We start from the raw sequence: 72,089 nt of genomic DNA on the forward strand, positions 1-72,089 counted from the left end.
AACCAGAGATGGCTGACCAGGGCTGAGTTAAAACTTCTTAGTGTAACAGCCATGGAGAAAGGCTTCTTCAGCAGTTTAATCATGTAAACAAGATGCAGGGTCAGGGAAGGTTTGTCTATAACCTACTTAGGAAAAACTGTTCTTAAGAACTTTAGCACTTTAATCACTTTAATTGTTTGCATGCCAATTAATTGGCACTGCTAATTATAAATGAGTTATCTGTTCATTAAAGCAGGCTTAGACAAATGTCAGCTCAGAAGCACTTAGCAGTTAGTGTGGATTGCTTTGCTGGCTGCGAGAAGAGGGAAAAAAAAAAAAACCTACGTTTCCCTTAAAAACACTTGCATTATGACCAGAAATTTTTATCGTTTGTTTTTCACTAATTCTGATTTATGACACTATGCTGGTCTAATAAGATTTTAGTAAATAAAACTTGAACTACAAGTGGCAAAGAGAGAGAGAGAGAGAGAAGAAAGGAGCTAAAACTGCTCACTTCTTAACAGCCTTATATATAAGATCACACAGAGCCTCCCAGCATGAAACTGCTCTCTCTCTCTGAGGCAGAATCACTGTGTCACGTGGGAATGCCACCTTGTGATCCAGAACCCAAGTGCCCTAGAAGGCACAGAGCTCACAAAAAGTGAGAATCTCTCTAGACTTTTCAGTCTCCACTCACAGCTAAATCTTGAAAGTCTGCACAGCAAACTCTCATTGGTGTATGAAATTAAACCCCTGGGTATTAATGCATGTTTGGTTCTTGTAGCCCAACCCTTCACAGCTAAGGGAAAAAGCCTTGATTGTGTGTCATCGAAGCTCTTAGCTGTTGTCAGGAAAGAAGCTGGGGAGTTGGGCTTCCTCAGCACACGGCTGAGGCCAGCAACGTAAACCCGGATTAATTCTAACATGCTATGCCTCTACAAATGCTTGTCAAGCCAACGAAAAGCTGAATTCATTGATGGAGGAGAAAATTAGAAAGTACAAAACACTTTCTAGTAAGGCATATGAAATAGTTCTTACCATCTAACGCAGCTGCCAGATTGGTTTCTCAAGGCGGGAACGTCAATGATGTTGAACATGTGAGCCATGCGACTGGGGAAGCCAGCCCGGAGCAAGAGCGAGGTAGAGACTTGTCCAAACCCCAAATAGCTCATCTTAAGACTGACAGGAGTAACGACCATTGTCTTCCTGTTCTGGGCCTGCATGCCCCATGCACACAGCCTTTTGTCCCCCACCTCTGCCACTCTTGAGGCAGTCACATAGTTTGGTGGCCAGGTTTCAGGTTAAAGCGTCCTATTTTCTTAGAAGGACACGTCCAGCACTCCCAGCACCCCAGCCCCGGCCAGTGATGCACACTCACCCTGAAAACCTCCTGATACCATGCAGTAAGATCCGGAAGCACAAACAAGAGTCGTGTCATTCTGATTGGCTGCTTATTACTGGAATTGCTCACCCTCACCCTCGTACACAGAAGGAAAAAAGGAAGGAAGGAAGGAGGGAGGGAGGGAGGGAGGGAGGGAGGGAGGGAGGGAGGGAGGGAGGGAGGAAGGAAGTCCACTCAGAATGATGGCATCACAAAAAAATACTAAAGAGTGTTCCAATAGATGGAGAGAACGTCAAAACTAGGCGGGGGACATGTTCTGAGCTAAGTTTGTAAACTGAGAGTAAAAGTTGAAACGAGAAAGGACACAATTAGAAAGTACAAGGAAAGACAAAGGAAGCCGAGGAATGATGGGAGGCCCTGGCCGTGGGCTCCAGACCTCCTAGAGTAATTACTTGTACCTTGAAAGAAACAAACGTTCTATTAGGCTTTTTAAATTTTAGACAGGCTCTTGTTAAGGCAGCCCAAGTCTGACTTCAACCTGTGATCCTTCTGCCTCAACCTCCCCAGTTCTGGATTTGCAGAACTGTAATGTATGCTTTTTATTGATGAATATGAGTGGCACTGTTTAGCATGACCTCATTACCATCACTACCCCATAGCTGAGCAGCAAATCAACGGAGGGCCTAAAACTGCCTTCTTTAATTTCTCCTTGGCGTTACGGATAAGAAATGCAGAAGGAGTTCGGCTGATCTCTAAAGGTCTGGTTGACCTATTATCCATTGTAGCAGCTAAGACTGGAGCCTGCTATCCTCAGAGAGTGTCTCCTCTCACCGGGCGGCCATCTTTGCCCTCCTTGGAACTTGTCTCCACAGAGCTGCATTCTCCCAGGCACCTCCACATTCCTTGGGCTTCTTGTTGCTTAAAATACTCAGCATAATGTTCTGTTGCAGATGCCACTGTATCCTCTCTATCCTCTCCAGCTACTCCCTCCTGGGAAACTCATCCCCAGGCCACATCCATTCTTGAACAACAGCCTCCCCTCCTAGAACTCCCCAACCCCTTCTAATTCCACTGCCTCTGCTCTTGTCACCCCATGCCAACTCTGTTAAAGGCCTCCCCACAGGCTACACTTCCCCACTCCCTCCCCAGCCAAATTAGCATCTCTTCCAGTTCAGAAATCACACGTGAAATCCCTGCTCTTTTATCATTACCCACCAAATTCCATGTTATTACTTAATATTAAATCGATTATTACGTTGATCTGTAGATGTTCTCTACAGGTGACAAAAGAACCTCAAGTGCCTTGAACCTCAGCTTTGTCTTGCTTGCACGTTCCTTTAGCCCTGTAATCTAGTTTTTCGACTCTTCATTGATATCGTCTGTGATCTCTTCATTCAGACAGTGAGTTTTAGGTGAGCCCACGTAATTAGAAGTTACTTGTTCATTGTTCTTTCCCGAGTTCAGTTACATCCTTCATGAAGCGAGTCCTTCTTTATCGATGCATCTTAAAATTGATGTCACACCAAAACAAGTAAAAGACTTTTTTTTTTTTTAATCCAACACCCTATCTGTACCTTGAAACAATTAGTCAAGATCATCAGTGGTTTGTAAGTCTCCTCCTGTGGTTCTGACGTGCAGTCACAACTGAACACTCACAAGAATCCTTCAGCAAAAGCTTTTGAGTAGGGTGTACACTCACCCTGCTCTTGACTGGAAATGTTTGCAAAGCTATCCGTTTCCGTTATAGAATGATAATGGATGGAGATATCAAGTTCCACATCGACAATTATTTTTCTTTTACCGTGTTGAAAATAATATTCTGCCATCTTCTGACTTCTTCCATTTCTGAAGTATGCTGGTCTGTCTAGCATCCCTCTCTAAAGTTGGCCTTATTTGTCTTCTGGCAACTTTTGATGTTTTTATCTTGGTCTTTGAGGTTTCCAACTTTCACTAATGAGGGGGGTGCTACAGGTGTCAATGTAGGCAGTGATGCCGGAAGAGATGAGAATGAAAGCCCAGTTCAGACTGACTTCGTCAGCCTGGATCATCAGACTTTGAAGAGTCTAATGCCAGGTGGTTCATTGTCAGCATATTTAAAACACAGCACAATTTGGGAAACGGTTTCCAGGCAACAATCATTCCAATCCAGGTGCACAATAAAGCTTAAGATGTGAATACATAGAAACTCCTTTATAAAATACATGTGAGTAGGAGGGTGGGTTCCAGAGATAAAAGGCCTAGAATCTAGCGTGGTCTCTGACCTATAACATAGAAGTCAGCAGGCCATAATGCACATGTCATGTCCCTCCCTAAGGATGGTTTATAGCTTAAGGAGAGAAGAGTCTTGGATAACCATTCTGGAGAATTTGGGTGAGGTCTACTTCCACAGATAGCAAAAAGGTCACCCAGTCATTAACAAAATCCACTTTGGTCTTTTAGGTGGGAAAACAGGTACTTTTCTCCTGTCCACTGTGTATTTAAGATTCCTTGCCTCTCTAATGATCTATGGGTACAAGGACCTTTGTGTCCCAATGCACTAAGATGTACCTAAAAACTGGAATTCATTGTATTTGAAAATGAAAAATGATAAGCATTTACTGTATTTCCTGAATCTGAGGATTTATATGTTTTAACATTTTGAAAAAAATCTCAATTTTCTGTCATCTCTTTGCTTCATTCTTTGTTTTCAGTTTATGTGTGTGTGGTATGCGCATGCATGTTCACACGTAAGTGGGTGCATGACATTGGGTGTTGCATTGTACAAGTGTCCATGTTAAATACCAAAGTGAACATCAGGGGTCTTCCCTTACTGCTTCCCTCTTTATACACAAAAGCAGAGTCGCTCCGAACCTAGAGTCCACCAGTTCCAACGAGGGTATCTAGACAGCTTGCCCGGGAAAGCCCTGTGTCTGCCTCCCCAATGCTGGGATTACAGACAGCCACCATTTCAGCCTGGCATTTACATGGGCTGGGAGGCCTAAACTCCAGTCCTGATGCTGTGTGGCAGATGCTTTATCCACTGAGCCATCTCCCCAGCCCTCATGCCATTCTTTATATGACGTCATCTCAAAAAATCCCATCATGCCTACCCAAAGCCCTTTCTACTCTGCGTGTCCCTTATTCGGGTTTGCATGGTCTCCTTCTTCTTCCCTTCCTAAGATCTCCCAGCTCACTTTTTTTGTTTGCTATAGTCAGTCTGCTACTTTACATTTTCAGGGTTTTTATTTTCTATTGTTTTATGTTTTAACTTCTGTTATTTCTTTTCCCAAAACTGGCTGATAGCTATTGGTTATGTTCAATCACACAGTTTCAACCCTCTTTACTCACACTTTATTTAGAGAACACATGCAGTACTTTGGGGAATTCTCTCGTTGCTCTGCTGACTCTGGCTTGTGGTGGAATGGTTGCTTGTGTATGCTGTAATTTGGGGACTGTGATCTCATATTGGGCAGAGCTGGCTGCAGGAATCCTATGCAATCTGGAGTTAAGTCATGTTCCTCCAGAGAAGGGCTCCATAGTTTTACAAGTCATTGTTGATTGAATTCCCTGGACCACAAGAGAAAGTGTAACAAATCTACTTATGAATTCTCAAGGCACTTTTCACTAGGCAAAGCCAGCTCAGCATCCTCGCAGGACATTGTGAATGTTTTTGCTTTGCTGTTTTCCCAGTAAGTGGGTTTCCATACACCATTTCACTGAGAGTACACACCATGTGAGTTTTGTCTGGAGCAAGAATCTTGGTTCAAATCCCTTGATGTAGGATTGCCTGACTCTTCTGCCCCTGTCCCTTGTGGTTCTCAAGTAGAAGCCCCATGCCTAACTAACCTGGCAACTCCTCCCACGTTAGCTAAAGTGCGCGCCCATCTGCCACATCCATTTCCGCATCTCTGCATTTCAGTTCCTAGACCTTTCCGTTTCTTGATTCCTAGAAGCAGCACTTTGTTTGCAGTGGGTGTTATTGGGTCTGGTTGGCTTCACACTTTGGGGTTATTTTATTTTGGCTTTGGTTATTTTGTCCCTCAGGAATGGCCCTGGGGAGTAATCTCCACAAGTGAAAACCCCCGTAGCTATTTCTTCTACCTTCTTTGAAGAATGGATTGCAAGTTTGACTCCGGCTCACATTTTGGGCAACCAAAATTTTACTAATTTTGACAATTTCTTGAATAGATAACAACATGTTTTATATACAAAGATTGTGGGAAGGAGGAGAGGAGAGAGAGAGAGAAAGAGGGGGAAGGCAGTGAGAAGAAATGAGAGAGGAAGGGAAGAGAAAGAGATGAAGGGAGGGAGGGAGGAGGGGTGGAGGGAAAGAAGGAGAAGGGAGAAAGGGAGGAAAGGAGGGAGAGAAAGTAAGTGTTAGGCTGGACATCAAGAAAATCTTTTCACACTATGCTAAGTGCTGGCCATGGCTCCAGTTTTATCTCCTGCTGTACTCTCCTTCAGATGCGCATGGGGTGGGGGGTCCATCACTGTCAAGCTTCTCTCAGAATTAACATGCCCCAAGGAATTCTTTGGGCAGACACTAGTATTAAACATCTTGAAGTAGGACTGGGAGTGTGGGTCAGTGTAGAGCCCTTGTTTATGTGTGAAACTCTGGATTTGTTCCCCAATATTGCAAAAGAAAAAAAAAGTTAAATCATAAAACCTGGGGGGGGTACATTTTGTTAATGATCTAGGCAAAGGACAATGACCAAATTTAACTTTATATTCCTGGTGGTAAGATATAAATCTAGATAGACTTAATTGGCCTTCCATTTCATAATTCATTTAACAAAACAGCAGAGATGCAGATGAAATTTAACAGGCAAAAGGTAAAGATTGTTAGGTAAAAATTAAGTTTTTTGCAATAAAGGGCTGTGGATTTCCATTACCCAGATTGCTTCTAACACAAATTAGCTTGGCTCATGGAAAGATGAGAAACTTTGTCTAGCAAGTCCAAGCATTCCCTGGATTATTGACAGCTCCCACGTTTCCTGTCCATCTTCCTCTGCTTCACACTCGCTGTGTTCTCTCTGGGCAATCACATCCTCGTCTCCAAAGTACACAGGAGTTGCAGCCACATCTTCCTTTCTCATATAGTATGTGTGTGTGTGTGTATGTGTGTGTGTGTGTGCGCGCGCGCTCGCACCAGTCTTACCACAGAATTAACAGCCAAAACAAATTGCCTTAGGGACTGTAGAATTTTTGCCATAAGAGCCCACACAAAACCAAAGTAAAATTGATTTTCTGTGTCTGTACCCTAGCCCTTCAACCAAACTTTTAGCAGCATGAGAGAGGGAGCCAAGTTTCTGAGCCTCTCCCAGGTCTCCACAGCTGGCTCTGGGTATGTGCGGGCTAGAATTCAGGTAAATACTTGATGATGATGATTGTCCTGGTCATAATCATCATTATCATCAAGACTCCTGCTGTCAATTGAGCACATGCCTCCCAGATGCGATTGTGAGTCCTGAAATAACCCCAGGAATTATTATTATTGTCATGATCGTTGTCCTTTTTATACATGGGAAGTCTAGAATAGGTAATTCAATCAAGGTCACACCGACCATAAATAGTAGCTTGTGTCACGCTTTCATAACATCTTTTGTACCAGCATAAGTTTTAAGTTTTCCATGCAGCAGAGAAATTAGAAAAGTTTTGTCACCCCTCTGGGTAGAGCAAGTGACACTGTGGGACCCTAAATTGAGCAGGGGCCCCTGAGTGTGTGCCCAGAGGAAGCTGTTGTGGAATGTACAACCTGAACAATACCATGTGTGAACCCACATACGTCTGATTCCAAACCTCATGATCTTTCCAGTCACTGTGACTCCCAGCAACAATGATTCATAATCCCTCTGTGTTTTGTTTTCCCCTGAAATCGTCAGGATTTCTTGTTTCCTTCCAGTCCTTTCCAAGCAATTTGAACTTTTCTTTGTGGGTCACTTGCATTGCTTAAGCTTTGGATTATGATGGCTGGTTCTAGTCATTTGTCATCATCTTCCAACAAAGAGGATCGGACCATGGGTGCTGGTGAGACGGTTTGGTGCGTAAAGGCACCTGCTACCAAGCTTGACGACATGAATTCAAGCCTAGAACCATATGGTGGAAGGAGAAAAACCAACGGCTGCAAGTTGACCTCTGACCTCTGCGGACACGCAAATACACACTATACATAAATAAATGTGAAGAAAAATATCTTAAATATCTCCCACGGGTGTTCTCTCCGCCACACGAGCCACGCTGGTGGCAGGAATGGGTGAAGGAAGTGTGGATGGTACAGCTTCACCTTTCGTGCCACAGCAGCATGATTTCACAGCACGGCGGCAAACAGGTAAACCCAGCCTCCCATGCCCACTGTGGAGGGGCAACCCAGCTGCCCAACTGCAGCCATACACAAGGGCTTGCTAACGGAAACCCTGACAAATGGCAGAGCGTAAGCAGCCATAGCAGGCACGAGGGTAATAATTTATTTTTAATGCCATGCTGTCTTTAACAGTGCAATTTCCTCCGGGGTGTTTGCTTTGAGATTGCCAGATAATTACATCTCAGAAACCAGGCTAATTACAGTTAACAGCCTGAAAAACCAAAGGAGCCCTCCCTTCTACCCCCACCCCCACCCTTTTTTATTTTCCATTAGAATACTACACAAATTCCAGTTAAACCATGGAGTATCATTCAGGAAACCCGTTGGATGAGTGCTTGGAGGTTCATTCGCCTTTCTTTGCAGCACACGGATCACTCACGGTGATGCGAAGGAGCAGGACCTGGTTGCCACAGCCTTGGTGATTCGAATTAATAGTGATGTGATCAAAAGAAATAATGACAACAAGTCTCCAACAGAGATGGAGCCTAAATGTTTCTAGGGAAAATCCAGACGGTGGGGGTTGAGGGGATGAGCAGGTGTCTGTGTTGCATGAATGAGGTTACCTGGGGCCTGCAGGCATAGCTAAGAATTGCTTTGGTGTAAATAACCAACCAAACCGGGTCATGTGTAGAACTGAGAATTGAAAAAGATGTGAGCGCTCATCCAGTCAATTGCCATCATTCCTCAATATTCAAAATGCAAGGTGACGTGTTCTGTCTGTGAGAACCTCAAAACTGACAATGCCGTGACTTGGTCGTTCATTCAGAAAATACCCCTTATCATAGACACAAAGCACTGAGCAGGGTTATTCACGTAATGCCCGGCTTTTTGTCATCTTTCCCATCCTAAATTTTAATGCACTTCCCAGACTACCGGGGCATGGCCATGATTTGTCCTCCAGAGACTTGTATGCTGAGGGTGGGTTTACAGTGTAGAGTGCCAAGGTCATGGAACCTTTAAGAGAACAAGCCTAAAGAAAGGTAATTTGGTCAAAGGGCATTACTCTGGGGAGGGGTTAGTGGAGGTCTTAAAGAATTAGGTTGTTTTAAGGAAGTCTGACACCTTACCTGAAACCTTCTTCCGCTTGTACAACTCTCCTCTTTACACTTAACTCTGCCATTGTCATGCACAGAACCCTCCTCAGAGCCAACGGGATGCCAGTGTCATACCCATAAGCCTGTGAACTGAACAAACCTGTTTTCTTTATTAAGTACCTAACCTCTGGAGTTTTGTTATAGCCAACTAAAACACCAAAACTAAGCTTTACTGTGTCTTAGCTAAGATAAAGGCTCTCACCTGTTGAGTTTGATCACTCACGAAAATGTTTGCCTTGCAACCACGAGAACTTGAGTTGAAGTTCTATAACCCATGGCAAAAAACCTGCATAATGCCATAGTGGGGAGGTGGATTTCTGAGGTTCACTGGCCATCCAGCCTAGCCTTCTTGGTGAGTTACAGGCCAGGGACATACCCTGGATATGATAGGATTTAGATATCAAGCCACGGAATCACCACAATAGCCAAAATCACTAGTCAACCTACTTTCTCAAAAAAAAAAAAAAAAAAAAAAAAACTACTTTCTCATTGTTCCTCATGCCTAAGGCCAGGCATGAGCCCTCAAAGGGACTCATGATCTAGAAGAACATTTTGCCTACCTTGCAAGTTAGGTCTAAAAGAAATTGTGTCTGCCATGAAAGAGCATTTGAAATAAATTCTGTGAAGATTAAAAGGGATTTCATTACAGAAGATTGTAACAATGAGGTCAGTGTGACTGAGTTACAAGTTGGGGGGAGCCTTTTGTTTTTGCAAATGGGCCTTAGAAAAAAATGCTAGGAGACCTTGCCCACAGCCTGGAGGCTCTTCCTGACCCTCCCCACCCCCCCCCCCACATACAACTGACTAGAGAGTGGGGTTCATTACCTCCCCTTATGGTCATAAAGGCCGCATTTCTACTTGAAATGAAGCTGTGAGGGGGTGATGTGCTTGGACATTCAAAGGCACTTTCTTCGGGGGAGTTTTCATGTCTCATCCCTCATTCTCTTCAACAAGTTTCAGGCAGGTAAAGGGCAAGTTTGCTGTGTAACAAGAATACTGTTTCTGAATCGTTCTCATAAAGCTGGGTCAGCAGTCAACCACCGTTAGCCTGTTCTTCCGTGAGCAGAAAAAATCTCATTACCAGGGTCTCTGCTGGTCACATAAAATGGACAGGCCACAGTGGGTGGCTCAAGCTAAGCAGTCCAATTGCGACCTCACAAGATTAAACTGAGAGAGGAAGGAAGCATCAAGTAAAACGCTGAAGGGAAATTTGAGTGGGATTAAATTTTAGTTGGTAGCAGTAATGAGAAAGGAAATGAATGCTTTGTATAGAATTTTAAATACTCTAAAAATACCATTTTTGAAATTTGAGGTTTTGTTAGGTCTCTAAATGCTTTAGCTATTTTAAACAATTTTTTCCAATGTAATATTTTTATTGATAATTTGGGAATTTCACATAATGTATCTCAATCACACTCACTTCCTAGTTTTCCCAGATCTGCCCCCACCTTTGTGACCTCATCCCCCCCCCCAAAAAAATAGAAGAAAAACAAGCAAAAAAAAATCCAACTTATATTGCCCATACACTCACCAAAGCATGGTCAACCTCCCAGTGGCCAGCACCTTAAAGGAAACTGAGCCCTTCCCCAGCTGCACCCTGACCAGAAGCTATCAAAATTTTAAGTAACAAGGTTGTGCTTTACATGTGTCTCTTTAAGTTCGTGTGACTTACATCATATAATTCAATCAAAACTCATCAAAAAAGTATTCTGTTTAAACTGTGGGGTAAAAATGCAAGAGAAAAATATGAAAGTCCTGAACCCACGAAGCTTTGATGGGCTGGTAAATGATACCCCTAATTTTTAGAAATGGTCCAGGAACAGTTTTAGGTAAGGAATACCTACCGTTCCCTAATTGCTTGGGTTTTGTTTTTTGTTTTTTTGGTTTTTTTTTCCAAAATTGTCTTGAATTCAGCTGCAATCCTCTAAAGAAAGCTCAAGGCGAGCACGGCGTAGCCACAGTGTGAGGCCACTCTGCCTGCATCTGGTCTCTGCCTCACTGCTGTCTCTGGTGATCTTCTGCTTATTTTATCCATTAACTCAAGAAACCTGTTTTCTGCAACTGGACCTCAGATGCATGAAACCGGCTTCATCGTGGACCTTGATTGATGGCCCTCTTGTCATTGGTCAGTGCCTGGCTGTTTGCATTTAGTTTTATTTAATAAGTAATTACAAATTCAGGAAGGCATCATCCAAAAACTAAAAGGCTCTCCATCCAGCCATATGCTTCCCTCCGCCCCACCCACCATCCTGCCTCCTTTCCCCATCGGAGGCAAGCGAGCGTCCTCTTGAATGTCAAGTGAATTTCTTCGCTTTGCCCTGCATATACTTTCACATATTAAACATCAACAGGTTTACGCATGTTCTACATTAGCCCTTAACTTAATTTTAGTATCACGCTTTAAGTAACATTTGGGGAAGAGCTTTCTTATAAGCCTGATATCGTTTAGCATTTTCCAGGTTGTCAGAGCTGCTCTCGTTCACTCGTTTGGGGTCACCGTGATAATCTGACTATGCTACCATGTATTCTCTGTGTCCCGGCGTTAGGCGTTGCAGTTTGCTCCCAGATCTTTGCTATCAAGAACAACGCTGCTGTGTTACTGCTGTGAGTGTGTCCTGCTGCTCGTGCCCAAACTTCCTTCTGGGTGTGCGCTGGGAAATAAATTGCGAGTTGGAGACGGCACGAATCGTCTGCTACTGAACACAGCGCGGAGCTCTTCTAGACACTTTCCCAAGGTCATTGCATTCCTAGTTGGCAGTGTCAGACACTTGAATTTTTACCTAAATAAATGCACAAAATGACCTCTCATTGTCGTCCTGGTTTTCTTTTTCCTGGCCGCTAATGTGGTTGAACAGCCCTTTATGTACACATCGGCCGTACACGTAACAGGCGTTTGCCTGCGTGTTCTTTCCATTTTTCCACCGGGCTGTGTGTACGTGTTGTCATTAACTTGAGGGAGTTCTTTACATGTTGTAATGTTAATCCTTCATTGTTTATATATTCTGAATACCTCTTCAAGTTTAAAAGTTGCTTTCAGTGTTTTTAATGTCACTAGATGATCAGTCAACTTGGAGTAGCTACAAGGGGAAACAAGGTGCCAACTTTACTTCTTCTGTGCACATAATAAATAACCATTTTTTGGAGGATTTCTTCCGGACTGATCTGTCACCACTAATGCATCATGTGGTTCTCTATTCCCTGTTCTTTTTGTCTATCCCTGTACCCAACTCATAGTGCTCCTATTTTTCCTTTTGCTCCTATTTCTTCTTTTGCTCCTATTTTTCAGAAACAGTCTAGCTGCTTTTGGTTCATCACCTCTTCCTCTAACATTTGAAATCATCCTGTAAAGTACCAGTTTTCAATCATCTTGTGCCTCCAGGAGAAATCAAAATCTGGGGGCTTTCTAAGATTTTTCAAATTTTCCTGGGAAGTTCATATATGTTTAGAGTGAAATATGATCCTATAAATCCTACCTTTCTCCCTTCTAACTCTCCCATATCCTCCCAATTGCTCCCCCAGAACCACTTTTTGTTTTTATAACCCACCAAGTCCCACCTGTTCTGTTCCTATGTGCATGGCTGTGGAGCTATCCATTGGCACAGGAAACCTTCCAGGGGCCAGAACCTCAGACACTGATTCTTCCTTCCCCAGCTACCTCTTAATAATGTCTTACACATTTTCCCTGAAGAGATCTCTCATTAGATTCCTCCGGGTGCATTATATGTGATCATTTGTATTTTATACACTTGTTTTTCTCTTTCGTTTGCTTTACAGTTATACAGAGAAATGCAAGTAGCATTGTTCTTATACCAAGCCACCTTATTATAGTCTCTTATTACTTGCAATGATTTGTAGATAATTTGGGTTTTCGTTGTAGGTTGTCACTAACTGCAAACGGTGACTCTTCTTACCACCTCAGTTCCCACTCTTATGCCTCTGATATCCTTTCCTTGCCTTATTGAGCTGTCCAGGGCCGTCAGTATAGTGTTAAAGAGAAGTACTAACAGAGAGCATGTATCCCTTCTCTGCTTTCTTCCTGCTCCAGCACACACCCTGGGTGGTCCCTTAAGTTCCGTGACTTACTCCAAACTTACTCCTGACACATATTTACTGGATCTGCTGATCTTATCATTTATTAAACACCTGAAACCCCACACACCCTCTCATCTCTCACCCCATGCCTTCCCCATCATTCTATAACTAGATTATGCCACCGTGTCTATGATGGAACCAAATGGGAGAATAAGAATACTTTTTGACCCTGTTTTTCCCACCAAATGGCCTCTCTGCCAAGTGCATTGATTCTGGTTCGCTAATTTTGTTCATATTCAACCTCTTTCCCAGCCCTTCGACCCGCCCCTTCGGCTCTCACCCATCCTATCCTCCGTCATGTGTCCCTATGTGATCAACTACAACCAGTCTTGCCTTCTACATTCTCTTCCATACCCAGCCGAAACAGCCTCCCTAAACCTCAGATCTGTGGTACTCAAAATAATCTGGCGGTTCTCCAACACTGAGAAGAAAATCCTGAGTCTGTTTCACAGGGGCAAACAGCTAGGCCCCTTTTGACCTGGTCCCTATAGCCCTTCAGCTCTGTGTCCTCTTCTCCCTCCCTGACTCCTTCCTCTGGCCATCTTGGGCTTTGTGAGGCTCGTTCTCTCTCTTTGGAAAGCTTTTGTGAGTACTGTCTGTGACTCCGCTCTTGTGGCACTTGCCAGTTCCACTGCCTTCACTCCTGTCTAGACAGGCCTGCTCATCTTCAGCGCTCATTCTCCACATTGCCTCATCCGGGAAGTTTTCACTGTGCTGTGTTCAGTTTTGCCTGTTTTCTTCCACTCTCTGGGAGCAAGAGGAGGCTTCGCTATGCTCCTGAGTGTAGCCCCAGAGGCCAGGGGAGGGGAGGGGGACATGGTGCAAAGTAAGGGTGGGGTAAATGTAAATCATCCTGTCGCTCAGATTTTTGATCTGCATTTGTTGGAAGTCCTGTTTGGGGGACTAGTGAGATGGCTCAGTAGTTAGGAGCACTGGCTGCTCTTTCAGAGGCCTGGAGTTCAACAATCTTCACCCACTGGTACCTCATGACTCCAGTCCCAAGGAATCCAACACCCTCTTCTGGGCTCCTCGGGCACTGGGGCATACATACACATACATGCAAACAAAACAAGCCTACACATAAAAGTAAAATAAAATCAAAGCCTGCTTTTCAAAGCCTTTCTTCATGTCTTCCTAACCTCTGCCCACATGGTGTGTTCTAGAGCTTTGGTTACAGCTTTCCCAGGCATGTATCCCACAAGACTTTGGCCTTTTGTCTAAACTTCTCCACCATCTTCTCAAAGGTTGGGGTTGTGTCTCATCTACCTTAGTACTCTAACCACTCTACACCAGAGCCTGGCCCAGCCACTAATGCCAACTAGATACCTAGAGAAATGTGAATTCCCTCCTGGAACCAGCAACCAGCAGAGAACATGTTCTGGGTTCTTCCAGGAGCAGTTAGTGTTCACCATGACAGATGATTGTGCCACGTCTCTACCTGCACCTCATTTGGCCTCCACCATCCCAGCAGCGCTTCAGTGTTACAGCAGAAAAGGTCTCTGAACAATGTCATTCCTCTTACAGAAGTCACCACTGGTGAGCCCTCTTCATCTCTCCATCCTGTACTGCCAGGATCATCCGTGTGCTTTCTTGTCTTTATTTGAGGCATTTTTTTTTAAAGTAGGCAGCCATGCTACAGAATTTAGTCTAGAGTTTCCTTTCTTGAGCATTACGCCACTCCTGCACAGCTGTTTTGAGTATCACACTCTGTCATTTAAATATTAATATTATGGAAACAGAAGAGAAAAAAATGCCTTTCATCAGATATGCAATGCTGGAGGAAATTAAGATTAATAAATGGTGACAAGCTCTGGAGAGGGAATAACAGTTAAATTGCCTCGGACTATTTTCAGTTGTTTGAGCAATGAGTATATCTTGTTGAGTGCCCTGTGACTGTGATGGTTCTAAAGACCTGATTTCTGAAGACGGATCTGAAGTGATAATTCAAACCCTGCTTTTCCCCTCAGAGCGCTTTTGCCCTGCATGTGCACATGTGGGGAAATCTTTGAAAAAGAGAAGCTGAGAAGTGTCTACAAATTAGGCCTTCTTAATCGAGTCTCAAATAACTACTATCTAGAGGGAAAGCAAGTTTCAAGCCTAAAACAAATGTTTTTATGTAGTCCTGGGGATTGAATCCAGGGACTCATGCAAGCCTTCTACCACTGAGCTACATCCTCTTCAGTCTAGACCCAAATTATTTTAAAAAAAAATTTATAATTTCATGCATATGTACTGCATTTATATTATAACTCATCCTGAACCCCCTCCAACTCCTTTCATGTCACCTCCCCACTCCTTTTCGCATCCATGTCCTCTTCTTTAAATATAATTGTCTTTGTTAGCTTTACTATTGCTGTAATAAAACACCATGACCAAAGCAGCCTGCGGAGGAAAGGGTTTATTTGAATTACACTTCCATGTCACTTTTCATCATCAAAGAAAGTCGGGACAAGAACTCAAAATGGACAGGGACCTGGAAGGAGGAGATAAGGCAGAGGCCCTGGAGGGGTGCTACTTGCTGGCTTGCTTCTCATGGTTGCCCAGCCTTTCTGATAGAACCCAGGACCCTCGGAGCAGGGATGACCCCACCCTGCAATGGCCTAGTTTCTCCCCCATCAATTACTAGTAAAGAAAATGCCTTACAGATGAGTCTTATGTGGAGGCCTCTTCTCAACTGTCTCCTTTCAGAGAACTCTAGCTTGTGTCAAGTTGACATAAAACTAGTCAGCATAATATTATACTTACCTGTGTTTGTTTATTCTATATTCTGTTGAGTCCATTCAGTTTTCTTCATGTGTGTATATGTTTAGGGCTGCCCAGTTGGGATCAGCTAACCTATCAGGGGGCTCTTAATTACCTATAAATAATTGCCTGTAATCATTCCCTGTAGCTCATTTAGGGCTAGGACCTCATTAGATTTCCCCTATCCATGTCGGAATGTCAACTGGTGTCACTGTGCAGTTCTTATTTAGGTGACTGTATCTTTGTAATTTCATGGATGCAGTGCCCCTGTCCTGCACAGATGTTCTCTCACAGCAGATATCCTGGTCCTTTGCCTCTTACATTCTCTCTGCCCCTTCTTCCTTGGTGTTCCCTGAGCCTTAGGTGTAAGGGTAAGGGTTGGTTGTAGGTGTATCAGTTGGGGTTGGACACCCTACACTCAGTTTTTCTTTGCATTTTGGCCAGTTATGGATCTCTGTGAGAGTCTCCATCTGCTGCAGAAAAGAGGGTTCTCTGATGAGGTATGAGAGCTACATTTATTTGTTGATCTAAGGGGAGGTGTTGAGAATACATTTGGAAATCATAATGGCTTATGAAAGTGGCAGCAAGCCTCCTTAACCTTTTAAGTAATAAAATTGTATGTGTGTGTGTGTGTATTTTTTTTTTTACTTCATCTAGGTAAATGACACTGGCATACCCCTGGTCCTAGCTGAACTTGCTCAGTCAACCTCAGAGGGAGGGATCCCATTATATCCTGTCGAGGGCATGATTCTCACAGCCTCACCTCAGCTAAGTTGTCAGTGAAAATATTAGGCAATGCGCTCCCCAAAGAGCTCCCTGGACCAGCAGTGTCAGCAGCACCTGGGAACATGCTAGATGGGGATTCTCAAGGTGCAGACCTAGTCAATGCACTCAGACACTGGACGTGACACCTCAGTAGCTCTGAGGCAGCAAGCCTTCCAGAAAATTCTGATGCATCTTCAAGTTTTAAAACCACTGACTCTCAACCTTGGTGTCACATATCTATCACCTGGAGAAATTCTTTTTAAAGACTGAAGCAAGTGTTCCATTTCCCTGAAATTCTGAATCAACAGGCATAGGGGAGGCGCTGATGTGTGTTCAAAGTTTCCAGATGATTCTAAGCACAGTCTGATTCAGTCTTTCTTTTCTTCTGTCCTTCCTTCCTTTCATGATTCATTGGCATATACTTCTTGTAAAAACTAATGCATTTCATCATGCATTTTCACACCGATGTGCAATGTATTTTTATCACCTTCACTATTTTCTCGTTTCCTGTCTCCCATCCTCAAGTCCATTCCAAATAGATACCTTCTACTTCCATAACCCTTTTTTTAAAATCTAGTTGTACAATATAAAAGACAATATGCAATGCTTTTCTTTCTGAATCTGGTTTATGACATTTATTCGTTCTGGCTGAGTAACATCCCACTGTTTATATACCACACTTTATCAATTCATCTGCTGATTGGCATCTAGGCTGATCCCACAACTTGATCATAAAAAGTGAATATGGGTGTGCCATTGTCTCTCTGATACACTTGGATTCCTTTAATTACATACCCAGGAATAATACAGTGGAATTATATGGTAACCCTATTTTTAGTTGTTTTGGTATGATTTCCATAATTGTTGGTCTGGTTTATATCACTACCACCAGTAAATAAGGCTTCGTTTTTTTCCCATGTCTTCATCAGCATTTGTTGTTTGTTTTGTTTATTTAGTTTTAATTATTTATTCACTTTACATCCGATCACAGCTTCCTCCCTCCTCTCCTCTCAGTCTCCTCCTCCTTATCCCTCAGATAAAGAGATCACCCACCCTAGGTCATTAAGTCTCATTGGGACTGATCATGTCCTCAGCCCTCTTCTCCTTTGGCCTGGCGAGGCCATCCCACCTGGGGAGGGTGGTGGGGAACAGAAAGCAGTCTGATGCAACTTGATGAGCTGGGCTACATGAAAAAGGGAGCTCCCCTTTTCTAAGGAAAAGGAGGGGGGAGGGAGGGAAGCTATTCCAGGCTCTAGGCCTTAGTTAGTTGCCTCTGTTGGTCTTCTTGTAGAGCTCCTGGCATCCTCCAGGTCCTTCTATCCTTCCTCCCACTTTTCCACAAGTCTCCCTACAATTCGCCCAACGTTTGGCTGTGAATCTCAGCATCTGTTTCTATTTGCTGCTGGGTAAAGCCTCTCAGAGGGAAGCTATGTTAGGATCCTATCTTGCTCCATCTCTTCAGCCACTTTCACTGTCTATTCTATTTCTACTTCTGAGTGAGATTTAAGCATTCTTCTTTGGGTCCTCCTTGTTACTTATCTTCTTTGGGTGTGTGAATTGTAGTATGTCTATCCTATATGTCTAAAATCTGCTTATGAGTAAGCACATGCCATGTGTGTCTTCTGGGTCCAGGTTACCTCACTGAGGTTGATCTTCCATCCATTTACCTGAAATTTTCTTTTCTTTTTTTTTTTTTTTCAATCGGTGAGTAGTATTCCATTGTGTAAATGTACCACAATTTCTGTATTTGTTACGGGACATCTAAGTTGTTTCCAGATTCTGGCTATTATGAATAAAGCTGCTATGAACATATTTGAGCAAATGTCCTTGATGTATGGTAGAGCATCTTTTGGGTATATGCCCAGAAGTAGTACAGCTGGGTCTTGAGGTATCGCTATTCCTAATTTTCTGAGAAAGCATCAGATTGATTTCCACAGTGGTTATACAAGGTTGTACTCCCATCAGCAATGGAGGAGGGTTCTCCTTTCTCCACCTCACCAGCATGTGCTGTTACTTGAGGTTATTATCTTAGCTATTCGGATAAGTATAAAATGGAATCTCAGAGTCATTTTGATTTGCATTTTCCTGATGACTGAGGATGTTGAACATTTTTTTAAAGTGTTTCTTGGCCATTTGAGAATGTTGAGAATTCTCTATCTCTGTACTCCATTTTTAAACTGTATAATTTTGTTTGTTGGTGTTTGATTTCTTGTGTTCTTTCTATATTTTGGATATTAGCTCTGTGTCAGAACTAGGCACTTGGTTTCCAGTCTGTTCTGGTCCGTCCTCCACCCACGTCACCCCTCACACACCATTCAGGAACTTGCTCAGACTTCTCAAACTTTACAACACATCCAAATTGCTGCAGAGCTTGTTAAAATGATTTGCTGAGCATTGACATGGACCTCGTTGAAAAGTCTGCAGCAGCCTAGAATTTGCCTTTATAACAAGTTCCCAGGTGATATCACAGCTGCTGAGGCTCCTAAGCCACATTGCTCTAGCCATGCTGTCTCCATGAGCAGGGGAAGCTATCATAGCAATGAATTTGGCCTTTCAGGACCTCCAGCTCCTGTTTTGTGGAGGTCCCTACTTGGTGACAGACGCACTATAGGGTCACAGTTGAAAGTATGGCTTTGGGGTACTGATTACAGCCTCATAAACCCTCTGTGCCTCCATGTCTTGTACTTGGAAAGTGGGATAATACAAGACCTCCCTGATGGAGAGTCTAAATTAGGTAAAACGATATAGCAGCATAAATAAAAGAGACTAGCAAAATGGAATAAAAGTACTCACAATAAGTTACAAACGTAGTTATAATGACTTGTAACTTAGCCATAATTGCAGAGAAAAAAGCTATTATTTATAGTTTCCTCCCTCCCTTAGACATTAATGTCTAGGGTCTGTGCAGATAGACGGATGAAAGGAAATATTCTTCATACTCAAAATCACTTGTGCCTTCTCCTCACAAAAAAAAAAAAAAAAAAAAAAAAAACAGAAGAGTTTTCATGTGAGTCTAATAAAGGATGCACCCTTGGTATGCCCAACAACTGCAGCATCTCCTGGAGGTGAATGAGAACAACCCTAAAGAGGTTGAAAGGACCATGGTACAGCCCTCACATCTGGTACAATTATATCAGGCTGCATTAAACTATTTCGGGATTTGCCACCACCCTCAAGACAGAAAGCAAATTGTTTATCATGGATTAATGGCTTCTGTCCCTTTTCAGCTTTTTATTCCATAATGAACCAGCTAGGTTTTTGTTTTGTTTTGTTTTGTTTTCCAAAATCACACTTTCCTATAAAATCACAGTGCTTCCACCCTGTTCTGGTTTCTACCTGGGTGCCTTTTCCTTCTACCTAAATCCATACTCAAGAAAACCGTGTTAATTTTTCAGATTCACTCAACCACGTCTGCATTTGAACCTCCTTGGCCTTCTGGCTCCACAGCCCCATGCAGAAGTTTGTCATCCGTTCCCTGTTTTACCTTTGTGCCACGTAACCCACGATTGTGCTGAGGAGTACCAGGTTCCACTGCCCAGCAACAGCCTCTCTCCATCCCGGGACTGTGAACCACACCGAAGCTGGACCCACACACAGACCAGAGTGCCTAACCGCTCACAGCAGAGGTTCCATGGCTGAGCGAGCAACGTAAACAATAAAGGACAGAGAAGGGAGAACCCCCCAGTGGGTCGTGACTCTCTGAACTGAAGCCAATTCCTGCAGAACCAGGAAGAACCAGGACAGGTGGGAAGCAGGGCAGGGTACAGGAGAGGAAAGATGTCCACGTGCATGGGCCTTAGAGCTGGTGGCTGTAGAGCAGCAAGAAAGGCTAAGTGACAGTCCTCAAAACATTCTGATCTCAGAACTTCTTTACCTCCTTCAAAATGAATGATGCCCCCAAAAGCGCTTTCATGCAGATGACCTACACCTTTCCGTATTTACTATGTGAAATTGAAATGGAAAAAAAAAATTTTAATTGTTTGCCTCACTACGTTTAAAATAGCATGGAGCATGGAGAATGGCTTGGTTATTAAAATGTTTGCTGCGCAAGCACTTGGACCAGAATTTGGATCCCCAACGTTCACGTTGTTTCAAAAGTTAAGGTGAACAGCAATTGAGGAAGATACACAACACTGACCTCCAACCTCCATATGCATGTGCTCAGATATACACATACAGAAACATGTATGTGTATATATATATATATATATGTACACAGATAATGATATAATAAAAATAAATATAATGAAAAATATTTGAAATAATTACCTTCAAAAACACTTTTGTTGAGAGACATCACATTGCTTTGTACCTCTACAAGGGTTTTTAATACCCAAGTTTACAGGAAACGGCCATATCTGTATCTTCTCGCAGTCTGTCTGCTGTGGTATGACTGAGTCATTGTGTCACCTCTGGAAATCCTGAATATCCACTGATAAATGACAGTGAAAGGAGGAACAAAGTTCTCGCATGTTTATGAGAACAGCCTTGGCCTCGTGGACGCTGTGAAAATGTGTCAGAGATTTCCCCAGGGGTGGATCACAGTTTGAGAACTGCCTTGTTAGAATATAGGTCACCTGTGGTCAAAGAGACAGAAATCACAGTGTCCTGAATAAGATAAAAGTATATTTCTCTCTTTATGATTTCCAGAAATAAGCGGCATCTCTCAGCCTCGCCTTCATGACATCCTTCCTGGGGGTCCTATCATCCTGGTGCATATGGTCCAAAATGGCGGCATGATCCAAAGCCATCTCTTCATCCCAAGCAACAGAAAGGAGACGAGCTGTTGCCCTTTAGAGAGTGCCTTTACATGGGTGTGCCATCTTCTCAGATCACATGGCTCAACCATGGGTAAAGACCTATTACTGTACTGCAAAGGAGTCTTGGGGGAGGGGTCTCTTCATCTAGACAAGTGGGAGAGAGTAGGTATGACAAGCTCTTTGCTGCACTGTCCTTTCACTGTAAGTTCTGCTGAGCACATGCCTGAGCGGTGAGCTTGGGCAAGCCAGAGCTTACATCACCAGTTCCCAAGAGGCCAGAGCAGCCAGCCCTGGCAAAGAGTAATGCTCACACATCGCGAAGTGTTTTCCTGTGCATAGAAAGCAAGAAAAGTAGCAGTTCACAGAAGGCGCCATAGACAGGAACTGAAAGCAATCACAATGGAAGCATATGATTTCAAAGGAAAAGTGCCAGACACCAACTAAAACAAGGCTCTGCTTAGGATGCAGGCCAAAACTCCTCATATAGATGCATAATCCCAAGCTTACTGTCACCAGGGCCTTAGTCTCAGCTATATCTTACGCCACTTTCCTCATTCTAGCCACACTCAACTCTTCAGCTTGAAAGATAACATCTTAGTACCTTCTTGTTCCAGAGTCTTTGCATATGCTGGTCTGTCTCCTAGAATGCCCTTCCTTCCCCACCACACACAGTCTGACCTACACATTCTCACCTTTTGGGTCTGTGAAATAAATGAAGAGCAGCCTAGGGAGAACAAAATCCATTTATTCTGAGCCTGTTAGAGCAAGGCAGCCACTCGCCATCGCTCAGTTCTGGTAGACAGAGGCAGGCGGGGAGGAGGAAGGCTTTGGAGCAGGGTCCCTCTCAACTGGAGCCTGCCAATGTGGAGAGGCTAGCTGAAGGGAGCAGAGCCTTCCAAATTCCAGCTGAGAATGGATCCCTCCAGCTTCCAGATGAGGTCAGATCTACCCGATTTGTTCCTGGAACTTCCGGAACCTTTTTCCCCTGGGCTTGCAAATGTGGGCTTGCCCGACAGACTGCGAACAGCACACGGATGGGAACCATTTTCTTCTTCATTTCTTTCTTTCCAGCACCAGGTAACATTCTGAGCATACAATAAGAGGCTCAATAAAAACAAAGAGTATTACACGGGTGGATGGAAGGACGGAGCTGTGAACGGATGACAGGTAAGGTAGATATCGGATATCTGCAAGCTGGGTGCAATGTTCTGCTGCTTTTCAACTAATAAATTTCCCGAACCCTTGGCAAAGAGCGGCTGAGGGCTTAGCTCTGTATTGTTTCTGCCCGCTGAGCCAGTGCAGCATTCCAGGAAAGCCACTCGCCAGGGAAAATAAAGTTCTGACCTCGCAAGAGACAACAAAGGTGTGAGCTGTTCCAAGTTTAGTCAATTCTCTACTCACAGGTCCAACCTGTCTGGGATTTGACATCCGTCTCAGGGTGTCACCCTGAGGTACATTTCTTCCTAAACATGAATCACTGACAGTGTCTTACAAAATATTCCACTGGGCTCTGGTGCTTCCCATTTAGGAAGAAGATTGCTTGTGCTGAGTTCTAGTATAAAGCTGCCAGCTGTAACATATCTTGCTGGTCTGACCCAATAATGACCCAGAGTACTCTCTGTCTAGGCTGTTTTCTTTTATTTTCTATCCTCAGAAGATTGTCAGAATTCTGCCTGGCTAAGCAATAAATCCATCTTTTCAGGGATCAATTGTGGTGACTGGCTGCAAAACCTGGAAATCCAATTAACTGCAAAATAACTAAGATAAAAAAAAAAAAATCCACCAAAGTTGGGGCATAAGTCAGCAAGGAGATGTTCTGGACGTTAAAATAAACAAAAGAGAAAATTCAACTTCATTTGTCTTCTTTTCCTTTTTTTTTTTTTTTTAAATCTTGTTATCGATAAATTTAGCCTTGGTTCCAATTTTGTCTTAGCCACAATTTGCCTCAGATACAGATCTGTTGGGGTGGCTAGCACCGCGCTAATTATACCCCAGCAGGCTCTCTTCAGAAAGACGCCAATTCGGCTAGGATCACCTTACGACCATATGTACAACTTTAGGCCCTCTCCCCCTCTATCCTTTTACACCACATGTGTTCTTAAAGGGGCATAAATCTGCTCAGACGTTATGTGGGAAAGAAGAGTTATTTTGGCTTACTGGGACATTTTGAAAAGGACAGGGTTTCCATCAACTGCGTCAGTTGGCTGAGCGAGCGGCCTTATGCCTCCCTGCTACTGAGATCTGCCAATCCGGAAGCATCACGAATGGAGCCAACGGGCTTTGGACAACCTTCCTCATGTAGGACTGTTATCTGTAACCTCATGGCAGTGAGCGTACACCCGGATGCACCCCGGCACCTTGCCGGCGTCCTAGGAAGGACCCGAGCAGCCAGGCAGCCTGAAGGGGCTGCAGGGGAGAGAATAAGCCAGAGGAGGTACTGGAGGAAGTGCCCACTTGAAAGCCCACGTTTCTTTCCTGTGGACACATTTCTTTCCTGTGGGTGTACTAGCGATGATAACAAAGCGGGTGGGGAGGCTGGTTCCTTTAGGATAGGTTCCGGCAGCATAGCAATAGGCAGGACTCACTGGAGTTGGGCTCCTTCTCTGATCTCAGCCTCCTGATACAGACAATGAGTAACAGAAATAAATGCTTCCTTCGGATTCCAGTGCCTCCAAGAACAAGCTGAGCAAGCAAACGGTGCTTTTTTATTATCATTTAAAAGACTGGTGAGGTTGGGGGAAAAAAAATGGTTCAGTTGGTAAAAGAGCTTGTCACCCAAGCCTGACAACCTGAATTCAGAACCCCCCAGAACTCTTAAAAACTCAGATGTGGTATCACTCATTTGTAATCCCAACACTCCTTAGGCAAGATGGAAAGTAGAGACAGACAGTCTCCAGGGACTTGCTCCTGAAAGTTGTCCTCTGACCCCCATATGCACTCTATAATACAGGTACACACACACACACACACACACACACACACGAGCCAAAGAATGTTCCTGTTTTGACAGACAACAAACTAGCTATCCTTTCTTTCTTCCTGTGGTCCTGCCCTGGTCACTACTGAATTTTCCAACCCTGGTCCTGACTATCACACAGACAGCAGTGGCTGATCAGGTGAGGCCACCAAGGGAAATAAGAAACCCAGAAGGTTACTGTTTCTTGACATTCATATCGGGAAAGAAAGATTATTGCACTTGTTTTTAAACTACTTTATCTGCAGTGTTTAGGCCTCTACCTCCCTCCCACCAACCCTTGAACCCCTAGGAAAGAAAGAGAAGGTTAGTGGGGAGAGGGGGCACACTTCTTTACTTCTCCCAGATGTTTAGGGCCAGTGGGTTCTTGGGGGGCAGGGCCTACACCAGTCTCCATCGACAACAAACGCAGCAAGTCTCCTCCATCAAACTCCTCCAAGCTGCTACATCATGAAGCATCTCTCCCATGTCTCTCCAAACCACCACACCATCCATCTCTGGGCCCAAGCTATCATACCTTCTCTTTCTGGGCCCTCCTATTTACATCCCTCAGAGTCCTAGGCGACCACGATCCTCGCCCCCGTGCTGCATGAGGCAGGCTGTTACCAGCTGGCAAATACCATGCCCCACAGGAGGCAATTATCAGCTGTGCACAAACTAGAACCCAAAGTAAAATCCCACACTTGGGATTAAAACAAAAACACATTTACATAACATAAGTTATGAGTTTTTAAAGAAGCCAAAACTTCCATTACAGAAAATGATGCAAGTTTACTTAAAACATAATTCTTTGCATCCTATCTCAAAATATTCATTGACTTAAAAAAAATTATATCAACAAATATGAGGAGCCTCTCTGGGCTTTCAAAATGTGCCCGTATGAAATGATCAGTTCAAATCACAAACCATCCACTTTTCTATTTATCCCAAGGGCTGTGCACAACATTATGAGGACAGCGGTGCCCAGTGCAGCTGAAGCCTGCCCTCTGGTAGTCTGCAGAACACTGTGCTTGCACCCACAGGTCATGGATACAATGGGCTAATGCCATGGGGAGCAATAGGTTATTAAGCATAGGGTAGACACGCATCTTGTTAACCCTATGGTTGTGTCTTTTCATTTTCCTCCAGCAGCACTGGCATCCAGAAGGCAGCCGATGCCTGAGGCTCTTATCTCTCCAATCCTTCTTTCTTCTCCAAGGCAGGTAGTTACAAGTACCAAATAAGTTTCTATTCTCACTGTGGGGTTTTTTTTTTTTTTTTTTTGTTTTTTTTGGTTTAAAACTGTTTATTGATCAATAAAAAAGTCGGAAATCACAAAGTCATTGCCTGGGGAAGCTGTACTAGTAATTTTGCAGCAGGCTAGATAGTAAGGAAAGATTACAAATGTTAGCAGGCAGGAGACCCGGCTATTGCAGAAAACAAGTCAATCCTGACAAAAATCCATCTGGCATCGCTGACCTTGGAGAGCCTGCACAAGGTCAATGGCATAGTGAGGATGCCACAGCGGTTCTGGTCCCAGTTTGTTTACTAGCTCTAGGGAGAAGTGGACAGATATCAGATGCAGTCCCATATGTTTAAAAGTAATAAACACTGTAAGCAACAGATTTGACTCCTGAAAGGAATTCAAAGGAGGATATACACAGGATTTAGAATAGCATTTGGAAATAGATTTTTGTAGGTGGCTTTTAAAATAGGACTATCACTGGGACACACTGTCGCCACTGCAACTGTTTATATTAATAACTGACTCACGCATCTTTGCACACCCAGAGACATAGGTGTGTACTGACAACATGCATTCATTCTTTCAGCCATCCTTTCTTCCATCTGCTCCCCAGGACCACTGGGGGTATGAGCATCCAGAGGCCTGGCACTGCCTTTGTCTTTATTTCTAACAGTGACCTTAACCTCATGGAAGAGCATTCATTCCAATATACCAGATCCTCCACCCATTCGCTTAGCTTTGTCTTCCTTAAATTTCTCTATATCCATCAGCCAGGCCTACCTAAAATAGCGGGGATAAATATTTCCAGGCCCTCTCCTGTCCACGGATACCCTTATCCAACTCTTTTTTCCACTGTAGCTTTGTTAGGCAATATGTTCTGGATCTAAACAATCTTCCAACCATATGTCATGGGTATAAAGATCACCAAAGATGGATCTAAAGAGATGACTCACATGGTTAAGATCACTGGCTGCTCTAACAGAGGATCCAGTTTTGATTCTCAGCGCCCACATGGAAACTCACAACCATCTGTAAATCCAGTATCATGGGATCCAATGCTCTCTTTTGGTCTCCACAGGCACCAGGCACATACATGGTACACAGACATACATGCAGGCAAAACACCCACACACATATAACAAAATTATATAGACATATATATGATACCATATATTGAGGTCATTTCCATTTTGGTATTAGCTGTGTATGAGACTACGAGATATATAGATATAGATATATAGATATATATATGCATTTGATATTTATATCAGATGTATGTATATATACACACCATGTCACACACACATATATACGTATGTGCATGTGTGTGTATATATATATATATATATATACTCCCATATATATGTGTGTGTGGCATGGTGTGTATATATACTCATATACATCCTCAAATATATGTGGTGTATACATATATCCCACACATACATATAGCATATACATATACATATATATATACAAATATACATAGCTAGTCCCAAAAATGACACAGAAATAACATCAAGATATCTCAATCACACCAATAAATCTCATAAGGAGACTGACCCTGAGGAACATGCACTTTGCCAAGAGGCACAAGAAAGGTCTGAAGCAATGAAAAGGGAGGAGGTCCTCCCCAATCAGTGGACTTGGAAAGGGGCAGGGAGGAGACGAGGGAGGGAGGGTGGGATTGGGAGGGAATAAGGGAGTGGGATACAGCTGGGATACAGAGTTAACAAAATGTAACTAACAATAAAAATTAAAAAAAAAAAGAAAAGTCTGAAGCAAATGCAGGCGAACAGCGCAAAGACAACGAGTGCTTGTGCAGAGGCCATTGAGGCCCTTCTGAAGCCTAAGGCCCTTAAGCCCAAGATGCCAAAGGGTCTAACTGTTGAACTCTGCTGATGGCTTTCACTGCCCTGTCCACCCTAACCTTGGGAAGCAGGTTCTTAGCTACATGTCCAGGGGTCACACATTCAGACAACCATTATCCAAGGCTGAGGCTCCAACTCAGGCCCAGACTCCTGCTCCAGCTCAGGCTCCCAAAGGTACCCAGGACCCTGTGAAGGTGAAGACAGATGGACTGGTGTGACACACCTACACACTGTTTTAAGATGACTGCTGTCTTGCGCTGTTCCTACAAATAAAGTTGAGGTTGGGGGTGGGGGAGACATAAAGTAGCTGAATATAATGTAAAAGAAACATTATGTAAAACCACACATTGTCTGTGGAAAACTCATTTTTTTTTTTTTTTTTTTTTTTTTTTGCTTTAAAGAAGCACATAGGCAGCTAGGCATGGTGGCACATGCCTGCAATCCCAGCAACATGGGAGGCAGAGGCAGGCAGATCTCTGAGTTTGAAGATAGCCTTGTCTACAAAGCGAGTCCAGCACAGCCAAGGCGACACAGAGCAACCTTTTCTCAAAAGCAAACAAACAAACAAACAAAAATCTGAAGGAGGAGGAGGAGAGAGAGACAGAGAGAAACAGAGATAGAGGGAAGGAAGGAAGGAAGGAAGGAAGGAAGGAAGGAAGGAAGGAGAAAGAAAGGAAGGAAGGAAGGAAGGAAGGAAGGAAGGAAGGAAGGAGAAAGAAAGAAAGGAAGGAAGGAAGGAAGGAAGGAAGGAAGGAAGGAAGGAAGGAAGGAAGGAAGGAAAGAAAGAAAGAAAGAAAGAAAGAAAGAAAGAAAGAAAGAAAGAAAGAAAGAAGGAAAGAAAGAACAGGAAAGACAGACAGACATAGACTGAAAGTAACAGGATGAGAATAGATATTCCACATAATGGTAACCAGAAGAAAAGTAGGGGTAACTATACTTACCTCAAAGCAAAACAAAGTTCAAACCAAAACTGTCACAAGAGACAACAAAATTCTGTAATGATACATCTTCTACCTTGAATATGTATCAGTTGTCATTCACACCAACATAGGGAATAAAAACACAAAGCATGCATTGATGGAACTGAATGAAGGATGAGCAGCAAAATAATAATAACAGGAAGATACTTCAGCACCCCATTTCAATAATGGTTATAACATCCTTTGGAGAACAAGAAAGAAAGAACGCAGAGGACCTCAACAGCCCTGTAGACAGTGAACTTACCACATTCCGCCAAACAGCAGCAGAATACTCATTCCCCTGACTTCCTCACCAAACACACTTCGGAACAGACCATGTATTAGGTCACAAAACAAGTGTTACACAAGATGGAGATCATTCCGAGTATCTTTACTGACCACAACAGAGTGAAACTGGAAACCAAGAGCCATAGGAAAACCGGAAATTTTATAAACAAGCGTGAATTAAACAACACATTCAAGAACAACCATGTGGCTCAAAGGAGAGATAAAAAATGAAATCAGAAAATACATGGAGACCAATGAAAATGAAAACACATCATTAAAAACCAGGGGTATAACAAGAGCAGTAATAAAAAGTTTATTGCAATAACTGCCTATACACACAAGCAACGTGCTTGCGCTCTCTCTCTCTCTCTCTCTCTCTCTCTCTCACTTGCACATAGACTCAAGCAACCAAGTAACAACGCACTTCAGGAAAAAGAGAGAGAAGAGCAAACTAAGCCTAAAGTCAGCAGAAAAAAAATTATAGGCAGAAACTGACCAAAAAATAGAAAAAGAACTGTGAACTTAAAGGTTTTATGGAAAGATAAACAAAACTGACAAATATTTAACTAAACTAAGGAAAAGAAAAGCAAATAAAGTCCTCCCAAAAAAAACATTACACCTGAAGTAAATAGGCTCATAAAAGAATAACACTATAACCAATTAAATGGCATCAAACTGGATAGCCTAAAAGAAACTCAAGAGAAAAAATAAAAAATAAAACTGTTACAAACTCATTCTATAAGGTCAGCATGACCCTGTTACAAAAGGCTGACAAAGACCACAGCTGACTTCTGAGTAGATGGCAGATAGAGGCTGCCTGTATGTGAGCTGGTAAAATAGAAGAGCCAGAATAAGAAAAAAAAAAAAAAAAAAAAAAAAAAAAAAAGGAGACTCTATTCCAAAGAGAGAAACAGAGGAAAAGCATCCACAGAAAGAAATCCAAGAAATGAAAGAATGCTAGAGAAAGAGGGTGGGAGAGGAAACGAATTGCTTCTAAGGGGAAAACCAGACAATCTTATTCTCAGGACCAGCCCACGAACCTAATGAATGCCAAATCCAGTTTGGGCTTTTATGAGACACTGTCTCCTCCAGCACTATATGTCAAGCTGTATGACTTGGAGGACAGGTGAGTGCCATCCTGAGAGGCAACCCCTTGCCTAAAACTGAAGCAGCTTAGAAGCCAAAAATCAAGAAACATCCACAAATCAGGGAGCCAGCTCAGCTGTGACACTCCCTCATGAGGTTAGTCCCAAAGAGGCAGTAGTAGAGAACAAGAACTGAAGAAGGAACCAGAATATAAATGCCTTCCATCTTTGTAGATTGGTATGATTAACATTGTTTCTAAAAAAATGGTTAAATTACAGAAAGAGCTGGCCAATCCAATGGTAATCCCCATCAAAATCCCAATGACATTCTTCAGAGAACCCTAAGAAGAATCCTAAAATTCATGTAGAAGCACAAAAGACTCTAGAGAGCCAAAGCAGTTCATAGCAGAGAGCAACTGTAGAATTATCATAATACCCAAATTTATAATAATCTCAAATTATATTACAGAATTATAATAACAAAAACAGCGTGGTACTAGTATGAAAACAGACCTGCAGGCCAATGAAACAGAATGGAGGAGCCAGAAATAAACCCACACAGCAACCAAATTTTTGACAAAGCTGTCAAAAACAGACATTGAAGAAAAGATGGCCTCTAAAACAAATTTAGATGAATGAAATGAGATCTGTATCTCTCACCCTGAAAAAAAAAAAAAAAAAAGGTTAAAACAGACCAAAGATTTTAATGCTAGAGTTGAAACTTTGAAAATGTTAAAGGAAAACGTATGGAAACCAATTCAATATTCAGGCATAATCAAAGCTCCCACAGCACCAGAAATTCCTGAAAATTGACAAATGCCATTAATGAAACTAAAATACTTCTGCACAGTGAAAGAAACTACCAGAATGAAGACAGCTTATAGAATGAAGAAAATCTTTTCAAAGTATACACCAGAAGGTGTGTGATATCCAATATTTACACACACATACACACACAAAAAAAAAAAAAACTACAAAGTTGAGGCATGCACAAAAAAAAATCTGATCAATAAATGGGCTAAAAAAAACTGAGTAAATAGTTCTTGAAAGGAGGAATACAAATGACAATACATACTTGGAAAAGTATGTGATGTTCTTAGCTTTTGTGGGATGCATATAAAGACTGTTAAGAGATTCCATCCCTCCCCAGTCAGAATCACTATCATCAAGAAAGCCAACAGCAAGAAGTGCCGCTAGAGAAAGGATGATCCCTACTCACTGCCGGTAAGAATATAAACCTGCATGGTTAATACGAAAACTGGTCTGGAGGACCCTCGAAAGACTGAAAATATAGCTAGCAAAGGGCCCAGTTACACCACTTTGGAATGTATGTCTAAAGACTCTACAGCAACATACTACAGAGATATTTGCACTGTGTCTATTGCTGGACTAGTCGCAATAGCCAGGAAATAGAATCGTCTGGGTGTCCATCAACAGATGGTGGATAAAGAAAGTGTGCTAATACACACAGTGGAATGTATGCAGCCACAGAAATCACTATGGTAAGTGTGTAAGTCATACTCAGAAAAACAAATACTGAATGTTTTTTTGCATACGTGCTATCCGAAATTTTATTTGCATGTGTATTTATGGATGTGGGGATCCCAACACTGGAAAGGAGATATTAAGAGAAGAAGAAATAGAGGTGATAATTGGATATAAGTAGCAAGAGAGCACAAAATGTGTGATTGAGAAAAGAAAGGGAACCACCTATATCAAGGGAGAGAGACTAGGAAAGGGCAATGGCAGAGGTGAAATTTTTAAGAGCGTAATGACACAGATGTATAAAGTTGTCATGATGACGCCTACTGCTTTGTCATCAAACCTAAAAAAAAAATTCTTTAAAAATTTTAAAGGGTATCCATTAAAATTCCTAATAAATATAGATGCAAAAAAAAAAATCTCCAACAAAATGCTAATAAACCAAAGCCAATAGCACACTACTAGGAGCATACACTGTTACCAAGTGGGATTTATCCCTGGAAAGCAGACGCCGTTTATCATACAAATGAAAAATCACATGAATCTTTCAACAGATACGAGACAAGTACAAAATTCAACATAAATACTTCCATTTTAAAAACTTAACAAACCAGAAACTGAAAGTGCCTCACAACAAACATTGATGTATGAGCTGGGCCACTGACCAGCAGAGGCAGAGGCAGGCAGATCACTGTGAGTTCAAGGCCAGCCTGATCTACAGAATGGGTTCCAGGACAGCCAAGGCTACGCACAGAGAAACCATCCCAAAAAAAAAAAAAAAAAATATATATATATATATATATATATATATATATATATATATATATATTTTAAAAGTTGGTATATGAAGACAACCACTGCCAACAACAATGTTCATGGGCTGGGGTGGGGGGACTAAAAGCATTTTTCCTAAGATCAGGAGCAAGGCAAGGAAGTCCACTATTTCAACTATTATTCAACGTAGTAAGAGAAGTCTAGACTCAACAATTGGGCCAGAAAGGGAAATAAAAGAGCATCCAAACTGGAAAAGAAGAAATAAAATGCACATATTGAAAGACATGAGCTTAAATACAAAAAGACTCCAATATATATTATATATATTATATATATTATATCATGAAGCAGCAACCACCGCCGGTGTACGCTTATAATCCCAGTACTTAAAACACTGGGATTTTCCCAAAGGGTCACAAAGTCAAAGCCAACCTGTACTACAGGCGAAGACTCTTCTAAGAAAGAAAAGAAGAATGAGAAAGAGAAGGTACTGGAAGACATTAATTAGAACTAAAAATAGTATTCAATGAAGCTCCAGATATAGAAATTATACGAACTTTGTACTAACAATCATCTATCTGAAGAGGAAACCAAGAAAATACCATTACAATATCGTCAAAAGAAACACGATAATTAAGTAGAAATCTAACGCGGAGGTAAAATGCTTGTATACTACAAAACTACAAAGCATGAATTATGAAAGAAGATACAGGAAAGTTCCTACCACACACACTGGCAGCAGCTACGGTGGGGAATGTGGAGAAGGGTTGTCAATGCACCCTCCTCATAGGAAACCTTGTGATTTTATATGGGTTCTCCTGACATATGCAAGCTCTCTTCTCACATGCCTTAACTCGGCCAATTCTACAAAAGACGACATAAAAATTAACAACAACAACAAAAAAAAAACTGACCTCTAACCAGCACACCCTTTGGTAAAGGAATAGACCTTTAAAATACGGGTATATCCAGCAGAATGTCATTCTGCACTAAAAAGGGGTGATATATTGACTCGTGGCACAGAACTCTGTACACAGGGCTAAAGAGACGCCTCGGTGAGGAAAGCGCTTGCCACACAGACAGCAGGGCTGTGGAGTTTGTATCCCTAGGACCCATGTAAGCGCCAGACAGGCATGGTGCCCATCTCTAATCCCAGTTCTCAAGACACAGAGACAGGGATCCCCAAGCAAGCTGAGCAACTGAACTGCCAAGCTCTAGATAGGACTCAGAGACCCTGCCTCAGTAAATAGGGAGGGAAACATCAGACATCAACTTCTGGTCTCCACACACACGTCCATGTAAGAGAGAAGAGGTATGTGGGCAGGATAAGAAAGATCTAAATATTACTGAGAAAGAAGGCAATCATCAAAAGCCACCTAATATATGACTGCGTACTCCATGACATTCCAGAAAAGGCAGAAGAAGGCAGGCAGTGAAAAGGGTCAGGGGTTGTGAGGTGGGGGAGGAAAAAGGGATAAACAGAACAGTGTCTGCTCTGCAGGATGCTGTAGGTGTGGGTGACCTGTCACTGTAAATCTGCTGTGGATTTGACCAAGAGTGAACCCTAGTGTAAAGCATGAGCTGGGAGATGACAATAATGTGTCAACGTAGGTTTATCTATTTCAAGAAATGTGCCATGGGAGGGATGTTGCTGACGAAAAGGGTACTTGGGGGCAGGGGAGGGGAAGTCTAGGATTCCTCTGAGTTTTCGTCACAGTTTTTCTGTGAAACCAAAACTGCTTTATATTGGGGAAAAAAAAAAAAAGTTGGTTTTGTTTTGTTTCAAACTCCCATTAAAAACAATGACATCATTCCCATTCCGATGCCTTCGAATACAGCTACTGTTGAATCCTGGTCAAAGAACAAAGAGCCTCATAAGACACTGGGACCGAGGGAAACACTAACACCAGGTTCCTATGTGCTTCTAGCTATGTGGCAGCGAGCCCTGGGGCCAACAGTGATGTGAATCCTCCTCTGAAAAGTGACGGTCACCTTGCTCTCCCGGGTTTATTCCACAGACTCCCCGCGACTCCAGTCAGAGAACTGGATTGCAGAGAGATCTGTAAGGACTGGGCAGTTTTTTGCCAATCGACAGTGTTGTCCCGTGAGGAAGCATTTTCTCAAACGATAGCCCCTGCGGGACTGACCTGTTTTTCAGCTTGAGACCTCCCTTTCTCTTTACAGATCCCAAGCAGCTGGTGCTCAGAACAGGACAGCGATCTGCCTGCGGTCACAGGACCTGTGGGAGACAGTCTGAGAGCGATCTCGGGAATCTGTCGATGCATCTGTCCTGAACCCCTCCCACGAGACACATCTGGATCTAGCAAGCAACACAAGCGGGGACCATTCGCAACGCCCGAGAACTCTCCAAAAAAAAAAAAAACCTTCCAACTCCTCTCAGCAAGGATTTCTACTTACTGATTTACAGCAGGGAACTTTTTTCTTCCCCCTCATTAAAGTAGCAGTGGGGTTGAGGAATGGAAAGCTGATTTGAGGTCTCCACCTTTATAATCAAGCCCTAGTCTTGAGCTGAGACCTCCTCCTCCTCCTCCTGGAGGCATCTCTGTTGCCCGCGGCAGGAAGATGACTTTGGTTTGGGTCATGAATTCAGTTTGTGTCTTTTTTTGGTGTGTGAGCTTTTTATCTCAAGTCTCGAGCATCCCCTACAAATAAAATTTTAATATAATTGGTTTCAGAGCATCCAGGAGCCTTTTAATTACCCTCTGAAAGATGCTTAGACAACAGCTTGCTATTGGGTTAAACAGTGTTGGCATCTGTACGGTAAACACTCACAGGTTTGTTACAGTTTGCCAATCAACATTTGTTTTCAAATGTTTCCCATAAAGAACCTTCTCTGGGGCCACCTCTCCAACCCGGTGGACGAAGCGAGCGCCGTGCCCACTGCAACGCCCTTTTCTCCCTTCCTGATTGATTCCCCAGCAGTGTTGGAACCCGGAAATCTCAGACAGCGCCACACAACTGTGGGGCACCTTGTGCTAATTCGAGAGCCAATTAAGTGATGATTTCAGAGCCAGCTCCCCAGGCAGGCCCTCTCATCTCTTCCACAATCTCATGACCGGTCATTTTGCTGCTCATCAGCTCCTTTTCCAGAGAACTAGCAAGGAAAACAATAGAAGCTGAGCTTCAAGCCCATCCATTTGCTACCTGTTCGGTACCTACTGTGGCTGCAGGTTTACTGAGGAAGTGGGCTAAAATTATTAAGTAACATGAAGTTTGAAGGCTGCCTCGGAAGCTCATTTGTTCAAGCTCATCTTTCCTCCTGAAATAATCTATACGATACAATGCGTTGGTCTTGGGATTAGGCCGAGACTGTCACCTTGATCTTGCTGGCCAGAGGAAAAATGATCATGGCAAATAATGAAGGAAAGGCAGGTGACATTGGGTCTCCTATGTAAGACTCAGTATCACGTGCAAGAAGTAAAAATAGAAGTACCATAGGACACAGCTATCCCATTCCTGGCATGTACCCAAAGGACTCTGTAACCTACCACAGAGATATTTACACATCCTTGTTTATTGCTGCTTATTCATAATAGCAAGAAAATGGAGCCAGCCTAAATGCCCACCAACAGATGAGTGGATAATAAAAACGTGGCATATACACACACAATGGAATTTTAATCAGCTGTTGAGAGAAATGAAATTATAAGGCTGGGGAGATGGCTCAGTAGTCAAACACTCACACCGGTTTTGCAGTGGACCCAAATTCAGGGCCCAGCACCCATGTTGGGCAGCTTATAACCACCTGTAGCTCCAGAGGGTCTTCTGGACTCTGAGGGCACCAGCATACATACACACACACACACATACACACACACAGAGAGACACATACATACTCACACAGACACACACACATTTAAATTACTAATTTTTTTTTAAATAAATGTTAAAGAAAACTGATAAAGTTGTAAAGAATTATATAGTCAGTGAGGAGATCAAGACTCTGAAAGAAAAAAAAAATCACATGTTCTCTCTTCTGTTCGGATCCTAACTTTAATGTTTGTGTGTGTGTTGACTAGGGTTTGGGAGAGTGGGTATAGATTGTGAAACTAGATAGGAGACTACCAGAGGGAAACAAGGCATGTTGAGAAAGGGTGGCTGTAGTGAAAGTACAAAAGTAGAAAGGAGGCTACTGGGCATGGGAAAGCACAAGAGAAGGAGAGAGAAAGTGAGCGAAAGGCGTTGGTGGGGGAAAGGTAAAAATATTTTAAATATTATAATAAAACCTAATTCTTCATAAGCTAATAAATCCCCAAAATAAAAAATTCATCCTAAATTTAGCTAGGTCAAGTGTGCTCTGCTCTTGGCCCTCCTCATCTACACAGCAAGATCCAGTCGAAGGGAGGAAGGGAGGAAGGGAGGAAGGGAGGAAGGGAGGAAGGGAGGAAGGGAGGAAGGGAGGAAGGGAGGAAGGAAAGAAGGAAAACTCCCTGTCATCTTACAGTACCTTGCAGGCTTCTAATTAAATTATAAGATATGGCATCTTATGTCTAATGAAATCTCAAATAGCTCCTTTGTTTATCTATCCTGATTGCAAAAGCTTCACTATAGAGAAAGCCATACTTACAGAAATAATCTTAATAATGCTCTTAGGAAAGCTGATTTTCAGTTATGGAGAATTTACACAAGCCACTGAGCAAACACTGTAGCAAGCTAACCCAGGTAGTTAAATAAATAATTAATACTGACGATAAAAGAGAGTCACGGAAAATGGAAGCTCATCATTGAAAATGGAAGATAAGCAAGAAAAAGAAGTTTGAGCTTTTCAAAATAGATATTTACCTACAAATAGTTTTAGGTATATATGTTGCATTTAAAGAAAAAGGCTAGCTTTGTCTTCCTCTAGACAAAAGATTCTTGTCTCATGCTTTAATATTCGTTGGTTTATTCAGACCATTATTTTAATATTTCATCAGAAAATCCTTTTCCCCTTAAGCGTGTAGTTTTTCTATTATGTCCTAGTGTATACCAAGGCTGAAAGCTTTTATGGACAAAATACAGCTCTAATCTTTGAAAAACATGAGAAGATATATAATTTACTGAAATTCACTTTATTATCAAATTTGCAAGAATATATATAAGGCATAAAATGAGGTCTTCCTCCACATTATGCTACAGGCTAAATCTTCGAACTTGTCTTACCCAAAACTCAAGGACAAATCAACCTCAGAACTGAAAGAGACTAAACTAGAAGTCAGCTGGCTTCTAGCTCTGCCCCATCACCCTCTAACCCTGAGACTCAGGCCAGCTGCTTCTCTCTGCGGCAAACGGTCTCCACATTCTTCCAACTCTTAACTTGTAGTCCATGGGATAAAAGGGGTTGTACTAGCAGGGAGAAAAATCCAAATGAGCTTTAAAAAAAAAAAACGCAAGCGCAAAGTTCAGTTGAGGATATGTGTGGCACAACATGGCAGGTCACTGGCCAGATAACCCTAATTAGCTAGAGGTGAGGGAGGAGGGTGCACTCAGTCAGGGTTCTGGCACACAGTGCTGCTATTTCATGAATTTCACAGCTCCACCTAGACATAGCTAAACTCTGAAACCTCTTTTGTACGAGGTAGAAGATTTGTGAGCCAGAATGCCAATCTAATAACCTACCCAACAGGGGTAGATTATTTATAGTGTCTGAAGCACTCTTGTAGCTATTTAGAGCATTGGTTCCTGTTATTAAGGTAACTGGAGCCCTGAACCAGTCAACAAAATGCTAGTCAGTGAATACAAAATTAGTTAGAGCTGAGCTGGTGCTGAGAGAGCAAGGACTCACATGGAAACTTCCAAGGTCACACTAAAAGTGATTTGCTTTTTTTTTTTTTTTTTTTACTTTTAAATTGTATTCTATTTTTAATCAGAGGTGTGTGTGTGTGTGTGTGTGTGTGTGTGTGTGTGTACACTCAGAGACCGTAAGAAAGCATCGGATCCCCTGAAGCTGGAGTTACAGGTGGTTATAAGCTTCCCAATATAGGAATCTAACTCTGATCTTCTACCAGAGCAGCACTTGCTCTTAACCACTGAGCCATCTCTCCAGACCAAGAAAGTGTTCTTAGCCAGGGTTTTCAGATATCAGCCTGGCCTTCAAGAGATCTACGACCTTATAAAAGTTTGCATGTAAAACTCCATAAGAACATGGCCATCTGCATTTTTCTTTTCTTTCTTTTTTTCTTTCCTTTTTTTTTTTAATTTATTATCTCATACAATACGTGACAACCACAGTTTCCTTCCTCCACTCCTCCAGTTGTCTCTACACCTCCCCTCTCTCCCAGATCTATTCCTCCTCCATTTCTCTTCAGAAAAGAACAGGCTTCCCAGGGATATCAACCCAGCATGGCATAACGAGTTACAATAAGATCAGGCACAAACCCTAGTATCAAGGCTGGGTGAGGCAACCCAGTAGGAGAAAAAGGGTCCCAAGAGCAGGCGAAAGAGTCAGAGACACATCCACTCTCACTGTTAGGAGTCCCACAAAAACACCAAGCAAACAACCATAACATACATGCAGAGAACCTAGCACAGACCCATGCAAGTCCATGAGCCCCTATGAGCCCTGCTTACTTGAGTCTGTGGGCCATGTTCTCTTAGTGTCCTCAAACCCTCTGGCTCCTACAATTCTTCCTGAAGAGTGTCTTCAGCTTCTTGAGGAGTCTATTATCTCCAAACCACTCCAGAAACACTAAGGAAACACTAGGGAATCAACACAAGCCAGCAAAGGGAGACCTCAAAGTACAGCTGAAGGTCAAATAAGGAGCCACGGCAGAGTCACAAGGTGAAAATCAGAAGAGACAGCAGCAGCCTGATCCAGTCCACACAGAATGCTGCTTCACTGGTTTCAAAGATTCGTCCCTCTAAGAGACATGCCCATAGGTCAGCCACAGTGACTCAAGGGCCTCCAAAAGAGGCCTTGCCCATAGGTAAGAGTGCAAAGCCTCCTAGCTCAGCAGTGCAAAGCTCATGTAACTCTTCCTGAAAGGTACCTATCCTTCTGCAGGACTGCATGTTCAAGAAATAAACATCCAGACCAGCTCCAACTAACCCTGATGTCAATGTATCTCACAAACAGCCCTCCTAATTGAGCACTGTCCTTCCATTTTGTCTTTTCTTGATTTTCCTACAGGCAGGGGAAGAGGAGTGTTGGCCTGAGGAAATCAATGAAAACACATAATAATTACCTCATGAATGGTCGGTCCACTGGGCTAAGGCTTAATCCATTCAGATTAAATTACATTTAAATTCCGTTTTAATCAAAAAAAAGCTACATTTCAAATAGTCAATAGGCACATGCAGCTACTAGTTACTGTACTTGACAACATATTTATAGGGCACTTCCATCCTCGAAGGAAGTTCTTATCTATGTAATCCACCACTAAAACTCCATGACACCAACAGTTTATAATAGGAACTCAGAAAGAGAGAGACTCCAAAGTGGGCAGAAATCACCATGAAAAAATGGGCCTCCGCTGAGCCTCCATGAATGAAAGTGAAGCCCAGAAAGATCATTTCATTCAGCCATCATAGCAAGAGTAAAGGTCAGACTCTGACAAAGAAAATGGGTACAGGCTTGGATGGAGCCTGGTGCATGGATATTCATGGCGAATGTAGGATGCAGAAATGAAGGGATGAACACGAGGATGGAGGGATGAATGAGTGGTAGTACAAAAGAGAATTATGAAGTATGGACAAAGACTGCATAAGGATTTCAGTATCTAGCACAATAAAGTAGGTACGACAATGACAAACAGCTATAAACACTTGCCATCTCTTATTTAATGCTTACTGTGTTTCACACTCTGTATCAAGAAATTCATATAAATTATTAACTGTAAATTATTAAATGTACTCCTCATAGCACACAGAGGTAATTATTTTTAACTCTGTGATAAGAATGACAAAACCTGAGGCTTGGGATGTAGCTCACTGTGGAGCACTTGGCTAGCATGCAAAAGGTCTGACCACGAGGACTAACAGAAGCTGCTCTTTGTGGAATTTAGGTAACAGTCCCAAGGTCACAGAGCATGGCCATGGAAAATTGGATCTAAAACCAGACTCACAATGTCATCACCCTCTTTTTCATCTCTCCAGCCTTTCCTCCAGATAATTCTGTTTTTGAAATGGTGTTTGCCTCTGTCCATTCATTGTAGATTTGCAATTTCTAAGGCATTTCTTCCATTTCTCTACATTTTTCCAATGTTTCTAGCAGAGAGTCCTAAACAGTTAAGAATGCATGGTGCAGTCAAAACCAAAACAAGGCAGGAAAGGGCAAGAGAATGATAGGAAATGACCCAGTGATGTGATTAAAAGGCAAAGAGGGAGAAAAGGTTGTTTTTTTCCAAGGCCTGACTAGATTTCAACTAGCCTGAAGTCTCCCTGGCTTCAGAGCCTCACCTGTCTTTAAAGGGTGCAGGGCAGGGCTCCTGACCCTGTGAGCTCCTGGCACCTCTCGTTCCTCCAAGATGATTGTCTGCCATCGTCTGCAGGTTTGGATGGTAGAGTTTGCGCATACGGAATCCTCCTACTTGTAATCATGACTGTAATTTCAGCTGGCTGCTCACGGTCTATCTGTGACCACGGACTGGAACAGAGGCCTTCACGGGAGATACTCATTCATGCTCCTCTGCTTTTTCTATGAAAATAAGCTCTAAAAAAAAAAAAAAAAAGCCTAACAATTCCTCTAAAATATTATAAATAAAAAATGGCTGCCGTGTTTAAGAGCAAGATTTAAAGAAATACAAACACCTCCTCACCACCTTTACTGGTAGTCACTTACTGACTAGTCTAATCCTGACACTTGCTCAACAGCTAAACTAGAACCCAATCCATGTCTCCTGTGAGATTAAAGTCCTGTGTGGGGCTGACACTTGGCTCTTTCTTTAGGGCATTAGAGATTGTTAATACCAACAAATATTCCACATGGTTTTCTTTCAGCTTTTCACAATTTCAGCTGCCTCCACACCACTTATCAGGAGGAAGGCGCCCCTGCTGCAGTCAGCATTTAATTAACAGTCTCACTGTCTAATCGCTCTGCTATTTTACATGACAGACACTGACCTTCTACCCCATGCCACTGCCAGCAGCCAAGAGCAGGACGTGACCAGAGTCCAGACACGTGATATCTATGGTGTGGAGACACACACATACTTAGAGTGCACACACATATATACACATACATACACACAAAATTCACATACATACACACAAAATACACATATATACACACACAAAATACACATACACACAATACACACACATGCAGGCAGTACATATACATGCACACACAATACTCATGCATACACTCACACAAAATGCACATGCATACACACAATACACACATGCATGCAATGTATACACATACACACAATACACACATATACAATATATACAAGCTTATAAATATATGCAATATATACTCATACATACATATATACAATACACACATACAATAGTCACTTATACAATACACATGAACAAACACATATATGACATTCAGACATACAAAACATACATGCATAAAGATACAACACACATAAATAACACACACATACACATAATACACATATATATACAATACATATATACAATACATACAAAACACATACACACACTCAAACTTTGCTCTTTTAGAAGGAAAAGTATGATCCAACACCTAGAAAGACCTTCTCCAAAGAACCACTCCATCTTTCCGTAACAGTCACGTGTTTGCCTGTTGTTTATTGCTTGTTTATTTAGTAAGAGCTGAAGATTTCATTTACCAGCCTTGTCTATTTCCCAATAGTTAAATAAAGCAGCATTTTTGAAGGTTGGGAGGTTTTCTAGAGTACCTTATTTTTGTAGGCTGTCAGATAAAAGAGTAAAACATCCCATAGCAATGTGCAAAAATAGAGTCCAAATGTGAACATCATGGGAATCTGTTTTTCCCAAATTCTATGAGGAATGTTGCTTTTATCCCAGAAGCAGAACACCGAGGATGATGCCAAATGCCGGTTGTATCTGTGGGAGTGTTTGGAGTTGGAAATCGTCATTTTGCAACCACTGGGGCAAAGACTGGTTCAAGCGAGAGGCAGCCCTGGTGGCTGAGGGGATGTTGATGAGGAACAGATCGTGCACGTGGTCTGCAAGAGTTTTCTTAAAGGTGGATGATCAAAACTAGCATCACAACGAGAGACAGAAGACGCTGCCTCCAGATGTGCCTCCAAGGTTAGGCCTGGAATGCATAACCTGCATCTAACCACGCAGAAACATCAGACAAACCCAAAATGAAGAGCATTCTTTAAGGAAGAAGTTGTCTTAACTTCTAAAAAACAAAACATGTCAACATCTTCAAAGACAAAAAAAAAAAGTACAGAAATGTTCCAGATTCATGAAAACTAAAAAAAAAACACAACACAGCAAGGTCTGACACTAGCTGGACCCATCTCTAGAGAGAGAAAAGTATAAAGGATGTTATTGGGTCAAATGAAAGAAAAAAAAGAGAAAGAGATGGAATTAGATCAAAGCATTGTATCACTCTTCAACTTAATAAAATTGTTAAGTGTATTATGGTTAAAAGGCATCCTTATTCTTAGGAAAGGTACATTGAGGTATCTGAAGATAAGGTCATGGCATATTAAAACACTCATTGAAACTGTTCAGAAGAAAAATATGTACATATGTATGTATTAGAGAGAGTGTGAGTACATGCTGTTGTTAAAACAATCAGCTAAGTGTTTACCAGAGGTGGTGAAGAGAGGGAATAAGAGGGTTTCCCTGTTCCGTTCTTGCCCACCTTTTCTATGAGTTTAAAGTTATTCCTTGGTTGATGCATCAGTCTCTGCTGGACCCCTGGGCCTAGATTTTTTGGCTTTGTTGGTCTCCTTGTGGCGCTCCTCCAGGTCCTTCTATATCCCCCTTCTTCCATAAGACTCCCTGCATTCTGCCCAAAGTTTGACTGTGGGTCTGTGCATCTGCTTCAGTCCCCTACTGAATGGAGCCTTTCAGAGGACATCTATGGTCAGCTCCCATCCTATTCCCCCTCTTTCACCACTTCTGGTGTCTATCCTGTTTGCCTTATGAATGAGATTTAAGCATTCTCCCGAGGGTCTTCCCTTACTGTTTAGCTTCTTTAGATCTCTAGATTTTAGTATGTTTATCCTATATTATATAGCTAATATCCACTTATAAATGAGTATATATCATGAGTGTCTTTCTGGTTCTTGGTTACCTCGCTCAGGGTGATCTTTTTTTTTTTTTTTCAATGCAGTTTATTCAGGAACCTTGAACAATCATCTGACCCTGGGGAAAGCCAGCCCACAGCTTAAATAGCCTCTGGGTAGCTAACCCAGGCGTGCCACGTGGGCAATGCAGATAGGTTCACATACATGGAAGCAAGCCAGATCCTCAGCCTTAGCCAAATGTGGAATTGTTCGTGACAGAGAGCACTCACCATCGGGAAGGTGGAAGGCAGAAACCAGCTCCATCTTTAAGGCACAGCATTCCGCAGCTCTCTACAGTTCCCCCTTTTTGTTTTAGACACATCAGGCAAGAGTAGAGATCTGATCTCTGATATTAGAAATAAATTGGGACTTTGTACCGATGTTCATTTAGGTGTCATCCACCCAAAGAGCATCAGACCCGTCCGATACCTTTTTCTCAGAGGCGGGACCTGGGGTATCAACCCGCATGCAATCAGACATGCTCTTCTCTGGGTTCAAAGCAGCTGACCCTGAATGCAGTGCTTAGCCTCGCATCCTGAGCGTAACATTTTAGCTTTTTATGGTACCCAACCATGCTTGGGGCGAATGTCCTGCTTCAATGGCTGTAAAGGCCTGAATGATCATGGCTGCACAGGGTGATCTTTTCTAGTTCCATCCATTTGCCTGCAAATTTCATGATTTCCTTCTTTTTTTTTTTAATAGCTGAGTAGTATTCCATTGTGCAAATGTACCAAAATTTCTATATCCATTCTTCAGTTGAGGGACATCTAGGTTGCTTCCAGAATCTGGATATTATGAATAAAGCTGCTATGAACATAGCTGAGCAAATGTCTTTGTTGTAGAGTGGAGCATCTTTTGGATATATGCCTAGGAGTGGTATAGCCAGGTCTTGAGGCAGCACTATTCCCAATTTTCTGAGTGGTTTCCAAAGTGGTTGTACAAGTTGGCACTCCTACCAGCAGTGGAGGAGGGTTCCCCTTTCTCCACATCCTCTCCAGAATGTGATGTCCCTTGAGTTTTTGATCTTGGCCATTCTGATGGGTGTAAGATGGAATTTCAAAGTTCAGAAATGAAGTCAGTTTCCTGCTCTTCGATGACTTCCCCCTGGCAAGGAAACTTTGCCAGCACACAAAGGAAGAAGGGAGTTCTTATGAGACTTGATAGGCTAGGGTCAAATAGTAGGGGAGGAGGACCTCCCCCTTTCAGTGGACTAGGGTAAGGGGATGGGGGGCAAGAAGGAGGGAGAGTAGGACTGAGAGGAGATGAGGGAGGGGGTTACAATTGGAATATAAAGTGAATAAATTGTAAATATATATATATTTAAAAAGTTATTTCTAAAAAAAAGTTTTATAGCAACAACATACCTACAAAGACAGAGATGAAGAGAAAGACAGAATGACAGACAGACAAAGGTGGGGGAGGAAGGTGGAAGAAGAGAAGGAAGAGAGAGAGAGAGCCTCTTCAAGGGCAAGAAGGACCAATTTGATCCTGGTTCTTTGCCAAAGGCTGTCTTGTTTCACTGGCCTGGTACCCTTGTTACCCCTACCCCGCACTCCTGCAAGTGGAATAGCCACCATGTCCATCATCCAGGCACAGATCCAGTGTTTTGAGTTGGCCCACCCCAACATCTACCTCCATCTGTTGAAGTATGTGATGGGGCCAGTCCTGCAGATCCAAAGCTGCAGGATCTCCATGACATTGGGGCAAGCATATCCAAGTGGAGTCCCAGTGAGGGCCCACTATTGGTAGTGTAGCAGGAGCCAGGGGCCTCAAGCCAGACCAATGGCTCATTGCAATGAACATTTGCAAATAAAGATGTTTGGACAAAAGTGTATGCTGTGTGACACATTGGGACGCACTGTAACGTCCACTGTGAGATGGGTTTTTTGTTGTTGTTTCTTTTATCTGTTTGTTTTGTTTTGAGGAGGAGGTTGCAAGGGCAGAGGAAGATGAATGGGATTGGTGTGAATGATGTGAAATTCACAAAGATTCAATTAAAAAAAAATTAAAGAACAGTTCTTCAAAAGACACCATCAAAAAATTATAAAACAGCTTGGTGTGGTGGGTTATGTCTGTAATCCCAGCACTTGAAAAGCAGAAGCAGGATTTTCCCCACAGTTTAAGCCTAGCCTGGTCTACCCAGGAAGTTGTAAGCCATGTCTCAGTAGTAAAATCTATTTCTAATCCCTAGGAAAAAAAATTTAAAGAAAGAAGGAAATATGACAACTAAAACATCATAGAAATATTTGCAAATAATAATTCTAATAAAGAGCTTTTACCTAAAACACACTAAGAACTCTTATAACAAAGAATATCAAATGGCAGAGAAACACTTACAGAAACGCTCAACGTCCTTAGTCATCAGGGAACTGAACATCAAAATGACTGTGAGATTTCACCTTACACCCATCAGAATGGCTAAGATGAATAACTCAAGTGGCAATACATGCTGGAGAGGATGTGGAAAAGGGGAACCCTCCTCCATTGCTGGTGGGAATGCAAACTTGTACAACCAATTTGGAAATCAATCTGGAAATTTCTCAAATAGGAATAGTGCTACCTCAAGATCTAGCTATACCATTCCTAGGCTTATATCCAAAATATGCTCAAGTATACAACAAGGACATTTGCTCAACCATGTTCATAGCAGCTTTATTTGTAATAGCCAGAATTTGGAAACAATTCAGAGGTCTCTCAGTTGAGGAATGGATGCAGAAATTGTGGTACATTTACTCAATGGAATACTACTCAGCAATTAAAAACAAGGAAATCAAAAAATTTGCAGGCAAATGGATGGAACTAGAAAAGATCATCCTGAGTGCGGTATCCCAGAAGAAGAAAGACACACATCGTATATACTAATATATTATATTAGTCATATAATATAGAAGAAACATACTAAAATCTATTCTCCTAAAGAAGCTAAGCAAGGAGGAGGACCCTAGGGAAGATGTTCAATCCTCACTCAGAAAGCAAATGGGATAGATATTGGAAGTGGGGGAAACCAGGGAATAGGACAGGAGCCTACCACAGAAGACCTCTGAAAGACTCTACCCAGCAGGATATCAAAGCAGAAGCTGAGACTCATAGCCAAACTTGGGGCAGAGTGCAGAGAATCTTATGAAAGAAGGGGGAGATAGAAAGACCTGGAAGGGACAGAAACTTCACAGGAGAACAACAGAACCGAAAAATCTGGGACCAGGGGTGTTTGCAAAGATGCATGCTCCAACCAAGCACCAGGTGTGGAGATAACTTAGAACCCCTGCACAGATGTAGCCCATGGCCACTCAGTCTCCAAATGGGTTCTAGTAAGGGAACTCTAGTAAGAGAAACAGGGGCTGTCTCTGACATGAACTCAGTGGCTAGCTCTTTGATCACCTCCCCCTGAGTGGGGAGCAGCCTTACCAGGCCACAGAGGAAGACAATGCAGCCAGTCCTGATGACACCTGATAGGCTAGGGTCAGATGGAAGGGGAGGAAGACCTCCCCTATCAGTGGACTGAGGGAGAGGCATGAGAGGAGAAGAGGAAGGGAGGGTAGGATTGGGAGGGGATGAGAGAGGTGGCTACAGCTGGGACACAAAGTGAATAAATTGTAATAATCAAAATTAAAAATAAAAAAACAATTAAAAAAAAAGAAAGACAAGGCTCAGGGCCAGCGGTATGGCTCAGTGGGTAAAGGAGCTTGCAACCATAGCCGATGACCTAAGTTTGATCCCCAGAACCCACATGGTGGAAGGAGAGAACCAGCTCCCACAAGTTGTACACACATGCAAGAGCGCATACACATGTACATACACACAAATACATGTAATAAATTTTTAATAAAGACTAATAACTCAATTTTAAAATGAGCTAGGGATCTGAGTAGATCTTTCTCCAGAGAAGTTATGCAAATGCTGGGGCTTGAGATATGGCCCAGTGGGTAAAAATAGTTGTCCTGCCAATCTAGTGACCTAAGTGTGATCCCCGGAACCCATGTAAAAAAAGTGAGATACAGTGGAGTGTTCCTGAACTCATGCTCAAACCAAATCAAATCCATTACACTATTTGGCTAGATCTTTTCTTTGAGGGGGCCAGAATCTCACTGTGTAGCCCTGGCTAGTCTGAAACTCAGCATGTAGATCAGGGTGGCTTTGAACTCACAGAGACCCATTTATCTCTGGCTTCCTGGTGCTAGGATTAAAGGCATGTACCACCACAACCAGCACAAATATTTTTTTTAAGTTCTATAGATGGTATGTGAATTATAACTCACTTTTTAAATTAATGAGTCCTTGGTGAGTTTCTGCTACGGACAGATTTCTAATCCCTCTTGTGCCTGCACTATGCATACCTGACACTGTTCATAGCAATCTACAGCCGTGCTCTCCAAGCAAGGGCCCTGAATGAAGAGACCTTGGGAATTCATTAGCGAATTTCCTGGCCCTCTCCTCCTGACTCATAAGCTTTTGGGGTAAAGTCCAATAACATCAACAAGCTGTTCAGGTGGCCTGGATGCCCACAGAGGAATTAGATTCATGGTCCACTTCTCTGGACAAGGAGAAATAGAAGCTCTATCTCCCTCGGACAAGTTTGACTCTATAAATCCCTGCTCTAGTTCCATGTGCTGGAAATTTAATGGTCCCTGATCTTTGTTTTGAACTCACCTGTTCTTTTCATTCTTTCTCTACACTCTGTATGTTGCTATCCACTCTTTATGACTTTCCTTCTCCATGTGGCCAGCATGAGAAAGTGACACGCCAATATTTGGCTTTTGGGTGGGAATGCTGGTAGACCCTACTTTTGAATCTTGGGACCTTGAACATATGAACATCTCAATCTCCAGAGTATTACGTATTTGAGTCCAGATTGCTATGTCCTTTGGGCATGCAGTTTCCTTTAAACGCTGGAGAAAAGGGACACAGGTCAGGCCAGAATAGGGGGAGTTTGGACCTTCTGCCTGAATAACTTGGTAACAGCATCAAAATTCATCTTCACTTCCTAGCTAACTGCATTAGACTCACCACATCTCTAGGGTTATATGATGTCCCCACACCCACACACCGACCATACACAAATTCCTCCTGAGTGAGCCGATCCTATCCACCCTCACCTGCACCTATGCTCTCATGGTACAGCTAGGCTCACGGTCACTATGTGCTTGTTGGAATTTGCTGAGAAGGCTATGAGCCCAGGGAGTCAACCTAGGGTCTCAGAATCCGTGGTAGAAACCAATGGCCTTTTGTAAGCAGCTCTAGCCCTATTCTCCCACCGGCAAATAAGACACTTACAGTTACAATGGGTCACTCATGTGGGTCAGACCTGGAAAAATAGGATGTGACTTCTACAAACCCTGTTAAATGTGTAAGCATGTGAGTGTGTAGAACATATCCAGAGACGTGAGGAGAAATCTCTCTCTCTCTCTCTCTCTCTCTCTCTCTCTCTCTCTCTCTCTCTCTCTCTCTCTCCCTCGCTCCCTTCCTGCAGCAAAGAACAGAAGTAGGGGGAAACTTAACTGAAAACCCAGAGCTAAGTTATCAGGAAGCAAATTAAAGCTGTTGGGTATTTTTGTTGAAACATCTCTACCTCTGAAATCTAATTTCTCGCAACTTTCCATACAGGATCCCGTGTTGTATTATTTATAAGAAAATAATATTCTGCCCTCCCTTGACAGCATTTCCAGCCTGCAGAAACCACAGCAGCCATGGAGTAACAGAATAATTTTGGTAATGTTTCCATAGCTACCTTGCTTCGAAGTGAGGTTTATTCTGTTGTAAAGTCTACTGACCTATTCACACCATATTTGAGGTATTTTCAATCTAATCCCTCACCTGCCTATTATTGTCTAATGTGCTTGTGACTTCTGTGTTTAAGAGGCCCTAGATGCATAAATAAGATAAGCCTTCCAGTTACATGTAACAATACGATTTTTTTTTTCTTCTCCCTATTCCTTTCCCATGTGCATTCATTCTATCTTTCCCTGGCAATGCAGGCAAACCTGTCAGGGGCTGGGTTTTTGTTTTTTTTTTTTTTTTTTTTTTGGTTTTTTTTGTTTTTTTGGTTTTTTTTTTTTTTTGTAGTAAAGGCTGTTTAAGGTACGCTGGTGCCCTCTTGTGGTTATTCGGGCACTGTGGTTTCCTTCCCAGAAGGCTCTTTTGCTTTTGCAAAAGATAAATATGAAAGGCTACCACAAAACTCCATCATTCACTGCCTTGGGTGTCCTTGTGTGTCTTTATGCCCCTGTGGCCGTGAAGTCTAGGACTGGTGACCACCTCTGAGCAGCAGCGTTACAGGCCCCAGCTCTTTCCTCCAAAGCAGGCTTCACTAATAAGGATTGCTGCTCTGAGTGAGTCTTTGGAAAAATGACTTGGAGCACACCTCAGGAAGAGGAAGAGGATGGACCAAAATCCCTCAGAAAAATTTGAAATAGAGAAAATTCGTGAAGCAAAGCTCCTTCTCAGCCAAGTATGGCCTATAAAAACAGCATCCGGAACAGCCACTAACTGCCACTTGTCTTTTCAGAAGCCAAAAATGTCAGGTCAGTGCCAGGCCAGACATCAAAGAAAAGCGATCAATAAATTTTTACTTAATTGAACGTGACTAATATTTATTCAATAAATAACTTGAACTGGGGTTAATGACAGCATTTGGGAGGCAGAAGCAAAAGAATCATGAGTTCACAGAGATACACAGAGAAACTCTTGTCTCAAAAAAAAAGCCAAAAGGAAAGGGTCAACAGAATACAGTAGCTTTGTCCAAGAGAACTTCCTATAACGGTGAAATGGTCTGTATCCAAGTCATAACACACACTAGTCGCTCAGCCATGGTGGTGTCTCACTTTTGGTTTTTATTGCCATGATGAAACACTATGACCAAAAGCAAGCTGGGAAGAAAAGAGGGTAATTCGGCATACACTTCCACATCCATAGTCCAACACTGAAGAAAGCCAGGACAGGCGCTGGAACAGGACAGGAACCTGAAGGCAAGAACTGAGGCAGGAGGCCATAGAGAAACGCTGCTTCCCGGCTTGTTCCTCGTAGCTTGCTCAGCCTTTCTTACAGAACCAGGACCAACTGACCAGCTGCTCGGCTGACCGCTCAACCCACAGTGGGTAGGGCCCTCCCCCATCAAGAACTAATTAAGAAAATGCTCTACAAGCTTGCCTAAAGCCCAATCGTATGGAGGCATTTTCTCAGTTGGGGTTCCCTCCTCTCAGGTGACTCTAGCCAGCATCAAGTTGATATATAACTAACCAGCACCATTGACCCCTTGTCAACCTGACACACGCTACATTTTAACTCATAAGTTTTCCCTTTTTGATCATTTCCAAGATCTCAGACAAATATAAAACATATTACAAACTTCAAATTCCCACAGTCTTTACCAATTCAAATACTTTAAAAGTTCAGTCTCTGCGAAAATACAGTCTCTTATAAAAAGCAAAATCTCTTTTTAAAATTTAAAGCCTATCAACTGTGGGCACACATAAAATAAAAAAATAAGTTAAATGCTGTTGGCATGCTTTTTTTAAACTCTTTTATTTACATTTCTTATATCTCTTTCTTCCTTCTCTACCCCAATCCCTTCCAACACCACAACACCAGGTAGGAGAAAGAAAGGGTTAGTAGGAAAAAGCATAGTTTTCTTTAGCTACTTCATGCTCATTAGGGTCGCCAGGTCCCATGGGGAAAGTCTAATCTTTGCTTCAGGATATCTCCAATTTCTTATCATACTACATCAACAGCAACCAGGAGCAGCAGAGGTGGAAACCAGCAGCTGCCTTCTTTCTCAGAGCCTACTAACACTCTCTGGGCTCTGGCATTTATGCCCTCTCCAGAGTCCTCAGAATTAAACTGTCTGCAGCTGGCAAAGAGTTCTCTCTCTCTCTCTCTCTCTCTCTCTCTCTCTCTCTCTCTCTCTCTCAGAGCCTACATGGGGCAAACACTTTGCTCCTTGTGGACCATCTGAATCAATGCCATATCCTACACCTGGATCAAAACAAAAACATTTTTATATCCACAACATTTACCCCTTCTATTTAAAAAAGGGGGAGAGCTTTTTTTTTTTAATATGAGAAAAAGTTGGAGATATCCTGAAACAAAGATTGGACTTACCCAAGGAACCCAATGACCCTAACCAGCCAGACATAGCTAAAGAAAACTTTGCCCCGTGTCCCCACTAATCTTTTTTCTCTCCTACCTAATACTGGGGTGTTGGAAAGGGCTTGGGGTGGAGAAGGAAGAAAGAGACTTAAGATGTGTAAATAAAAGAGCTAAAACATACACCAACAAAATACTTCCTCACTTCAAGAGGGAAGACCCAGAACACAGTCACAGCCTGAACAAAGCAAAACCACACTCCAATGGTGTAAACAACTCAGTGTTCAATATCTGGGGTTCCCTTACCATCTTCTGGGTTCCTTCAAATCACTGGGGTCCTTTCTCCAGCTCTGCCCTCTGCAGCACACACAGCTTGTCTCCTAAGCTCAGGACAGCTCCGCTCTGCGCTTGCTGCCATCCTTGGTGGTCAGTCCATGGTTCTGGCTTCTCCAAAACACTGGGGTCTTCCCTACTGCAACTGGGCTGCACTTGCCCCGTTAGTCCTCCTGAGGTCTCTCTATGGTGCAAGGCCTCAACTTTTCTCCATGACTCCTCCAATCCTGAGGCTTCCACCGCTACTCTGGCTGCGCCGCCGCCAAGGGCCTCTCCTGGCCTCTCACGGTGCCAAGCCTCAGCTGCTCTCCATGACCCCTTTATGCCTTCAACCCCTGGGTACTACCTGGGTGACTCTTACACATGACCAAGTTTGGCTGCCAGTACGAGGTTCAACCTGTCTACCTCTGAACACAGCTTCTGTGTGCTGGCTCTGAAGAGTTCCTGGAAGGTTTCACCTCAGTGGTGCTGGCTTCTCCTTAATCACAGCTGATTCTTCAGCCCCCAGCTGACCAGCACCCATTGTCCCAGCAAAATAAAGGTTTTACTTTACTACTTCTGGTCTCTTGTTAACCACAGCTGAGTCTCCACCTCCAGCTGGCCAGAATCACAGATATTTTTCCACACAAATGGCCCAGTAGAATCTTTGCTTCCCTCTGAAACTTCACATGCCAGGCCTTCATCGTCTGCACTGCTTTCATCACAGTTATCTTCCTGACTCCTACAAAGCATCCGAGTGAGCACGCAACACTCAATGGAAAGGGTTCATTTGCCTCAAACTTCCATAGTCCGTCAGTGAAGGAAGTCAGGTCAGGTACTCAAATAGGGCAGGAACCTGGAGGCAGCAGCTGATACAGAGACCATGGAAGAGTGCTGCTTACTGGCTTGTTCAGTCTTCTTATAGAACCCAGGACCACCAGCCCAGGGATGGCACCACCCACAATGAGCTCAGCCCTCTCAAATCAATCGCTGATTAAGAAAAGGCATACAGGCTCGCCTACAGGTTATGAAGGCATTTTATCAACTGGGGCTCCCTTCTCTCAGATGGCTCTGGCCTGTGTCGAGTTGATTAGCAAGCATGGTAGATTACTGAGCAGTGGAATGTGGCAAGTGAAACTAAGGTCCTAGATTTCTAAGTTTATTTCGTTTTTAATTAACTTTAATTGACTACGTGTGGCAGGTGGACAGCCCAGGCCTGGAGCGACGGACAACCCAAATATAAGCAGGATCGTTAGTAACGCCATCACGTTTTTGTCTTCCTATTCAGGCTCTACACCCGAGTCCTCTTGTCTCCCGCATACACTGCATCACGCTATTAAAATTCTAGTGAAGCCAAATGCCAGAATCTTGGAGCAGAGTTCACACCCTAAAAATATGCCACCCAGCATCCAAAAAAAAATAATAAATAATAATTTCAAAAGAGCTTCTGAGTTCCTTTTCACACCTGTCAAACACCTCTGGGCTGCCTCAGGGCCATGGCACTCACATGAGAAATTCTCTTTCTTCTCCCATCATTTCCCTCCTGCGCCACAGCCTCCCCTATGCCTCTCACCAAAGCATCCTGGAGAACTTTCACATCACTAGACCCTGAGTCTCTTGTTGTTCCTCCTTCTCCTTCCCCTTTCACCGCCCCATCTTTCTCATGCCCTCAGTTTCCAGTTTCTGAGCCTCCTCGTGTAGAGAAGAACAAGAAGCAAAATGCGCAAAGCCCAGTCTCTAGATGGCAGAGAGCGACTGCTGAGGTTTTTATAGAATCACCCACCTCTCACCCCAAAATATAAAAGGACCCCCGCTGGGGCTCCCATTGTTCATATCTCCTCCCTCAGCCTCTGCCTCTCCTCCATCTTTTTCTATAATAGTTTCATGGTAAGAACCTCAGGTCAGTATTGTACCACCTGGGATCTCATCCCAAACGCAAATCTGTAAGCCCCACTTAGATAATGGAATCACAATCTCTCTGGGCAAAAGGCCCAGGAAAGTGTTGCAATTCACCCTCCTAGATGGAAGCTTGTGAAATGAAATTTTAGGGATCACTTTTTAGGGATCACTGATCTTACCGAGCCGCTGCTCTCTTGCGCTTCTTCGGGCACTGTGCTGGGAACTTGACCCTCTTCCAGGAGGTCAGGAAGTTGGGACTGAACAGCGGGAAATTGTCTAAGCAAAGACAAGTCAACATCACACTTAATTCTAAGAACCTCGGCTGGGCAGCATTTCACAAACTCCATATGAATGATGGCTTATAAGAAAAATCAGAAATTTGGACACGAGGCTGTCTTCACCAGAGAGACGCCGGGTGCTCTGGGCTGACAATGAGAAGAAAAGTGTGCTTGAGTACACGAAGACACAAGATTCCCCTTTTGTCGCAGAAGGAAGTGAGACCCTCAAACAGTCAGTGTTGGCTCTGTCTTACTCGTACTACAACTTTGAAGTGCCAGAGTCACAGGCTAAATTACGGCCACATCCTACTGGCAGTCAGTCTACCACATAATAAACATGCCAGAGGAGAACCATTTCTAGCTCACACGCCAAACCACCTCTGAGAAAGAAGTCCTTAGATCGGGGTATTGTATGCCTCCTGGGCCCCCAACCATCCACAACGGGACCTCAGGTGAGGAACAATTTTGGTGTAGAGACAAAGCCATACCCACACCATTTTTGGCTTCCAAACCCCAAGATCTCAGGTCTGTACTCCATTATTTAATCCAGCTCGGTGTTAGTGCTAGTCTGATCCCCCTCTCTCTTAGCAGAAATACTACTTACCCGAAGAACAATTAGAGTGAGATTTCAAAACAGTAAGACGTCCAATATCCTAGGGAAAAAAAAAAAACTGTACCTCTTGGTCTCTTTGCTTTGTAGCAGACTGACTACAAACTACTCATTCTAGTAAAAGACAGACAAGAGCACACTTTCCACTCATTACACTCAACATGGAAATTGCATCTGTGATTCACCATACAGTATGGTCATTCTAGGGATGCAAGGCAGTCTTGCCCAGAAAAAGTTCATCCTGATTACTGTAAGTATTGAAAAATCTCGGGTAGAAGTGAGTCCCTTTCTGCCTTCCAGCCAGCCCATCCTAAAATCACTTACAGTATATAGTGTTTACATTACTATTCAGATCTGGTACCTCCTGTCTTGTAATTTCTTTTATCATTCATGAGCGTGTGCAAGTATGCTCCTTAAATCCTCAAATATACAGAAGCCGTTGCTCATCTCATTATAGGCGACCCTCTGTGTTTGAATACTTAGGAGTTACAGTACCACAAGGTCAGTTTCTATGTGTGTTAGATTAAGTTTATTAGTTCTGCCGTTAAAACGTGCTACATTATTTACCAAAGCACTATGTACTTACTTCATCAACGAAATATGATGAAAATCCATAGTGTTTGCGGTGATCATGTTCTTACAGTTCTGTAAACGTGTTATTTGAGGCTGTGTCATTAGATGTATATAAGTTTAGAAACAGTTTCTTCCCAGTGAATTTTTCTATTATTACACTGTCCCTGGATTGATATGTTTTTGTTAAGATCCGCTTTGGTTAGTATGCTTTCTAGCATGTTTTTATTTTTTTCAATTACTTTTTATTTTTGAGTTTATAATATAATTGCATCATTTTTCCCTTCCCTTTCCTTCCTCCAAACCCTCCAATATACCCCTCCTGCTCTCTTTCCAATCAAAATTAATAACCTCCTTTTTCATTAATTGTTGTTACACACACACACACACATACACACACACACACACTGTATATATATATATATATATATTTTTTTTTTTTTCCTAAATATAGCCTGCTCAGTCTATATAAATGTTTCTTGTAGGTATGTTTTCATGGCTGGCCATTTTGGATAACCAACCATTTTGTGCACTTCCCTGGGGAAGACTATTTCTCCCTCTCTCTTTATTCCTTAGCTCCTTGTGTAGAGTTAGGCCTCATGAGCTTTCCCCTGTCTATGAAGCATGTCTATTGCTGCTATTTTTCAGCCCATGTTTAGGCAGTCATATTAGTGAAACTTTATAGGTGTGGCTTCTAAGATTCCTAGGAAACACAGTCTCACAGCAAACTCCCTGATCCTCTGCCTCTGACAATCTTTCCATCCCCTCTTCCAAAATGTTCCATGGGCCTGAGTACAAGAACTACATTTATCTTTGAGTATAAGAACAAAAAATTTAGACCATAGCTATGGATTATGCTATTTTAGCAAAGTGACAGTTGTGAGTTCTCCTCCATGACCCTTGACTTCACTAGCCCTGCATGGTTGGCTAGGTTTCCAGCACCAGACATGTTGTGTTTGGTTTGTTGTTGTGTTGTTGTTGTTCTCAAGACAGAGTCTCTCTTTGTAGCCTTGGCTGTCCTGAACTCACTTTGTAGACCAGGCTGGCCTCAAACCCACTAACATCAATCTGCCTGCCTCTGCCTCCAGAGTGCTGGATTAGAGGGGCTGTGCCACCATGCCCGATCTGAAAGAGTCTTAAGTGCATTAAGAGAACTAACTGTTGTTTACTGCCAAGATATGCAACACACTACTGCACTCTTAAGGTTATCGTGTTGTGCAGGTTATTGTTGTGGTTTATAGGCATCATGCTGGATAGGACGGTTGGTTCCCTCTCTCCTTTGGAGGCTTGCATAGTACCTTCCAGTACCCATGAAAGCTAGTACTCAGGGAAGAGACAGTCAAGTCATTGCCAGCTAAGGAATCCCTAGGCCCTGTGTCTGAAGTGCAAGGTGTCTTCAGCAATGGAGACTTTCCTCCACCTCTGGGGAGCCACCAAGGACAGTAGCAACAGTGGGTAGCACCTGGGGAGTCTCTTGAACAACCCTGACCAGCAATTCAAGAGAGGGCTTCTCACACCTACTGTTGCGGTTGCTGTTAGGTGGTCTTCAGCTCTTGGAGAGACCACCGTCAGCCTAGATTGGGAAAATGGCATTCAAACTATATACGTATGTTTATACACTGACTCATGTGGGTTTTGGATAGTTAATAGTTTGATTTCTTAGTGCCCCTTAGACATCCTTACTGTTAATTTACCCTCCTCTTTGCTACTTCTGTATTTATCTCTCTCCCACCTTCATAATTAGAGTCTCCCAATTTTTCCCATTTCCCCCTTGAGATCACTTTCTACCATTCCCATATACAATTATATCTATCTATCTATAACATATATATTAGATGATAACATATAGAGAGAGATTTATTTAGATATATTATATATGCTTATATATAATATATACTTATATAAAATATGTAGAGATATTTATCTATATAATATATATTTTATATATAATTATATATCTATATAATAAACATATAGATGTTTGTATATAGATAATATATTATGTATTTCTATAAAGAGATAGATAATATATATTATAGGTAGCTATTATTTATCTATACATATATTTCTATATAGATAATTATCTATATATTATAGATAGATAGATAGATAGATAGATAGATAGATAGATAGATAGATAATTATCTCTGTGTCGGTTGATGAACACTTGGGCTGTTTGCTTTTTAGTGTTTTTAAGCTCTTATTCCCACATCATTTTTTTTCTGGTTTCCCTTGTAGCAGTTAAGAGTATCAATATCACTCTAATTACTATTAAATCACTGTGTAGAGTTTGCTCTCAGTGGTTGCTTATTATGATACTGTGTGTGTGTGTGTGTGTGTGTGTGTGTGTGTAGCTTTGGCTTTTCTGGACTCACTTTGTAGAACAGGCTGGCCTTGAACTCACAGAGATCCACTTGCCTCTGCCCCTACTGAGTGCTGGAATTAGAGGTGTGCAGCACCATGCTTGGCTTGGCTTTAGCATTTTGCATTGTTGTATGTCTAAGAACAAATTTTCCTTTTGTTTACTCTGCTCAACCTATGCTTCCTAAATCAAAGTCTCCTGTCTTTTATCAACACCAGAAAGTTCTCAGCCATTACACCTTCAAATATTATTTTCTGCAACTTATTTTTTCCATTTTAGCCTTTAGATATCTTTTTCCTCCTATCTATCTATCTATCTATCTATCTATCCATCTATCCATCTATCTATCCATCTATCTATCTAACACTATCACTCTTTGTATGTATCTTAAGTTCTTGTTCTTGTCTTCTATGTCTTCTCTGTGCTGGTGGTCAGTTCATTGATTTTCTCTTCTCTGCTATCTAATCCATTAGGTTCCAAGCTTCATTAGCTACACTTGTGATTTCTACAAAATATGTTTGGTTCTGTTTTCTGGTCCTGTCTTCCTAATGGTGTGTGGCTCTCCTCCTGCCTGGAGGGCTATCTCCCACCAGCCCATGAAGTCAGGAGGGGCACAAGATGAGGCACAAGGCTGAAAAGGCCAGTGAGCACTGTACGGAGATCACACACCCCACACCTCGGGAACCACTTCAGAGAGCTAGTTCAACTTTAATTCCAGAAAAGAAAGGCTATATACCCCCTGGGGAGTGGGTGGGGGCTCCAAGGATAGGTGTACATAATTGGTTGAAACTAGGCACTTCAAGGATCCTTGATTTGCATTAACCAGCAAGCTCTTATCATAAGAACGGGAACACAGTACCTAATTATCCTATAGGCACAGGGAGAGGAGAGCTAGCAGGGAGCTGTGTCAGAGGCCATACATCAAATGTGCCTAGGGGCATCTGTCTGGAGACACTCTCCAGATGAAGTCAGGCAGAGAGCAGGAGGCCCTGCTGGAGAGAGGGAGTCCTGCGCCTTAATGCTGAGCTCAGAATGGCTATCCGGATAGCGAAGACTGCAACCTCAAGCAGCGGGGTCCTTCCAACACTGGTGTTTCATAAAGGTCTCATATTCTTCCTGGTTTCTTACACAGTTGTTAGAAATTAATTTCACAGACACTCTGGGAGTCTAGTGTTAATCAGTAAATGTGGATAAGATACAATGTCTATTGTATGTTTCTTCCAGTGAGGAAGAAACACAGTATGTAAAATAGAAACACAACATAGAGAGAATAGATAATTGGTTGGTACGGTATGGAAAACTTCAGAGGTGAGGCTGACTAAGCATGGTAGTCAGGCTAAGTTTTCAAATGTTTATGGAGACTGGACTGAGTCTTAGGAAGTCATGGTCAGGTGTGCAGGTCATGGGCAGACAGGTGGAACACGGGCAATGGGGGGAAATGCACGTATAGAAATTATCAAGAATCACTCTGTTTTTGTGGCTGAAGCTTAATGTTCTGGGCTAGTCTAGGTGAAGCAGTGGGCAGAGTGGTGCCCAGTTAGCTCTAGGCAAGGGCCCAGCTGGTACCGGGCACACAGCGGGGACCAAGCTTAAGAGAAGAATTACAGAGGAGCATGTGTCCCATTGACATGGAAAAAGGTAACAATGACTGGAAAATGCTTGTCTTGGATGAAGTTTCTGCTGAGCCTAGTCATGTAAAATAGGGGGAATCTCTGGGCTTCAGCAAGTGACACAAATGCCAACAGACTGAGGAGTGCCTGGCCAGACTTAAAGCATCAGGAAACAGAGAGAGCCAAACATCAGTTCTAGTCCGAACCATAAAGAAAATACTGAATCCTGATTCCTGGTTGTTAACTTTTCCAAGTTTCTGGCTTTTGGGACATTCAGTAGTTCAAGATCCAACCCCCGCCCATTTCCATCTTAAAACTGATATTAATGCAAGGTGAGAGGAGAGGATGCTGTAGGGCCACTACCGCCCAGCTGAGGTGGGGGGAGGGGGCTAGAATCCACAAGAGTTGGCTGTCATTGGATCCTGAAGAATCCATTGGCTTTTCCAAAGACTCTCAGCAGGAGCAGAATACACTAGAGTATGGCCTAGGCTTTGGAGTGCTTTCCAAAGTCTAAGCCTGTGCCACAGCTTGTCTTGATTGTCAACTTGACTAAATTAAGGGATGTCTAGCATTGGTGAAATGTACCTGTGCATCGGTAGGGGCTTTCCAGAGAGGACTGACGTACAATGAACAGGATAGGAAGACCATTCTAAATATTCATGGCCGCTACCAATAGACCGGCTGCCCTGACAGAAAAGGAAGTAGGCACCATGCCCGTGCCCGCATCTGTCACTGCTGCCATGCACTGGCAGACTCCAGCTTTTTTTATGCTTTCAACGTGAGCTCCATACAAGTGACTTTCCAGAGAACTTCCAGGCTTTCAGTGCCAGACTGGGGCTGCTGAGATGCCTCGCTTCCTTGATAAAGAACCTAGTCCTCTGCCCTCCGGGGTGCAGATGGCCTCTGTTGAATTGCCCAGGCTTCTGTGTGTAAGCCAATCCAATGAAATCCCTTTCCACAGGGTCTATTGGTTCTGTTTCTCCAAAGAGCAATGCCCAATACAATGTGCTGAGGGAACTGAAGGTGATAACAACTAGGCTCCGGGCCCATTGCTCTGGTATTGGGTGGTGGTGGTGATAGTGTTTGTTTGTTTGTTTGTTTGTTTGTTTGTTTGTTTCAAGACAAGGTTTCACTGTGTATACCAGGCTGGCCTCAAACTCAGAGCTCCACCTGCCTCTGCCTCCCAGGTGCTGTGTATCACCACCACCCAAACACGTTCCCATGGCTTGAGAGATAAAACTATAGGCATGGACTTCCATGCCTGGAGCTCAGAGGTAATCTTAATACCGCGGCCTTGCTGGAACTACGTTCTGGGAGCTTTTACATGCCTTAGGCGCTCTAGCCTGACACGATCCAGGGAGGGGGTTGCTTTTCCTAGTCCCGCTCACCAGCTGAGGAAACAAGATCACAGAGAGGTTAAGTAACTTCCCCCGAAGCCGACACAGGAAATGACTGACAGGATTACATACTAGGCAATCACTTTGCCACTGACCTACATACAACCCTAGCTCCGCTTTTACTTTGTATTTAAAGACCGGGAAGCCTCACCAAGTTGCCCACGCTGTCCTTAAACTCATTCTGTAGCCCAGGTAAGTCTTGAATTTGCCATCTTTCCGCCTCCTCCATGCAAGTAGCTGAGATTACAGGCCTGCACTACCAGGCGCAGCTCTCGATCAGTACTTAACATCTGCACTCCGCTGGTTCCCAGCAGTTCAAAAATGCTACCAGAGGCACCGATCTCCAGAAGGCATGTCTCCCTGTCTACGGAACCCCATCCAACACCCTCCCCCCATCTTATGCTATATGAAGCCAAAAGGAGCCCGCCCAATCCTGCTCAGGGATTCTCTGGAACATGACTTAGGAAGCCAGTCCTCCCACTGCTACTGAGTATGTTCAAACCTATAACAATATAGTCATCCATTCACCTCAGGAGATAGAAAACTACACGGATGGAAGTACTGGATTCCAGGGCTTAGTTGCATACATACAACACTCCATATGGGAGGCCCGATTGGCTAAGCTTGGTGATGCGGTAAAAACGCCACTTCCTCAGAGGATGCAGTGCCTGTTTATCTCCTCTTCACCAGGATGTCAACCTCAGACTGCTTCTCTCTACTCTCTCCACCTCTAGGCCCTACTTCGTCATCCTTTCTCCCTTTTCTCCCTTGCTCTCTTCCATTTCTCTTCCACTTCTGTATTTTTTTTTCCTCCTGAGCTGACATGTAGTGGTAAAGGGGAGAGGGAGGCACCAAATTTGGAACCCAGCTCCCCAGATTGAGATGTCAACTCTGTAAGCCTCATTTCCTCTCCTCTAAGATGGAGATAATGAGACGCTTTGTCTTCTGAGTTCATAAATATTTACCGACTAGCTATAGCATACTGGGCACAGTGCTAGGCAGTGGGGATCCATCAGTGAACACTAATAATTACATGCCAGCCGTTTGTGAGGGTGCTGTCCCTGCACGGGGTATGAGCATCTGCCCCTTCCAGGAGGGGGCTGAGAGCAGTGCAAGAAAACAGAGGACACAAAAGAAGCCTGTAAACTGCACAACCACACCTGAGTGTGGAGCAAGCACACTGGTTATACTTTCCTCTGGTTGTCTTTTCTCTGGTTCCCTCATTCCATCTCCTTCCCTTCTTTGTTTTCATATGCTGTTTGTTTGGGTTTGTCTTGGTTTGTTTTTGTGCCCTGAATTCTGAATTTCATTTAAAATATTTACACAAACAGAATATTTTCCAGTAAATATTAGAGGGGGTAGAATAGACTTGGAAAACACGGAATAGAGGAAAGTTTATGAATTTTGTTTTTAAATAAATATTTAGGGCCTGCAGGATGGCTCAGTGGGTAAAGGCAACCAGTCTTGGCAACCTGAGTTTGAACCTATATGGTAAAGGGAGAGAATGAACTCTGACCTCCACACAAGAGTCGCATTAATACCTACACATGGGCAAGTAAACACAAACACACACAGGTCTTTAAATAAACATTTATTTGACATCTGTTGAGAATCCATAGCTAACAAATGCTGCTCTAGGCACTGAAGATAATATGAATAATGAAAAAAAGATGCAGCCCTGCCTTCCGGGAACCCACCTCTGAAGAGGAGACAGTTTCCAGCACAGTAGTACAATATAATGTGGGAAAGCTTTGGTGTGAGGGGACTATGCAAGGAACAGCAGATAGGAGTGCCAACTTGAGGAGTCAGAGCAAGCTTTGAAGAAGGGACAAGGTCTGGGCAAAGTCCAGGGGACAAATAGGAGTCACCCCCAAACCCCACACATACACATCTCCCACCCCACTGAAGCGGAGGAGAATCCATATCACCTGTTGTGATTTGAATGTGAAAGGTCTCTGCTTAGTCCCCAGCTGGGAAATGGTTTTGGAAGGTTGTATGTAGAAGGCATCTCTTCTGTCTACATGGAAACATCACCTGTTGATAAAAAGCTGAGGCAGGATATAGAAGGTGGGACATGTGCCAAGCAGAAAGGATTCTGAGATAGAGACAGGTTCCAGGAAGTCACCCGCAAGGTGTGAGGAGGACCAATGCATGGTACCTGAGCAGAGGTAACCATCCCAAGTGGCAGAAGGTAGATTAGTATAAGTGGGTTAGTAAGTTATGAGCTAGTCAGAGAAGAGCCTAGCAATATGTCCTAGGTATTTGTAAAAAATATTTTGAGTATCATGAGTCATTATTCCAGGAGCTTGGGGCAGAGGGAAAAACAACAACAGCCTCACTGGAGGAAATGGGTCACTCGGTGCAGGCCTAGAGATTTGGTAGCCTAGCTCCACTTCCTGTCTGCTCTCTGCTTCTTGGCTTTCTGTGTGCTGTGAGCAGCCAGCTCCTGACCCTGCTACTGTGCCTTCTCCACTATGGTGGACTATACATTTTCTTAAGCCTCTTTTTGTCAGCTATATGGTCACAGAGATGAGAAACAAAATTTTTAAAGTTCCTCAAAGCAACAGCATAAGACCATCCATGATGCAGTAAAAGACTTTCAAGGAATATAGAGACATTATTTCAAATAGCCCAAATATTGGTGCTCTGGAGGAGGGGAGATTCAGCAGGGAGAAAGAATACGAGGTGTACAATATGGCAATGGTGTGATGAGATTACACTAAGCAAGGAACAGGAGGTCTTTCTTTTATTACTTTTTAAATTTTTTTTTATTATTTATTATAGTTTATTCACTTTGTATCCCGGCTGTGGCCCCCTCCCTCATCTCTTCCCAATTCCTCCCTCCCTCTTCTCCTCCTACGTTCCTCTCTCAGTCCACTGATAAGGGAGGTCCTCCTCCCGGGTGAGGAGGTCTTAAAGCATCAGAGAGAAACTGAAGCTCATAATAGATGCTGACAAGAAATAAATAGCCACTCACCCACTGGGGGTGGGCGTAGACCCAGCAATATGAATAAAAGTCTTTAAAATGTGTGTCTCCTTAACCTCATAACCAGACCTTTAAGAAATTCAGCCTAAGTGGAGATTTTTTTCATACAAGGATTTTTCCACAAGGCATTATTTTCAAGTGGCAAAAAGCTGGAAACAAGCCAAATTCCAACAGTGAGGTCATGGCTAAATGTACTGTGACAGTGTAACAGAGCAGAGAGTCAATTACAAACATGCCTTCAAATGGCATTTAATGATGGGGAAATGTCCATGATATAATGTGAAGTGTAAAGGATTGACTATGAGTACATTTACAGTAGGATTCACATTTTACTACAAATGTGTCCTGTGTATACGCCTATGTGTATGGATGCACTGAAGAAAGACTAGAAAGAAAAGCCACCAAAAGCTCAACAGTAGCAGAATTATAAGCAGTTGTTTTATTTCTTAAGCTCCTCTCCATATTCTAAATTTATAATGAACAGTCTGTTCCAAAATTGTAGTAAACATTGTAAAAGAAAACGTTTGACAGGCTGTTGGTAGGGGGTCAAAGTTGGGTTGTTGTTGTTGTTATTATTATTATTATTTATGGTTTTCAAAATATTTCCCCAAAGTTTATGCTCTGACTAAGTGTTGCTTTTAAGAAAGAAAGAAAGAAAGAAAGAAAGAAAGAAAGAAAGAAAGAAAGAAAGAAAGAAAGATGTTTTACTAGGAACCCAAAATGTCTCTGGAGCAAACTGTTATTTTAAGGGATTAGTGGTTGAGTCACCTGCTGGGAACAGGTATCAGCCAGACAGAGAGTGGCAAGGCTCCCTCTTCTGCTCCCAAGAGCAGAAGATCTCCTGTTGTCCTTTCACCTTTGCTCCTCCATGCATCTACCTTTTCGAATGGGAATCCGTGTGGCTGCTGACCTTATTCCGTAATCTTCCGTTTAACTCTAGAGGGTGCCTTCCCCGTACCCTAGCATTAGAGGGTTTGGGAAAGCATGGGTAAGGCCAGCTCTTTAAGCTTACCAAACACTCCTGGAGTGCTGGTAGAGAATAGTCCAAGAGGAGGAATCTTCGGGGCCAGTGAAATGCACAACGGATACAGGTGCTTGACACTGAGCCTGACAGCAAGAGAAGTTCAAATCCCAGGACCACAAGGAGAAGAACAGGACTGACTACGGCAAACAAAATGCCTTCTGACCTTCACATGAACACCTCCATGCGTGTGTATGCTTGACAGAAAGAGGAAGGGGGGAAGGGGGGAAGGAAAGAGAGTGAAAGGATCTTTAGGAAGATCCTAAAGATCTTCCTAAAATAAAGACTCAGATCCCCTTGCGTCCTCTTTCGTCTCCTCACTATTCTCTGGGGTTGTTTTGCATCAAACTGATTGACAACAATTACTCAGCAAGCACATCCCTGGCAGATGAGTATTCGGAGCCTTTTCTTCTGCTGGGTGGCAGTCTATGAAGTCTGAGAAGCATTCTCTTGTTGGGAGAGACAGAGCAGTACAGGGACAGTGTTTATCATTTGCAAATATCACACTAGCTTTCCCCCACGGCAGGCCCACACCTCCCGGCAATCCCTGTTCCAAATGTAGACAGAACACACACATTCACTTGTCTTTAGCCTTTTGTGTCCCACAAGCTCCAGCTTGTTCTGAGCTTTAGCCTTCCTGACACATCTTGTGGTGTCCCAGGCCCCAGCCAGCCATTTAGTTCCCGCCAAACCCCATCTCTGTGGGATTGTTTTTCCTCGCTGTGTGACAAGGTTAAGTACATCTTGTTTGCTTCCTGGATTCTGCACCACAGTAGGTACAGCTGAAAGCCCGCACACACTCTCTCTCTAACCCAGTTCCTGACACCTTCCCTCAGGAAATCCCACTTTTCCGTATTTCTACGATGCCTCCTTCATAACTGACTCCATTGTTTTTTATTAGATAAATTTCTCCCCAACTCCTCACATTTTGGGGGTGGAATCTTTCAATTAGGTAGGTGTTTCCAGTCGAACTGGTCTTCCCAGATTGACTGCAAAGTCCTGGTAACCGCCGCCAGGCAAGGGCTGGTATCAAACGCCCCAATCTAGAAATCAGAAGCTTGCTACCTAACAGCTTCAGTTTTTCATTCCTCATTGTTATTTACAAACGGCAGCCTTGAAGATGGAGTGTGCTCTTCTCTTACTTTCCCACACCTTTCGTCTGGGCCTCCTGAGCCAAGATTTTCTTCACAGTTCCGCTGCCTCTAACTCTCTCTCTCCCTCCCCCTCTCCCTCCCTCCCTCCCTCTTTCATATGCAGACCTATAAGGTGATATATCCTGGTAGCCTAGAGCCACATCTGGCTTGCCTGCTTGGTCTTGCCATTCACCCCTGCTCCCTGCTACTGGTTTTCTCCAGAAGGGAGTTGGTCACCGGCCTCAGACAAGTGACTCACCTCTGCCTCACGGGGTGGGACAAGCGTTCCTGGCTCAGGGCTGACAGCAGCTGGCCAAGTCCCAGGAAAGTGGCTTAGTGTAGAGTGCTGATGGCAGATGACTGTCACCCTACCAGGCTCCTGGGAGAGAGCCCTCTCGCCGCCTAGCTACCCTCTGGTGTAAAGACTCAGTTTTCCTCTCTGGACTCTTAAGTTGGTTAGGATGTGTTCACCTACTCTTCTCTCCAGCACGACTGATCTCTGCTACTTGGTTTCCTCCCTAAGCAAGAAGAAACATGCTTGAGTGTCCTGGCCTCCCAACTGTGTGTGACAGCAGCTATAGGAGAAGAAAGCCGGCTACCGCCAGCCCTTCTAAGCTTCGTCCTTCCCATGGAAAAATTGCAGTAACCCTCCCCTCTCATTTCATTGCCGGCTTCTAGAGTCACGTGACCGTTAATGACCCAATCCATGACAAGGGGAACAGGCATTCCGTTGGACTAAACAGTCAGCTCTGGAAATCAGCCATTATCTTCTCTTGGAAGAGTAGGCTGTGAGCAAGAGATGGGATGATGAATGCCCACATCAAAGTGGCATATTTAAGAAAGAACAAGACAGCAGAATGGATGAGCTGGGGAAACAATCCATTGTCTGAGGCGAGGGTAAAGCAAATGTCATTTTATTTGCATTTTCTGGCACTTAACTCTAATGTTCTCTAGTAAAGAAGGACAGAGGAATAGAGAGAAGCCAGGAGGCAGACTCCAGGTATTCTTTAGTATGTCTTCTGGCGAGGGCACACACACTTTTGAACTTTTGAATAAATTCTACCCCAGTCAATTGCTGTAACTCTATACAGCTGACTTCTCGGTGGAGTGGGCCCTATACATTGTATCCCACCCTTACCACAGCCACCTAAAAAGCCTATCAGTGCTCTCTGGTCATCCCTGAGGACACTTACCTGTAGAATGATGCCTTCTATACCCACAAATAAAAATGTTTATCAGGCTAACGTGTCTGATAAAGAAAGTACTTTCCAACTTTAATAGCAGAAGCATGCAATTATTAATAGGTTGGTTGGCTTGGCTAAACACTGGAAGGAATGCATGAAACAAAATTATATGGAGTTGAGGGAGACTTAAGGTGAATGTTGGAAACCAAGATGTTATGACCCAGCCAAACTGTTAAGAAGCAGTGAAATAAACTAAATGGTAAAATAAGCAGTAAATTAAACAAATTTTGGTCTTCCAAATCTGGGGTGTATGCAGAAATAATTTATATAAGGAGTCTTGAAAAAAAAAAAAGCAGAAAAAAATGTGCATGTGCATCCAATCCAACAGACCTTCTCTCTAAAAATAAGAGGTGGAAAATGTGGCTTCCCCAGGAGAAGGATGTGACCCTTCAGTAATATTTAAGATTTAAACTCCCAGGTGCAGAAGTTGAAGAGCATAGAAGAAGAGATAGTTAAAATTGCCATGCAGTGCAACAAATAAAACAGATGCGTTTGGAATGACTCTTTGCCCCACCCCTTCCCACAAACACACACCACACAGCATTTAGAACAACTTTCCTAGTGTTTAAAATACCATAATTTTTAAAGAGTGTATTTGGTGAAGTATTATTAACCATTTAACAAACATTTCCTAAGTATCTACTTTGTACTGGGGAATGCCTGTTTAAGTCTCGTATATAAGTACGAATCAGTAAATATTCAAGAACCATCTGAGGCAAGAATGTGCTTTCCTACCCAGTGCTCTTTAAATATATTCATACCAGTGTCTTGTGATTAGTTCCGTCTGTTTCTTTGTTTGTTTAAAAAAATGGATATCAGACTGTTTCTAAATTTTTAAAATTTCAGAAAAATTACAGCTTTTACAGACCTAAGTAATCATACAGAGTTTCTGCAAAATAATCAAATAAATGCAACTAGGAAACGAAAATGGCCATTTTTATTCAAATATCCTTAATTATTATTAAAGAGAAAAATATCATAAAATCTCATAACTGTCAATTTTACTTACAAAATGATTGTGATAATCTTCATTGTCTATTGATTGATACGACAAACCTGTGTTTTATTAACATATTACATGTCTTAAGAATCTCTTTGCAAACAATGTAAACCTGTTTCCATGTGCTATCTGATCTCTGCTTAGAAATAAGCTTTGCTAAACTTTACTCTGCTTGGAAGCCCTTAATAAATTGGATTTCTTAATCTTAAAGTTTAATCCGTTTGAATTATTTGCAGTAATAACTGTGTGGAGTAAGTGATTTGGGGGGCATAAATTGAGCAATGTTAGTTCTATGTAAAACTGTTCCATTGTTGATCTCATTGTCCAGTCATGTGAATAATACTGACAGAAATTACACATACTGAGCAGAACTGTTTGGTTTTTGTTTTTGTTTTTTGTTTTTGCAATACACAATGGCCATTTCTCTTTGAACACAGAGAACCTACAAAAAAAGTCATTCTTTGGATGACTGTGGGTGCAGTTGTACACTCTTTTGCTATGTTGATCTAAGAAAATTAACATGGATTATTTAATCATGGGATTTAGGGAGATCCACTCAGAATAAAATTATACTTTGGGTTGCTTTGGCTACCTATTTAACCATTGCTCTGGGAGTGCACAGTTGTTGTCTGGGAATACAATCTAGCCAGAATCCAAATGTCTGGAGGAAGAGTCTACCATTGGTTCCACTGGAGAAGAGGAAAATGCAATCTGATTGGGGGATGTTTGGATTACTCATGGAGGTAAGGGAATCCAGGGAAATGTTGGACATAAAGGTCTATGAACTTCCTGTCACATACTGCCTTGGCTATGTGTGACCAAGATTTCAGCCCAGATCCCAGGACATACATATGCATTGGTCATCAATCCTTCCAACCTGCCCATTCCCAATGATCCTAAAGCAGAGGTTCTCAACTTCCCTGATGCTGTGACCCTTTATAGTTCTTCATGTTGTGGTGACCACCAACCATAAAAGAACTTTCATTGCTATTTTATACTGTAACTTTGTTACTGTTGTGATTTATGATATAAATATCTTATATGTGGGATACCTGATATGTGACTCCCCAAAGGAGTGTGTTGGTGCTAGTTTTTCAAATGCTACTTTATTTGAGGGTTTCCTAAAGCTTATACCTCTCTTCCAGCCCCCAAAGCCCAGGTAAAAAGAAAAAGAAGGTGTAAGCCCAGAAAAAGAAGGTTGTAAGGGAAAGGGGATGTAGCCCTCTTTACTTCTTCCTGCTGGGCAAGGTCATAGGATTCTTTTGGGGACAATACAAATATCCATCGCCAGGAAATCCAGAAGTCCAGGTGACCAGCAAACCAGCAAGCCAGCCAGCACAGCAAGCAATCTTCCTCTGACTCCTCCAACCACCGCCATTTTTTTTCCTCTGAGTCTTCAGAATTCAACTAATTCCAGCTGGCAAAGACCATGCTCAGCGTGAGACAATTAACAGGTGTGGGTGACCTAAAATCCTCCCAGTTGGAATTATAACAAAACCTGTTTACATATCATAAACCAAAACGTCCATAACTGGAGTGACAAGCACAGGTTGAGAACTGCCCTAGACCCAATTGAATGATACAACACAAAGAACTTTCCTCTCCTCTTTCCTCCTTAATTAATAGCCTTCCCTCTTTACACAGCAGCGGTTCTCAACCTTCCTAATGCTGTGACCCTTTAATACCATGCTTCATGCTGTGGTGACCGTCAAATTATGTTTATTGCTACTTCATAACTGTAATTTTGCCACTTTTATGAATTGTAATCTAAATAACTGTGTTTTCTGATTGTCTTAGGCAAGCCTTGTGAAAGGGTCTTTGTTCCCCCCGAAAGGTATTCCAACCCACAGGTCGAGAACCACTGCTCCACAACCTCTTTCAAATTATTTTTATCGTCCCATTCCTCTGATCCTTTCTAATTCGTTTGAAAGGGTGACCTTTCTTACCCAGGCTCTGACTGGTTATTGAGTACAGATTCTGGCTTTGGATTTAAATGCTAGAACATCTCTCTTAATCTTGGGTAAATTACCTTCTGAATTGCCCTACTGGCAAAATGAGAAAATAATAATAATAATAATAATAATAATAATAATAATAATAATGTCATCAGCCTGTGCTACAAGGAGGATTCATCCTCCAGCAACCCTGGCTCATACCCCAACCCCAACATCATGTTCCTCTGGCCCAGTGTTCAGACCGAAACTCCCAGTTTTTTGCTCATCTCTGATATTTGCTAATGGTTATATTTTCCTGAATAGGGTTTTCAGTACAAAGATAAAGATAAATGGGTAATAGATCTCATAGTGAGGAAGTCTTGTCAAGGCATAAAAACAATGAAAGAAACAAAAATGAATTACTATACAAATACCTGCCCTAATAATATTCCTATTCTAGCTGTTTTCATTTCTTCTCGGAGATAAACTTTGTTACCGCCCGCTCCTGACACTCGCATTAACTTTAACAAGGATCGTGTTAAGCTTAAGCAGCAAGGTGATCCAAACTGACACCGGTACCTTTAGTGGGGAAAATTGGCTTTTTTCCCAAAGCTCCAGCAGATTTCTGCTTACCTGGCATTGCCTAAAATTGTCACAAACACGACCATCCTTCATTGCTATACAGCTGCTAGGGGATGGTTAACTTCCAGCATCTCAAATGGAAGTGGCAAAAGGAAAGTCAAAACAGATGTTGCCAGCCCACCTGTAGACCTGCTACCAAGTCTCCATTTGTGAGCATCTTTGCAAGACTGGTCGCCACTGTTGCCGTGGAGTCAAGGCAACAATGGCTTTCACTGAAAAAGCCGCTGCCTGCCCTGACTTGCAGGGAGCCAAACAGCACTGACATCTAAGGACTCAAAAACAACTGCGAGGAAGAATGTGGTAGTTAAGGGTAATTGTCAATTTAGCGAAACGCAGAATCCAAAGGGAGACGGGTCTCTATGTATGTCTTGATTAGCTTCACGGAGATGGGAAGACCCCTGGACTATAGCTAACACCATTGTTTAAGGCTGTGATTCTGGAGTTCATGAGAAGGGCAGTATGAATGGAGCATGGGCAGAGATTTATGCTCTCTCCTTCCTGGTTATGGATATCATGTGACCAGCTGCTTCAGTTGATTTCCCCACCATAATAAACTCCACCCTCTTGAATTATGAACCGGAAGAAATGCTTTCCTCCCTTAAGTTGCTTTTGTCAGGGTATTTTTATCACAGCAACAGAATCAGCTAAGTCAGAGAGGACTTGTGCCTTGCAGGTCAAGGGAGAGCCACCACGGCCGTGGCCTTGTGAAGGGCCTCTCTCCAGCGCCCATACCTTTTATATATCTTTGTCCAGATGCTGCTGGTTGCCTTTCCAGCTGTCAAGCCCCTTTCTTCATAGCTAACCAAAACCACAGTTTAATTCTGGCAGCCACATTCCCAGAACCCTGGATGCAGTCAAGTTTGGACAAAGCTATTATGCAGAAATTCCCTGGACCAGTGATTAATCTAGAGGTGGGCACCGTAATCCAGCATGATTACGGTGAGTAAGATGCATGAGGAAGAAGGGGAGAAGAAGGGTGTCAAGGGGGAAAAAGGGGGCTGCTGGATAAAGACAGCCCTGTGAGAAAAAAATGCTTTTGTTCCTGATGCACTTTCCTACCTTGAACGCTGTTAGGCGTGGATGTTGTGATTGGAGTCATGGTTTTTTTACTTGAGTCAAGGTGATAGCCTAAGGGCAAAAAGCAATTTTCCCAGGTGATTGGCGCCTCTGATGCCATGGCAGAGTGGAAATAGAAGAAGCTTAAGTCCCTTGGTGATTATGCTGAATGAGTCAAAGTGTCACACCTGGAACTGCCCACCTCTGGATTGTGAGGTAATCAGTTGTCACTATTATTTAAACACCATGGGTGGAGTTGTTTGGTGCTTGCTCCGGAAAGCATTTCTAACTGGTAGTCTAACTGGTAGTCCATAAAAAGCAGGCCAGAGGTCAGGGGTAGTGGCACTTACCTATCACTCCGGAGGAAAAATGTGAGAAAAGGGAGGATCCAATTTGGTTCAAGAGAAGCCTTGGCTACCGAATGACTTTGAAGACAGCATGGACTGCATGTGACCCTGTTTCAAAGGTGAAGGAGGAGGAGTTGGAAGAAGAGAAAAGAAAAGAAAAAAGGAAAAGGATGGGAGATAGCTCGGCTGTTAAAAACACTTGCCTTGCAACCACACGGACCTAAGTTTGATTCTCAGAACCCAGGAAATACGTCAGGCATGGCAGCTCATTCTTGTAATCCCAATTCTAGGAGATGGAGACCTGAGGATCCCCAGGGCTTGATGGCCAACCAGAATTACTTGATTAGCTCCTGGTCAATGAGAGACTCTGTGACAAAGCAGGGGGGCAGCACTCCTGAAGTTCTCAGCCTGAACACACGTGTGTGTGTGTGTGTGTGTGTGTGTGTGTGTGTGTGTGTGTGTGCGCATGCACACTCACGTAGATACAGACTCACAGAAACATACGCACATTCTTTTTAATATTGGAGCAGAGCAATGTTAGCTGTGGCTTATTCTTGAATAAAAACCTGGGAAGCAGATGTCAATAAAATGAATGAACCAGCAAAGCATACGTATTAATAGGAACGTGACCCCTTCCAG

The 72,089-nt window shown here is 42.9% G+C and overlaps 1 long non-coding RNA gene across 1 annotated transcript; it reads right to left on the reverse strand.

Moving 5' to 3' along the window:
- Window positions 1–21,926: 21,926 nt before the first annotated feature.
- On the reverse strand, window positions 21,927–51,766 carry LOC132654918 (uncharacterized). The gene is made up of 3 exons (XR_009592518.1): window positions 51,356–51,766; window positions 40,167–40,419; window positions 21,927–22,199 (listed from the first exon to the last, which is right to left on the reverse strand). It is a non-coding gene; the product is annotated as an uncharacterized LOC132654918 (long non-coding RNA).
- Between the last annotated feature and the right edge of the window lie 20,323 nt (window positions 51,767–72,089).

The sequence above is a fragment of the Meriones unguiculatus genome, chromosome 6 (assembly GCF_030254825.1).
Source record: "Meriones unguiculatus strain TT.TT164.6M chromosome 6, Bangor_MerUng_6.1, whole genome shotgun sequence".
NCBI classification, from domain to species: domain Eukaryota; kingdom Metazoa; phylum Chordata; class Mammalia; order Rodentia; family Muridae; genus Meriones; species Meriones unguiculatus.